The 72,089-nt window shown below is 43.1% G+C and overlaps 2 protein-coding genes and 1 pseudogene across 8 annotated transcripts in view; all 3 read left to right on the top strand.

The window, feature by feature from the left end:
* Positions 1–12,455, top strand: part of LOC311105033 (A disintegrin and metalloproteinase with thrombospondin motifs 2-like) — a 107,618-nt pseudogene extending 95,163 nt beyond the window's left edge. Inside the window, exons 14-22 of the transcript in view lie at positions 1–26; positions 546–626; positions 842–1,008; positions 1,102–1,261; positions 1,372–1,504; positions 1,684–1,891; positions 2,572–2,701; positions 3,348–3,440; positions 10,074–12,455. The exon at positions 1–26 is cut by the window's left edge and continues 98 nt beyond it. The product of the transcript in view is annotated as an A disintegrin and metalloproteinase with thrombospondin motifs 2-like (transcript). The remainder of the gene's footprint in view (positions 27–545; positions 627–841; positions 1,009–1,101; positions 1,262–1,371; positions 1,505–1,683; positions 1,892–2,571; positions 2,702–3,347; positions 3,441–10,073) is intronic.
* Positions 12,456–33,406: 20,951 nt separating this feature from the next.
* LOC311104815 (uncharacterized protein) lies at positions 33,407–40,051 on the top strand. 4 transcript variants are annotated; one of them, XM_084146742.1, is made up of 3 exons: positions 33,407–33,614; positions 33,957–33,982; positions 38,758–40,045. In XM_084146742.1, the coding sequence occupies exon 3, from the start codon at positions 38,760–38,762 to the stop codon at positions 39,285–39,287; it is 528 nt and encodes a 175-aa protein (XP_084002868.1). In that variant the 5' UTR covers positions 33,407–33,614; positions 33,957–33,982; positions 38,758–38,759; the 3' UTR covers positions 39,288–40,045. The 4 variants fall into 4 exon arrangements, with proteins under 4 accessions (XP_084002868.1, XP_084002867.1, XP_084002866.1 ...); XM_084146741.1 differs by having other exon boundaries at positions 38,755–40,045; XM_084146740.1 differs by lacking the exon at positions 33,957–33,982 and having other exon boundaries at positions 38,758–40,051.
* A 7,568-nt stretch (positions 40,052–47,619) lies between these two features.
* LOC311104722 (putative monooxygenase p33MONOX) lies at positions 47,620–70,318 on the top strand. 3 transcript variants are annotated; one of them, XM_084146612.1, is made up of 9 exons: positions 47,620–47,778; positions 51,164–51,255; positions 57,773–57,876; positions 58,113–58,300; positions 60,199–60,310; positions 60,986–61,113; positions 66,202–66,341; positions 66,468–66,655; positions 66,907–70,318. In XM_084146612.1, exons 3-9 carry the CDS (start codon positions 57,849–57,851, stop codon positions 67,113–67,115), a joined length of 993 nt encoding a protein of 330 aa, XP_084002738.1. In that variant the 5' UTR covers positions 47,620–47,778; positions 51,164–51,255; positions 57,773–57,848; the 3' UTR covers positions 67,116–70,318. The 3 variants fall into 3 exon arrangements, with proteins under 3 accessions (XP_084002738.1, XP_084002737.1, XP_084002736.1); XM_084146611.1 differs by having other exon boundaries at positions 51,164–51,258; XM_084146610.1 differs by lacking the exon at positions 51,164–51,255.
* Positions 70,319–72,089: the final 1,771 nt, after the last annotated feature.

Here is a 72,089-nt window from a genome sequence, read left to right as displayed (position 1 = left end):
CTTCACACGCAGTGCCAAGAAACAAGGTAAAACAAGGTACACACAGACACACACACACACACACACACATGCACACCATCACCACCACACTGGCAGACAGAGACCAATGAGGTAATGTGTAGCTGAGTTGTCAGACCCTGGAACATGAGAAAACAGATCAGGAAGTGAGATAGATGAGGTTGTTTTCCTGGCCTGGGTCCTCCGATGATGATGATGATGATGATGATCCACTGGATATCTAACTAAAGATCCCCCTCTACTGGTCACAGAGAGTCAATGAGCTGGCCAGAGTCATGTCCAAACGCTATGCCATATTAAATTAATATCATCCAGCTGAAATAATAATTTCCTGGACTTGACTGTTGTTGACCCTGGCTGGCAAAGCAGCGCAGTTAAAGTCTTATTTGAAGCAAGTAAAAACTCGAGACATGAACCCTGTGTTCCTCAGATGAACAATAACGTTTAGTGAAAATGTATCCTGACCAAGTTGAAAAGACATCTGTGGGTGTCTGGACCTTATGGAAATGTGTGTGTTTTCCTTTCAGGTTTCCTCAAAGTACTTGAAATCCCTCGAGGGGCTAGACACCTACTGATCCAGGAGATTAAGCCAACCGCTCACATTTTAGGTATGGTGTGTGTGTGTGTGTGTGTGTGTGTGTGTGTGTGTGTGTGCGTGCGCACGCATGCGTGTGTGCGCGTGTGTGTATGCGCGTGTGTGTGTGTGTGTGTGTGTGTGTGTGTGTGTGTGTGTGTGTGTGTGTGTGTGTGTGTGTGTGTGTGTGTGTGCTTGCGTGCGTGCGTGCGTATGTATTCCAGTCTATAACTCCACCTCCCTCCCCAGCGGTGAAGAACCAGGCTTCAGGACAGTTTTTCCTGAACGCTGAGGGAGACCTCCCAGAATCCCGTGCGGTCATAGAAAAGGGCGTGGAGTGGGAGTATGTGAATAATGACCACGACAAGGAGACATTACAGACCAATGGACCGCTCAGACACGGGGTCCTAATCATGGTACACACACAGAGAAACAGACACACACACAAACACACACACACTAACTAACACCTACAAATGTAATGCATACTGTTGTTTCCCTGTGTCCAGGTGCAGTCCCATGGAGATGCCAAGGTGACCCTGTCCTATAAGTACATCATTCATATGGACCTTCTGTCTGCTATAGAGAACAACATGCTGCTGGATGACACCTCCTTTTATGAGTGGGCCCTGAAGAAATGGTCCTATTGCTCCAAGCCCTGTGGGGGAGGTATTTTACTGTTACACCGCTAGCACAGGAAGACACTGGGGAACATGATAGGAGTTTTGGATGAGGACCTATTTGTCTAACAGATGTTTGTGTTTGTCCTGCCTGAAAAGGTAAGCAGTATACCCGGTACGGCTGTAGAAGGAGAGCAGACAGTAAGATGGTCCACCGGCGCTACTGTGAGAACATCAAGAAGCCTCGCGCCATCAGCAGAGACTGCAACCAGAAGGAGTGCTCCCAGCCCATGTACGTATGGATGTGTGGTTTAGATTTATGTTTAGATAGAGGATGGCCCGTACCATTTCACTCCTTGTTCTCTACACCGTGAACCTGTCAACACCAAAGAGGTTAAAGAGGTACCAGGTCTAAGAGGTATGTCTTTTTTTGTACCTCCCGCTAACTCTCTCTGTTCTCTGTCTGTCTAGCTGGGAGGATGGTCCGTGGGAGCCGTGCAGTAAGACATGTGGTAAAACAGGGTACCAGATGAGGTCTGTTCACTGTGTCCAGTCCTTAGACAACGGCAACAAGCGCTCCATCCACAGCAAGTACTGCAACAACGACCGGCCTGAGGCACGCAGACCCTGCAACAGAGAGCTCTGCCCCGCACAGTGGAGAGTAGGGTCCTGGTCACAGGTAGGGATGGATGGGGGGGGGGGGCTGGGGGGAGCTGGGGGGGTTGGGAGTGCTGGGGGGGTTGGGAGTGCTGGGGGGGGGGGGGGGGGGGGGGGGCTGGGGGAGCTGGGGGAGCTGGGAGTGCTGGGGGGGTTGGGAGTGCTGGGGGGGGGGGGGCTGGGGGAGCTGGGGGAGCTGGGGGGGCTGGGGGTGCTGGGTACTGGGGAGCTGGGGGAGCTGGGGGGAGCCGGGGGGGCTGGGGGTGCTGGGTACTGGGGGTGCTGGGGGGGCTGGGGGGATATATGAGGCTATTATTTAGTTTGTAGGTGTGTCTGTGAGGGTGAGACCAGGTGTGTAGGGCTGTCTGTGAAGGTGGGACCAGGTGTGTAGGTGTGTTTGTGAGGGTGGACCAGGTGTGTAGGGGTGTCTGTGAGGGCGGGACCAGGTGAGTAGGGGTGTCTGTGGGGGTGGACCAGGTGAATAGGGGTGTCTGTGAGGTTGTGACCAGGTGTATAGGTGTGTCTGTGAGGGTGGGACCAGGTGTGTAGGGTGTGTGTGAGGTTGGGACCAGGTGTGTAGGGGTGTCTGTGAGGGTAGGACCAGGTGAATAGGGGAATGTGTGAGGGTGGGAGTAGGTGTGTAGGTGTGCGTTGTTGTGTATAGCCTATTCCCACACTTGTTCCTGTATTGTGTGACCACAGTGCTCCGTGACGTGTGCAAATGGGACACAGCAGAGGCAGGCGTTGTGTCACACGCGTGACAACACCATCGGTCTGTGTCTAGACAGCAAGCCAGACACCATACGCATCTGTAGCCTGGCGCCCTGTCCCAGTGAGTATTATGGCCAGGTCCCATTATCCTATACACAATATTTAACTCATCTTATTTAGTTCCCTTGTGCCACTACTTGCCAGCAGCATACCACCCTGCATCCCACTGCTGGCTTGCTTCTGAAGCTAAGCAGGGTTGGTACTGGTTGGTCCCTGGATGGGAGACCAGATGCTGCTGGAAGTGCTGTTGGAGGGCCACTAGGGGGCCCTCTTTTCTCTGGTGTAAGGAGATCCCAATGCCCCAGGGACAAGGAGGAGGCACTGCCCTGCACAGGGTGCCATCTTTCGGATGGGACGTTAAGCAGGTGTCTTAACTCTCTGTCGTCATTAAAAATCCCATGGCACTTATCATAAGAGTAGGGGTGTTAACCCCGGTGGCATGGCTAAATTCCAAATCTGGCCCCATTCCATCAGGGCCACCTAATCATCCCCCTCATTCCTAATTGGCATATATCACTCCTCACCTCTCCACCTGATAGCTGATGTGTGGTTAGTTAGTAGAAAAGCCCTATATAAATCCAATCCATTATTCTTTATTATTACTACTGATTGGTGTATTAATGGCATGTAGAATAGACAGTAGAAGTCTCTCCTGACTCATAGTCATTTTCCTCTCTGATGTTTTTCTCTCCTTGCTCCATCTCCAGGAGGCTCGTCAGACCTGAATAAGAATGGCAACATCCTGATCCAGTGGCTGTCCCGTCCAGACCCAGACTTGCCCTACCAGAGGAACAGCTCACGTAAAAAACCATCCCTTTATAGCTCTGGGCCCGGCCTCCGGTGCATGGCTGTCCTGACCTGGACCCTGACCTCTCTCTCTGTCCTCTTCACCCTGCAACAGGCCTGGGCTAGGGGCCCTGGGGGCAGGCTCACTCCCTGACCACCCTCCCCCCACCCCCACCCCTGTGTCCATGCCTGTGCCCGCGCCTGCGAGCGAGCGCCAGCTTTTCGCTTCTCTTTTGGGGGGTGTGTGTGTCTCTCTCTCTGTGTGCGAGACAGCTCTGATTGGGGGAGGTCTCTGGCTCCTGTGTGCTGATTGGTTGGTTGGTTCTCTCTTGCTCTGTCTCTCTCTTCTCTTATCTCTCTCTCTCTTTTGTGGAGCATTGTGTTGTAACCGCTGGCCAGTCGAAACTAAAAAGAAAAACAATTAAACATTGAAGAGAAGCTGGAAATGGAAAATGGCGAGAAGGTTTGATTGGCGGCTGTTAGTGGTGTCGAGGAGCCAGTGAGGCGTGAGCCCACCCCTCTGTTTGGCGGCCATGTTTTGCGTGAGCTAGCTGCGGGTCGTCATGGGTCACGCTCCTGAGATGCGGCTGTGATTTTTTGGGGTCACCACGCCGTCATCGTCCGGGGCGACAAGTGTGAAAATAACGAAGATTTAAAAAATACAAATATGTGTAAAAAAAAAAAAAAGAAACTAAAGCTTTATTGTGAATGTGATCTTGTCACAATGAGGACATCTTTGTTAAAGTGCTCATCTCACATCCTGGTTCCATTCAAAATGACAACGATGGTTCATCTCGTTCTAGGTCCTATTCTCAGACTGACAGGAACTCAGCACAGGGACAGGAGGTGACACAAACCAACACTTTTTAGGAATATTATATACGGAGCTGTTGGGTGAAGAGGTAAAGAGTGCAGAAGAGTAATAGGCTAATGAAAACAGGGTAGTTTTACCATGTGAGGTTGCTTCCCATTTCACCACCTCATCAGACATCCTCTCTTTGACTGTTATATTAAAGTTCAATAACTGCAGCTTATTTATGCTTGCAAACTTTAAAACAAATACACCTATAAATATGTTTGTATTTCTATATATATATATATACAGTTGAAGTCGGAAGTTTACATACTCCTTAGCCAAATACATTTCAACTCAGTTTTCACAATTCCTGACATTTAATCCTAGAAAAAATTCCCTGTCTTAGGTCAATTAGGATCACCACTTTATTTTAAGAATGTGAAATGTCAGAATAATAGTAGAGAGAATTATTTATTTCAGCTTTTATTTATTTTATCACATTCCCAGTGGGTCAGAAGTTTACATACACTCAATTAGTATTTGGTAGCATTGCCTTTAAATTGTTTAACTTGGGTCAATCTTCACGGTTGGGATGGTGTTCTTCGGCTTGCAAGCCACCCCCTTTTTCCTCCAAACATAATGATGGTCATTATGGCCAAACAGTTCTATTTTTGTTTCATCAGACCAGAGCACATTTCTCCAAAAAGTACAATCTTTGTCCCCATGTGCAGTTGCAAACCGTAGTCTGGCTTTTTTATGGCAGTTTTGGAGCAGTGGCTTCTTCCTTGCTGAGCGGCCTTTCAGGTTATGTCGATATAGGACTCGTTTTACTGTGGATATAGATACTTTTGTACCTGTTTCCTCCAGCATCTTTACAAGGTTCTTTGGTGTCGTTCTGGGATTGATTTTCACTTTTCGCACCAAAGTACATTAATCTCTAGGAGACAGAACGCGTCTCCTTCCTGAGCGGTATGATGGCTGCGTGGTCCCATGGTGTTTATACTTGCGTACTATTGTTTGTACAGATGAACGTGGTACCTACAGGCGTTTGGAAATTGCTCCCAAGGATGAACCAGACTTGTGGAGGTGTACAATTTTTTTTCTGAGGTCTTGGCTGATTTCTTTTGATTTTCCCATGATGTCAAGCAAAGAGGCACTGAGTTTGAAGGTAGGCCTTGAAATACATCCACAGGTACACCTCCAATTGACTCAAATTATGTCAATTAGCCTATCAGAAGCTTCTAAAGCCATGACATCATTTTCTGGAATTTTCCAAGCTGTTTAAAGGCACAGTCAACTTAGTGTATGTAAACTTCTGACCCACTGGAATTGTGATACAGTGAAATATAAGTGAAATAATCTGTCTGTAAACAATTGTTGGAAAAATTACTTGTGTCATGCATAAAGTAGATGTCCTAACCGATTTGCCAAAACTATAGTTTGTTAACAAGAAATTTGTGGAGTGGTTGAAAAACGAGTGTTAATGACTCCAACCTAAGTGTATGTAAACTTCCGACTTCAACTGTATATATATATATATATATATATATATATATATATATATATATATATATATATATGAAAATCTATATGAGTAACAATAATATGAATAATATAATAATGTTTTACCATGAATAAGCTGTAGTTTATTATAACCTACAGACTGCTATTGATCACTTCGATCCTTGACTGTTATGTGTATTTTTTTATTGATTTTACATGAATAATACAGAAGTGAATATTTACAGCGTCAGGGGGGAAGGGGGTATAGACCTATATTATGCAGGACTTGGTCAGTTAGTTGCCGATCCATTTTCTCAGATGGATGGGGTTTACTGTCGCTCCTTTTTTCTTTAGGGAAAGGATCACCTTTCTGTCATGCACATTTGCATTCCTTACGTGTGTGTGTGTGTGTGTGTGTGTGTGTGTGTGTGTGTGTGTGTGTGTGTGTGTGTGTGTGTGTGTGTGTGTGTGTGTGAGTGTGTGTGTGTGTGTGTGTGTGTGTGTGCGTGTTCATGCAGGCTTCTTGTAGACATACAACTCTGAAACATAAATACCTCATAAACCTTCATTTGAAAGCATCAGATCTTGTTTTTCCTTTTGTGATGAACATTAAACACATGAACAATGCCTTATCTTGGATTGAATGTAATGGCATTTATCTGTGAAAGAGATGGCTTTACTCATCAAAACCTTTATTAATCACTTAGAGGCAGCTTCAAATTAACAGGCAAACACAGGCAAACGATCAGAACCTGCAACAAGCAAAAGGTTTGGACCGTGGTCTGACCACCGGGTATGGTTTACAAAGGGCCCAGGGTATCGATCGACACACTGAGGACGACATCTAGAAAAACACTTCAGTCTTATCATTGCATTGTGATCACATATTTCTGTTGTGACTAGTAGCGAGCTATCCGATGTTTCATGCTGGAGTCGGACGGTAGGAGGCCAATTAAGCTAGACCTTGCAGTGCGATACTGTATATAATGTTGGTGTTGACTGTATTTAATAATGTTTATGACTGTTATCTTCTTACTTATGGGAAAAAAATATATATAATATTCTATACTATGGGTAACTGTTTCGTGGCTTCACTAGCCTGCTGGGTGGGGCTGGCTGACGTTGGATTGACGTTGGATTGACGTCGGATTGACATCGGATTGACGTTGGATTGACGTCGGGGAAACATTCAGAAGGACTATGTGCACTATGTCTATATGCACTTTGATTTATCAGGGAAAAATGTATTAACGTTTTGTAAATGTTTCATATGACACTTAAACGTGCCATTCCAGTTTTTACATCATTCATCATGGAGAATTCTGTATTTTATTTATTCAACTTCAAATCTATTTATTCATTTATGTAATTTATTCATTTGACTTCTTATCAATTGATTAACTAAACGGATTGATTGGTTGACTTCCCAGTAATGAAGTGTTTTACCAAAGTGACTGTGAACATGTACCTTTCGATACAGTTGATTTATTTTTCTTAAGAAAATAATATATCTATATATTGAGGAGGGAGTACATCTCATTGTTTTAGTTCCTGTCATTATCAACTGCAAAGTTGTATAAATAATAAAATGTTTTAAAAAGTGCTCTCGCTCTCTCCTCCTGAGTTTGTGATGGTTTGACTTGGTGTGAGGTATAACGCAACTCGAAGATTGCTCCAACCTTACAAAGGGTAAAACATTGTCTAATTAAGTGATATTGCCATGAATAATGAAAGACAGATTAAAGAAGATCAAGCCTCTTATCCTGCATAAAAAAATATGAATGAAGTGATATTGATATAGTAAATTTACACTGATCTGAAACGAATAAAGAAAGACAGATGAGATGTCAGAAACATTTAGTTTGGTCTGCAAAGAGACGGGCAGTGTTGGGGAAGCTACTCTGAAAATATAGTTTACCAAGCTACCAATTACTTCACACAAAAAAAAGTTAAACTACACAAAAGCTACCCTTAAGAAAAATATAGTTTATTAAACTAAATTTACTTTGAAAAAGTAGTTAACTTCATGTAAATCAGAAATGTCATAGACTATAAATTACAAGAACAGATCACTTTGGGGTCATATGTTAACAGAATGTGTAATTTTGCCTATTAAACACAAAAACAATGTTTCAAGTGAGAATTAAGCAGGTATGAAAAAGAAAGAAACGTTTTGCCTACTTCACCCATATACAGTGGGGGAAAAAAGTATTTAGTCAGCCATCAATTGTGCAAGTTCTCCCACTTAAAAAGATGAGAGAGGCCTGTAATTTTCATCATAGGTACATGTCAACTATGACAGACAAAATTAGAAAAAAAAATCCAGAAAATCACATTGTAGGATTTTTTATGAATTTATTTGCAAATTATGGTGGAAAATAAGTATTTGGTCAATAACAAAAGTTTCTCAATACTTTGTTATATACCCCTTGTTGGCAATGACACAGGTCAAACGTTTTCTGTAAGTCTTCACAAGGTTTTCACACACTGTTGCTGGTATTTTGGCCCATTCCTCCATGCAGATCTCCTCTAGAGCAGTGATGTTTTGGGGCTGTCGCTGGGCAACACAGACTTTCAACTCCCTCCAAAGATTTTCTATGGGGTTGAGATCTGGAGACTGGCTAGGCCACTCCAGGACCTTGAAATGCTTCTTACGAAGCCACTCCTTCGTTGCCCGGGAGGTGTGTTTGGGATCATTGTCATGCTAAAAGACCCAGCCACGTTTCATCTTCAATGCCCTTGCTGATGGAAGGAGGTTTTCACTCAAAATCTCACGATACATGGCCCCATTCATTCTTTCCTTTACACGGATCAGTCGTCCTGGTCCCTTTGCAGAAAAACAGCCCCAAAGCATGAAGTTTCCACCCCCATGCTTCACAGTAGGTATGGTGTTCTTTGGATGCAACTCAGCATTCTTTGTCCTCCAAACACGACGAGTTGAGTTTTTACCAAAAAGTTATATTTTGGTTTCATCTGACCATATGACATTCTCCCAATCCTCTTCTGGATCATCCAAATGCACTCTAGCAAACTTCAGACGGGCCTGGACATGTACTGGCTTAAGCAGGGGGACACGTCTGGCAATGCAGGATTTGAGTCCCTGGCGGAGTAGTGTGTTACTGATGGTAGGCTTTGTTACTTTGGTCCCAGCTCTCTGCAGGTCATTCACTAGGTCCCCCCGTGTGGTTCTGGGATTTCTGCTCACCGTTCTTGTGATCATTTTGACCCCACGGGGTGAGATCTTGCGTGGAGCCCCAGATCGAGGGAGATTATCAGTGGTCTTGTATGTCTTCCATTTCCTAATAATTGCTCCCACAGTTGATTTCTTCAAACCAAGCTGCTTACCTATTGCAGATTCAGTCTTCCCAGCCTGGTGCAGGTCTACAATTTTGTTTCTGGTGTCCTTTGACAGCTCTTTGGTCTTGACCATAGTGGAGTTTGGAGTGTGACTGTTTGAGGTTGTGGACAGGTGTATTTTATACTGATAACAAGTTCAAACAGGTGCCATTAATACAGGTAACGAGTGGAGGACAGAGGAGCCTCTTAAAGAAGAAGTTACAGGTCTGTGAGAGCCAGAAATCTTGCTTGTTGTAGGTGACCAAATACTTATTTTCCACCATAATTTGCAAATAAATTCATTAAAAATCCTACAATGTGATTTTCAGGATTTTTTTTTTCTCAATTTGACTGTCATAGTTGACGTGTACCTATGATGAAAATGACAGGCTTCTCTCATCTTTTTAAGTGGGAGAACTTGCACAATTGGTGGCTGACTAAATACTTTTTTCCCCCACTGTATATATATGTTTTAAAGTAGTGTGTAGTACAAGTAGTGAGCTACACCGCTACATTGCAAAAATATATATACTGAAAACACTACCTAGATTTGAATTTAGTTCAACTACCACAAAGCTAATGCAAAATGTAGTTAAACTACATGTAGTTCACTACTCCCCAACACTGGAGCCAGGTTACTGTTCCAGCACCACAACAACAAAGAACTCACTCCACTCTTCTTCTTCCCTTTTAGTTGCTATGGACTAATCTATTGACTCTGCTGTCAATGCTGCTTGGGTCTTCTTCTTCTTCTTCTTCTTCTTCTTCTTCTTCTTCTTCTTCTTCTTCTTCTTCTTCTTCTTCTTCTTCTTCTTCTTCTTCTTCTTCTTCTTCTTCTTCTTCTTCTTCTTCTTCTTCCTCCTTCCTCCTTCCTCCTTCCTGCTCTAGTTGTTAATGGTCTGGCTTTATTACCTCTACTACTTTACTAAACCGTTTGTAAACACACACACACACTCCCACAGCACCATCTCCAGCCCCGCCCAGTCTCAGCTCTGTGTTCTCTCCCCCACAGGCAAGCAGCGTTGTCATGGAGACAGGTCAGTGTTCTGTCGCATGGAGGTGCTGATCCACTACTGCACTCTGCCTGGCTACAAGCGCATGTGCTGCAAATCCTGCAGCAACGTGACGGACAGCAGCCTGAGCACCACCGCCCCTCCCCGGGTCACAGCTGTCCCCCTGCCTCGCCCCCGGCCTCTGCCTCAACCCAAGGACAACAACACCCCCTTTCAGCCCACGGTTCATCCAAGAAGTATAACACATATACCTTATACCACGCCACGCCCAATGAGCACCACAGACACTTATACAGCACCCCACCCATACTACACCACATACCCCATCCCCATGACCCCAGAGCACAGTGTGACCCCCAGAGACACAACCAGGAAGTACCCCTCATTCACCCTCTCCACCAGAACCAGCACATACACTACAACTCCCAGTAGCCCTTTCACTGACGTCACCTTTGTCAGCAACGACACCACAGGTGCATCAACCACAACTCCCAGCAGCCTATTCTCCATGGATGATGTCATAAAGCCAACTGAAACCAACTACTTTGAGGATGTCACATCGCCCAGTGGAACCATACCATACACTGATGTCACAATGCCCAGTGGTGATGATGTCACAATCCCTAGTGGAACCATGCCCTATGGCAATGATGTCACAATGCACAGCGGAACCACGCCCTATGGTGATATCACAATGCCCAGTGGAACCATGCCTTATGAAGATGACGTCACAATGATGACAGTGATGATTCCTACCGTCCCCAGCGATGACATCATAGATATGACCACCCCTGATTTGTCGGATTTCACAGAGTACATATCTATGAGGGCCACTGTTCCCACAACAGAGCAAACGACAGCCCCGCCTCCCACAACAACCATCGCCACGATGACAACAACAACAACCAAAAAACCCACGTGGCCGCCAAGCCGCCAGGAGGACACCAGCGAGAACAACTCCATCGACGATCCCTACAACCGGATCATCGGAGTGGACAATGACATCTCCCAAAACAACCTGATCCCCAGACGAAGCCGTGTGTTCCTCATGGAGAGAACACGGAACAAACGCATCCAGGAACTCCTGGAGGAGAAGAGGAACTTTCTGTTGAGGATGAAGCGGGCCCACAGGGGCGCTGCGTGATGACCTCAAACCTTAACCTTTGACCCTTACCCTCCCTGATTTCTCTTATAGAGATTTACCTATGTCTGCTAACAGACTGGAGTTATTGTTTAACCCTCAACCTGCCTTGGTGCTCTCTGTCAGGCAATTACCCACCACACATCCAGAGCCACGGTACAGACATACATACCGCCCTGTTCTGTTACACACACACACCAGCCAGCCACACGGCAAACTGAACTATGTGGAGAGAGAACCAAAGCCAGATGTTTGCACAGTTGTTTTGAATAAAAGTGGTTGGTCTTGTTGTAAGGCTGAGAGTAGAGCCAGATGTGCTGTGGACCGTACATCCTCTTGAACCTGCACCATAACAAGGGAAACTTTTATCTCTCCAAACCTCCCCCAGTGTGCTTAGGTTTTCAGAGCAAGGCACATACAGTAAATATGTATTTCTCTTTAATAAGCAGCACACACCTGGATAAGCTCAGGGCGTGAAACGTTGGACCTTCAGGCCATTAAAGTCGACAAAGCTCGAAGTAGATTTTATTTAAATGAAGTCTTATTCCCCAGCACCATGCCAGAACCCAGGTAAGCTTGCTCATCCCAAACAAGTCTAACATACCATGTTAGATTACAGCCTATGACTGCAGTTGATATGCCCCCTCTTTAAGTCAAACAGACATAAATACCAGTCTGATCCCATTTAATGAGACATGTTAGATAGGAAGTGTCCATATGTGTCTTTTTCTAGGGGTATGTCCCTATGGCCCCTGGTCCAAAGTAATGTGCTTTAAAGGCAATAGACTAGGGTTGAATGGCGGGAACCCGGTTACCAAGATTTACCGGGATTTACTGCCCCAAACCACTCGCTTTTCTCAGGATAAATAACTGCAAGAAACAGGTCAATCATAATAAATTATTTATATAAACAGCATGGCGTGAAATGGAACTGCTAAATGATATGCAATGTCTAAATCTGGCTTCTCTACGAAATGGAACTGTTAAATTATATGTGATGTCTAAATCTGGCTTCTCTACGAAATGAAACTTAAATTAATTGCAATGTCTAAATCTGGCTTCTCTACGGCCTATGCATGATGAATCAATGCTCAGGGTGGGGACAGACCCATCTCAGTATGGAGAGCAGTTCACAATGCATGTAGACCGATCATCTCATTATGGTAACTTGTGACAGGTAGGCCTACATTTGCTGCAGCATAGCCTATGCTACAGTAAAATAAAGACCAAATGCGCGTTTAATTTACCCATCTCCATCTGGCTTTCGGGGGTCACCTTGTTTTTTTAATTGTAAAGATGATTGTATTTTTTATTGCAGCTACAGAGTTTTAAAACCTGAATATCATTGCTTTAAATCAGTGCACGAGCTCTCTCTTGCAGTCTTTCTTTCTCTCTCTCTCCATCAACTCCATTGAAATTGCATCCAAAATAGATAATCATGTTCTAGATTGATATATAGCCCTATATATACAGTGCCTTCGGAAAGTATTCAGACCCACTTAACTTTTTCCACATGTTTGTTACATTACAGCCTTATTCTAAAATTGATTAAATTGTTTTTTCCCCTCATTAATCTACACACAATACCCCATAATTACAAAGCAAAAACAGGTTTTTTGAAATGTTTGCTAATTTATTAAAAATAAACAACTGAAATATCACATTTACTTGAAGCACCTTTGGCAGCGATTACAGCATTGAGTCTTCTTGGGTATGACACTACAAGCTTGGCACACCTGTATTTGGGGAATTTCTTCCATTCTTCTCTGCAGATCCTCTCAAGCTCTGTCAGGTTGGATGGGGAGCGTTGCTGCACAGCTATTTTCAGGTCTTTAGGTGCCTTTTGGCAAACTCCAAGTGGGCTGTCATGTGCTTTTACTGAGGAGTGGCTTCCATCTGGCTACTCTACCATAAAGGCCTAATTGGTGGAGTGCTGCAGAGATGGTTGTCTTTCTGGAAGGTTCTCCCATCTCCACAGAGGAACTCTAGAGCTCTGTCAGAGTGACCATCAGGTTCTTGGTCACCTCCCTGACCAAGGCCCTTCTCCCCCGATTGTTCAGTTTGGCCGGGCGGTCAGCTCTAGGAAGAGTCTTGGTGGTTCCAAACATCTTCCATTTAAGAATGATGGAGGCCACTGTGTTCCTGGGGACCATCAATGCTGCAGAAATGTGTTGGTACCCTTCCCCAGATCTGTGCTTTGACACAATCCTGTCTCTGGGCTCTACGGACAACTCCTTCGACCTCATAGCTTAGTTTTTGCTCTGACATGCACTGTCAACTGTGGGATCTCATATAGACAGGTGTGTGCCTTTCCAAATCATGTCCAATCAATAGAATTTACCACAGGTGGACCACAAGTTGTAGAAACATCTCAAGGATGATCAATGGAAACAGGATGCACCTGAGCTCAATTTCGAGTCTCAATGCAAAGGGGCTGAATACTTCTGTAAATAAGGTTTTTCTGTTTTTTATTTTTAATACATTTGCTAAAATGTATAAAAACCTGTTTTCGCTTTGTCATTATGGGGTATTGTGTGTAGATTGCTGAGGATTTTTATTTATTTAATCCATTTTAGAATAAGGCTGTAATGTAACAAAATGTGGAAAAAGTCAAGGCGTCTGAATACTTTCCGAAGGCACTGTAGATGTCCTAGCCTACCTCTTTCAGGTAATATGTTCAACACAGCCTTATATTTAGCTAATTAATGATGGGTTATACATAATAAGCTTCTATTTTATAGCCTCTGTCTCTTGCGCAATACGCAAGCACATGTGCTCCGCTAGCCTCTCCTTAGCTCTTAGGAGTCTCATGCAGGAAAAGCTAGAATAGAATAGCTTGCTGGACATCTTTTTTTTGCATTTCTTATAGCATTAGACTATTCAAAGAGGGAAGCAAGCTCTTTTTTGCTGAATGTTAAATACAGCAGCCAATAGAACTCACGGGTAGTTTGAAAGAAGAGCGAACGCGCGATGGCGGTGGACTATATCAGTTATTTACTTAGACCCATAACCATTCAATCTTCTTGAAGAGAAGTGAAAGCCTTCTGCATCTAATTCTAGTCCTATATTATTCAAGGATGTTATTAGAATGATTAAGATAAAGACAACAAAACGTATTTCATTTAACTGTTGAAAACGAGGAAGGAATGGAGCAACAATAGAGAGAGAAAGAGGAGGTAGGCTAATAACATTAGAGGAAATATTATGAAAGATATATATGCGTCAGCGTACTAATTATACAAATTACAATTATAAAACTATTATATTTCAAAATTAAAATCAAATTTGCTAGTTTATACTTGTAACTTTGTAGGCCGCATGTGCTGCACCATAATCGAATGTTCACTTTTGCGTTATCATGTGGCAGGTAGCTTAGTGGTTAAGAGCGTTGTGCCAGTTACCAAAAGGTTGCTGGTTCTAATCCCCGATCCGACTAGGTGAAAAATCTGTCGATGTGCCCTTGAGCAAGGCACTTAACCCTAATTGCACCTGTAAGTCGCTCTGGATAAGAGCGTCTGCTAAATGACTAAAATGTATATGTTTGAACGATGTGCGTAATTCCAGTTCACACTCAATAAGATGAGCCTACTGCAGCTAGTTTCATTTATTTACCCTAGAGAACTACATCTATGGGCTTTTATATGTTTTTATGTCGTGCGTAATGCGCAGTAGCCTATATCATACAGTATATGTATTGGATAATGGCACAATCATTTGGGCTTTTTTGGGCTTGGGCTCATTAAATGTTGTTAATGTAGGGCTCATAAAAGGTATTTAATATATGGCTCGTCAGGCTCAGGTAGCATCAGGTTTGAATTTTCATGCTGATCAAAGCTCTAATAAAATCCAGACACTTCCGGTTTGGGCGGGAAATACCGGGTTCAGCAGGAGAAAAGTTATTTATTCTCGGGATGGAATATTTGTAAAATACCGGGAAAATATTCAACCCTAGAATAGACTGCCATTTGGGACACAACATTTCTGAATCAGGGCACTGTACAGGGCAGACAGACACTCTGGAGGTTTGGAGATATAAAAACAGACTATGCCACATCAGTTCACCAGAGGTCCATATTAATAGTCTAAAGTGGTTTCCTCCCCTTTCGTCTCCTTTACGTCGTCTGCACGGATGAGAAAGAGTTGGAATGGTGAAAGCAAATACCTGGTGGATATCCACCGTAGTGCATTCACCTACCCTGTTTTTCCCCCTTTAGATCTGTGCAGATGAGATACAGAGAAGAAGCCTAGCTTAGACTATTGGGATGAACCCACATATCTCATATCCCCCAGAATATCCCTTCTCCTGGTCGTGTAAAACTCTGGAAGCTAATGGGTTAGCGCAGTGCTGCCAATGCCATGTCCATTACACATCGACTGTATGTCAGACTCAGTGGATTCTTTTTCACATGCCCCTTTCTGCTGCTTCTCGGGGCGTCAATGAACAAGAGCTCTGGGGGACTATGGAGGGCCATTGCTGACAACTCTATTGGATTTTATTGGTGCTCTGTTGGAATATGTGTGATTTTTAAATGATTCCATGGGCTCCATTTTATCAAACCTAACGTTATGGTAAATCTAAGCGCAGGCGGTAGCGCTATAGGCTCTCGAGTGTGTCAGAAATGTTTAGCTATTTTCACTATCACAATTATCTGTGCACTCCCTGGCGTTGGCGCGAAAGGGCTGGGTTTTGATGAATAAACAAGTTGTCGGTGTGTCGAAGTTTGGGCCCTCACCGGACAATCAGAACATGCTCCATGCGAAATATGTGGTTGCTTCAAGTTGTGTATTTACGGCCTTTATGTATTGCCTTGGAATCAACTCCGATTCCAATGTTAGTCCGTTATAGTTTGTTAAATGGCTTACATAACGAAATAACAAAATGTAGACCCATCTTTGCTAAATATGTTAACTTGAACCCATTTGCCGTCCACATTGTTGTAAGTAATTGAATGGCTTCAATAGCATTCACACTGATATAGGAGCTAAGTCTACTGTAAATTGCATTATGGCAGAGCATGGTCATGCCAAACATTGTCAATAAACAAGATTAAATTAACTGTTTATAAGGCCTAAAAAGAGAATGACTAATTCTAATCAAATTCTAAACAAAACAACAACTTGTTATAATATTAAAACAACGCAGACTATGGAGCGTTTTACGCATGTCCAAACCTTTCACAGTAGCTGGACAAAGGTCCAATATAAAGAGAAAGAGAATGTCCACTCACCTTTATACTGCTCCTAAATAGGCCTATGTTTTATGAACATAATCGGAACCATTTTACAGATCAGATCGCATTCACACATCTCCAGAAGTTGCATTGCAAGCGCGCCATGGACGTTGTCACCATAAAACCAGGAAGGTGAATCATTCTAATACGTTTGGTTGTAATAAGATTAAACGGAAAAACAATACGTTTCTTTTTAAAACAACAATAAATACATTTAAAATGTGAACATTTCATAACATCTAAAGGATAAAAAAAGACAAGCATTGCTGTTGAACCAGCCTTCCTTATAGTAGGCCTAAGGGAGGGCTTGGGTTTTGAACATATGAAACCGAAAACAAGCACTTATTACAGGTTACAGATAACTTTTAAATAGGAGCGTCACCGGTATTCACCGCGGTTCTCATCTCTCGTTTCATGATGGGCATTGATACATAGCCTACATTATGGCGGGGGTTTTACACAAGTCCAAAACGGGACCTACATGTCTAAAATAATGTGGGCCTGCCTACAATGAATAGATAAAAAGGGAATGTCAGCTCACTGTTTTACTCATCTCAAACTTGATATTTTAATAAAGCTTTGGTGATTAAGATTTATTTCCAAGCGGTCTCAGGAGCCAAACCTTTTATCGACAGTCTTGACTACTTCGGATTTCATTGGGCAGACAAAACAAGTCTTAATTGAGAGGAGGGGAGGCTATGCTTGGTAAAAAAAATAAAAAAAATAAACGAAATGGGAAAAAACATTCGTTTTTTATGTTTCTAAATACGAAGTACATAGGCACCAAAAGCACATTGGGCTACTCTTGTTCCATGCGCAAATGCGTCACGGCTGGATAGGCTGCGTTTCCGCTGTCAAAATTCATGCCATAACCAACTGCTAAAATCAGCTTTTGGTTGGTCTTAAATATCCCCGTCAGCGCTGCCTGAAATTAGGACTTTTGATCATGTTTTTAAGGACACTCCTCAAATAGTTCCACCCCGCCCATCTGAGTGCAAGAGAGCTGATAGAAGACAGGTAAATTGCCGAGCCTGGCGTTAGGGCTGGAAAATGGCAGTGCGCCAGTTTTTACATGACAAATTTGCAAACTAACATGCGTTTGCCGCTAGTGCCAGCCGAAAATAGAGCCCCATATATCTCTTATAATATACAGTATCAAATGCAGTAGGGGTTATTAAGGTGAATTGGATGGTTAATTGAAGGAAATCCGTCATCATAATCAGGTCTGTGAGTTGATATGGTCAGTAGTGGTGGTGCAATGCTTTTATCCTTGTTGGTGCTGAAAGCAATGCCCAGCAAAGAGTCACAGAGACCTTATCCATTCACTACATATTCAAAGAGCAAAAACAAAGAACGAAAAATGATACAAATCTATTTGGAGCTACTGCTTCACAATAGAAGCTTTCAGGGCAAGTTTTATTATTATCGGAGCAATTTGTCTTGCAGCTGCTGCAAAATCACCTACGGATCTGCCTGTACATATGAATCAGAACTTAATGTTTAATATTTATTAAAGTTCAAGTGCCTGTGGTATTTTGCTTATCAGGTGTTGCATGATATTCCTGTTCTAATGTCTACAATGAGTCTCTCTCTCGCTGTCTCGTCTAATCACTGACCACTAGAGGGAAGCAGAGTAAGCAGTGTACAAAACATTAGGAACACCTGCTCTTTCCATTTGACAATTTAGTCATTTAGCAGACGCTCTTATCCAGAGCAACTTACAGTTAGTGAGTGCACACATTTACATACTGGCCCCCCGTGGGAAACGAACCCACAACCCTGGCGTTGCAAGCACCATGCTCTACCAACTGAGCTACAGGGGACTACAGACTGACCAGGTAAATCCAGGTGAAAGCTATGATCCCTTATTGATGTCACTTGTTAAATCCACTTCAATCAGTGTAGATGAAGGGGAGGACAGGTTAAATAAGGATTTTTAAGCCTTGAGACAATTGAGAAATGGATTGTATATGTGTGCCATTCAGAGGGAGAATGGGAAAGACAAAAGATTTAAGTGCCTTTGAACGGGTATGGTAGTAGGTGCCAGGCACACCAGTTTGTGTTGAGAACTTCAATTCTGCTGGGTTTTCCATGCTCAATAGTTTCCCAGGTGTATCAAGAATGGTTCACAACCCAAAGGACATCCAGCCAACTTGACACAACTGTGGGAAGCATTGGAGTCAACATGGAACAGCATCCCTGTGGAACGCTTTCGAACACCTTGTAGAGTCCATGCCTCAACGAATTGAGGCTGTTCTGAGGGCAAAATGGGGTCCAACTCAATATTAGGAAAGTGTTCCTAATGTTTTGTCCACTCAGTGCATGTCCATGTACTGGCTTCTTCACCTCTCTATCTACTTCTCTGTCTACCTGTGCTGTGTTATGCTGTTACATTAACATATTGCTCTAAATAATATGTATTAATAGGAGATGGCATAGCTCTTACACTGACATTGCTTTTAATAACAAAACATGCCTTTCTTGTGCTCCATAAACCCTTTGTAGAAACACAAGTGCGCTGAACTCCCATGTAGGGCTTCAGATGGCCTCGACCACACACACACACACCACGCATGCATGCGCACATACACACACACATGCACACACACCTTCCTCACCTTGATGCTGGCGACACAGAGGACACATAAATTGAGCTCCTTTTATCTCTCTCTCTGACATAGTCGCAGCGCTTTGTCTCATAGTAACCTCCTCCCTGTTCACGAGTTCCTCTCTCTCTCTCTCTTGAACTAATCACATTTCCACGGGTTCCTTTAGCTAGCCTCTGGTTGAGCTTGTAATCTTAACTGACCCATCATACAGCCGTGGACTGTGGCGACAGTCCTAACATAAGGGGAAGTTAACCATAGTATTGACCTCTGTTCTCTCCAACATGTTTGTGTCCTTGGTGTACCTCAAGGCAATACGTTTGTGTGTGTATGTGTGTGAGAGAGAATACTGTGTTGTATCCTTGTATATAGGTCATGGATATGTGAGTCAGTATGTAGTGTGACAGGCATCACATTAACTACTGTGTTTCCCATCACTATGACATTATCCCATCACACATGAAGAACAACAGCTATGAAAGGGTTGGAGACAAAGGGGAGAGCCTTGATGACTTGGCCTGTGAAACATTGCTATTTATAATGTGTGATTTAGCATGTGTGATATGTCCATTGCATTTCCATTCAGAATGTAACCTTGTAGCCTCGGTGGTAAGACAAGTGGGCTACTCAACAGAATGAGTAGAGCTAATGTAGTCTGATGTGAGTGGATGTTCAAAATTGTATTGTTAACACACACACACACACACACACACACACACACACACACACACACACACACACACACACACACACACACACACACACACACACACACACACACCACAAATAGAGAGTTGATTTCATGTTAGTGAATTAAGTGTCCCTAAATCTGCAGCAGTGGTTCCTCTAATCTCTCTCACCCTGATCTTATCAGCACGGGCACAGAACAACAAGAACAGAACAAGAACATAGATATTAGATTAGTACATTTCTGCTGTAGAAGAATGTTCTTTAGCCTTTCTCAGAATTCAATAAGAAACACGGGTCGGTGAGGAGGTAATTCACAGTAATGGTTTACATTGTGTCCCATTCTTGTTGAGCGTCCACTTATCAATCCAGATCAAATGTTTGTTACAGACCAAGAACAGGTTGTTCTTAGCCAGATGTGCTGTTCTTCTGTTTGTTGTTTTAAGATTTTCTTTTAACATTTAAAGCTAGAGTCCCTAACTGAAACAAGAACAAAGTGGTCACCCTCACCTCTGTTTTGGTCAAAAGCTGAGGAAAGGGCCTGGAGAAATGTAACCACTCTCAAATGCATAGACACACACTACTTTTAAATTTTTGTCATTTAGCAGATGCTCTTATCCAGAGCGACTTACAGTTAGCGAGTGCATACATAATTTTTTTATTTTTCATACTGGCCCCCCGTGGGAATCAAACCCACAACCCTGGCGTTGCAAACGCCATGCTCTACCAACTGAGCTACATCCCTGCCAGGCATTCCCTCCCCTACCCTGGACGACGCTGGGCCAATTGTACGCCGCCCCATGGGTCTCCCGGTCGCGGCTGGCTACGACAGAGCCTGGATTCGAACCAGGATCTCTAGTGGCACAGCTAGCAGTGTGATGCAGTGCCTTAGACCACTGCGCCACTTGACCAAAAGTATGTGGACACCTGCTCGTCGAATATCTCATTCCAAAATCATTGTCATTAATATGGAGTTGGTCCCCCCTTTGCTGCTATAACAGCCTCCACTCTTCTGGGAAGGCTTTCCACTAGATGTTGGAACATTGCTGCGGGGACTTGCTTCCATTCAGCCAAAAGAGCATTAGTGAGTTCAGGCACTGATGTTGGGCGATTAGGCCTGGCTCGTAGTCGGCGTTCCCGGTTCATCCCAAAGGTGTTTGATGGGGTTGAGATCAGGGCTCTGTGCAGGCCAGTTCTTCCACACCGATCTCAACAAACCATTTCTGTATGGACCTTGCTTTGTGCACGGGGGCATTGTCATGCTGAAACGGGAAAGGGCCTTCCCCAAACGGTTGCCACAAAGTTGGAAGCACAGAATCGTCTAGAATGTCACTGTATGCTGTAGCATTAATATTTCCCTTCACTGGAACTAAGGGGCCTAGCCCGAACCATGAAAACAGCCCCAGACCATTATTCCTACTCCACCAAACTTTACAGTTGGCACTATGCATTGGGGCAGGTAGCGTTCTCCTGGCATCTGCCAAACCCAGATTAGTCCGTCGGACTGGCAGATGGTGAAGCGTGATTCATCACTCCAGAGAACGCGTTTCCACTGCTCCAGAGTCCAGTGGCGGCAAGTTTTACACCACTCCAGCCGACGCTTGGCATTGTGCATGGGGATCTTAGGCTTGTGTTCGGCTACTCGGCTATGGAAACCCATTTCATGAAGCTCCAGACTATGAGTTCTTGTGCTGGCGTTGCTTCCAGAGGTAGTTTGTTTACATTTACATTGTTTACAAACATTGGAGTAAAACAAGCTTATATTTTGGGTTCTGATGGAGTACGACAGTCGAACTAAGCTCATGAGGCATTTATTAGTTACGCTATACAGTCGTGGTCAAAAGTTTTGAGAATGACACAAATACTAATTTTCACAAAGTCTGCTGCCTCAGTTTTGATGATCAGTGATCAGATGAAGTCCCTCTTTGCCATGAAAATGAACTTAATCCCCAAAGAAACATTTCCACTGCATTTCAGCCCTGCCACAAAAGGACCAGCTGCCATCATGTCAGTGATTCTCTCGTTATCACAGGTGAGAGTGTTGACGAGTACAAGGCTGGAGATCACTCTGTCATGCTGATTGAGTTAGAATAACAGACTGGAAGCTTTAAAGGGAGGGTGGTGCTTGAAATCATTGTTCTTCCTCTGTTAACCATGGTTACCTGCAAGGAAACACGTGCCATCTTCATTGCTTTGCACAGAAAGGGCTTCACAGGCAAGGATATTGCTGCTAGTAAGATTGCACCTAAATCAACCATTTATCGGATCATCAAGAACTTCAAGGAGAGAGGTTCAATTGTTGTGAAGAAGGCGTCAGGGCGCCCAAGAAAGTCCAGCAAGCGCCAGGACCGTCTCCTAAAGTTGATTCAGCTGCGGGATCAGAGCACCACCAGTGCAGAGCTTGCTCAGGAATGGCAGCAGGCAGGTGTGAGTGCATCTGCACGCACAGTGAGGCGAAGACTTTTGGAGGATGGCCTGGTGTCAAGAAGGGCAGCAAAGAAGCCACTTCTCTCCAGGAAAAACATCAGGGACAGACTGATATTCTGCAAAAGGTACAGGGATTGGACAGCTGATGACTGGGGTAAAGTCATTTTCTCGGATGAATCACCTTTCCGATTGTTTGGGGCATCCGGAAAACACCTTGTCCGGAGAAGACAAGGTGAGCGCCACCATCAGTCCTGTGTAATGCCAACAGTAAAGCATCCTGAGACCATTCATGTGTGGGGTTGCTTCTCAGCCAAGGGAGTGGGCTCACTCACCATTTTGCCTAAGAACACAGTCATGAATAAAGAATGGTACCAACACATCCTCCGAGAGCAACTTCTCCCAACCATCCAAGAACAGTTTGGTGATGACCAATGCCTTTTCCAGCATGATGGAGCACCTTGCCATAAGGCAAAAGTTATAACTAAGTGGCTTGGGGAACAAAACATCAACATTTTGGGTCATGGCCAGGAAACTCCCCAGACCTTAATCCCATTGAGAACTTGTGGTCGATCTTCAAGAGGCGGGTGGACAAACAAAACCCACAAATTCTGACAAACTCCAAGCATTGATTATGCAAGAATGGGCTGCCATCAGTCAGGATGTGGCCCAGAAGTTAATTGACAGCATGCCAGGGTGGATTGCCGAGGTCTTGAAAAAGAAGGGTATATATTGACTCTTTGCATAAACTTAATGTAATTGTCAATAAAAGCCTTTGACACTTATGGAATAATAATATGCCATTTAGCAGACACTTTTATCCAAAGCGACTTAGTCATGTGTGCATACATTTTTACGTATGGGTGGTCCCGGGGATCGAACCCACTACCCTGGCGTTACAAGCGCCATGCTCTACCAATTGAGCTACAGAGGACCACTTGTATGCTTGTAATTATACTTCAGTATACCATAGTAACATCTGACAAAAATATCTCATAACACTGAAGCAGCGAACTTTGTGAAGACCAATACTTGTGTCATTCTCAGAACCTTTGACCACAAATGTATATACAAAAGTGTGTGGACACAGAAAATTATAATTGAACTTAGCTGAATAAAATATGAATTATATTTTTCCCATTCCGGAGCTAGAGCACATAGGAAGTGGCTAAATTGAGTGTAAAAAGTATTATTATACGGTAGATTTAGAGTTATTTGGCAACTTAAGTTGTGAATGATACAAACCTTAGAATTCCTTAGAAATCAAAAGATACTGTATATGAGCAGCATTATGTGGCTATACGCTATTGATGATTTGAGAAAGTTGCCTCAGGCTGCACAGCTGTTCTCTCATCAAGTGATCATGTTTTCACCCATCAGACTATTCTCAATTGAATCTTGTGTTTACTAATATGTAAAATTTATTTTCGATATAGAATGGCCCATTATCAAATGGGCAGGAACAGGGTCAGGGGAAGAAAATACACCCTTATGCACTCGAATAACGTATGGAGGCCACGCGCTTTCCTGCTGGGTGGTTTTTCAATGATGCTGGGTAGGCTACTTCGGTTTTATAGCAGAGCATGTGCTTAATATGAGCAGCTGAGAAGTAAATATAAGAACACTTATTTCACTCCACGCATCATCCACTGTTTGAGGAGCATGCTCTCACTGCCTGACAGGTGATATTCCGCCCCAAACTCTGTATGCCTTGGGCTCTCCAACCATGTTCCTGCAGCTACCCAGTGCTTAATTTGGGAAACCAAGTGAAATCTGTTCGAAACATCGATAGTAACATGTTTTTGCAATGACATATTTCACTAAACTGTGGACAGCCCCTCTGCATGGCTCAAGAAAGGAATAAAGGAGAGAGAGGAGGAGATTGGAAACGCATGGTGGTGAGAATTCTGTATAGCTAAAGGTAATGTGTCACCCGATTAATTAAGAAAATATAAAAAAATCCCTATTACTAGGCTATTCAAAATGAAATACAAATGCACTATAATTGTAGGCTAACTGTAAGCCGCCCTGCACAATCAATGAACCAACAGCATTGCCTAGGGCTATACGTTTTCTCCCAGACTCATGGATATACATTTTTGAGAGTAGCAGAAGGTAACCAGTCCATCCAGTATACATAATAATACAGTCCACAGTCAAAGGCCATTACTCAAATGTCTTTAATTTTGGAGTATATGCTAGACCAATTATGCACCAAAGACATCTTAAATCAGTTTTTTGGGGGTGTTTTTCTGCCATGTGTAATATGCAGTAGGCTATGTATTGTATAACAGCACAATCATAATTTGAAATCAGTTGTTTTGGGGGGGGCTCATATATAGACCTATGCATATGCATAAGCTCTAATATGCGAATGGATGTTTTGAATTAATCATCCCCTTAGAAAGGCTGTCCTGGCCATTAGGACCTGATGGTCGTTAGCAAGTTGGCTACTACCAACGCATGTCCAGAGTGCATTAGAGAAGATCACCATGCCTCAACGGTCATGTGGAATTTTACTGACTCATGAATGCCGGTGTGGCGGTAATACGGTCACCGTAACAGCCCTACTCACCAGACATGTCACCCATTGAGCACGTTTGGTATGCTCTGGATCGACGTGTATGACAGTGTGTTCCATTTCCTGCCTCATATCCAGCAAATTCGCACAGCCATTGAAGAGGAGTGGGACAACATTCCCACAGGCCATAATCAACAGCCTGATCAACTCTATGTGAAGGAGATGTGTTGTGCTGCATGAGGCAAATGGTGGTCACACCAGATACTGACTGGTTTTCTAATCCACGCCCCTATCTTTTTTTTAAGGTATCTGTGTCCAACAGATGCATATCTGTATTCCCAGTCATGTGAAATCCATAGATTAGGGCCTAATGAATTGATTTCAATTGACCGATTTCCTTATATGAACTGTAAGTCAGTAAAATCTTTAAATTGTTGAATGTTGCGTTTATATTTTTGTTCAGTGTAGCAACTAAGGATTCTAGCATTAACTGGTAATTTCATATTTGTTTATCATTTGTTGGTGCTTTGACCTTTCCAAATAATCACAGTGACATCTCTCCTCAATGTAGGAGCATTAGCCACAGGAAGACTGAAAGACGCCTATTGTTGTTTCTGTGCAATTTATAACTCTGGAAGACGTAAGAGATGTGGCTATTTAGGATACTAGCTGGTCATTAGTTCAAACTGATACACATAAGGATGTTTGTTTCCCTCCCAAAAACAGAGTCCAGTTCCATGAAACACAACGAGGTTGGTTATATCACAGTTTCATAGAAAAGCCATTTGGTAAGTGGCATCCTGCTGGTAGACATCAATGGCTCACCACACGTCTGTCACACACAATGCCGCAGACAACAGGTTGACTCCTCTGTCTCCTCTCCTCTCTCCCCTCTCGCTCTCCTCTTTCCAAATTAATTGATCTTCTATTCTCAGGAGGGGGGGATATATTTGGTTATTTTAAAGCCCATTTATGTGTGACAATTTTCACTTTGACTTCAATATTGTTTCTCAGCCTGTCAAACATAACAGAGAGTTTGTGATGTCATGTTGCAGCATTCCTATGAATTCATTTTTTCCTGTTCTTTATGAATGAATGTCTGTTCCGTATTGATCTTGGAGCATATATGGGATCATATTGTTGTTGAGAACCATCAGTATTGTTACCTTTGAGTCAGGCTGTATCCTCTGTGCTACCTCCTGTTCATCAGGGCTAGATTAAGTCATGCTGGTCACGCTGTACTGACAGCATGCAACATTTTTATTTATGGCCATATCCTTCTCTAACCACTGCCTGTGTGGGGTGTGTGTGTGTGTGTGTGTGTGTGTGGTATGTGTAAATCTTCTATGAATCAGAGTAGCATTTAGAGTGAGGTACTCGCTAGCTGCTCTCTCTTATGACTACTCACATTAGAGAGTCTAAAAAAGAAAGGGATCTTTCTATAGATGGGATGTAAAGACTGAGTATAAGTCATCTCTTCATATGCACACACACACACACACACACACACACACACACACACACACACAAAGTGTTTCTCTGCCTAAGGGTGAGGCTGCACCACCACCAATAATTTCCTATGACATCCAGAACCCCCCAGCCACTGCTGTTCTCAACCCAAACACACACCAACACTCTCTGCCCTGTTCCCATTTCACACTGTTCTCAATCCAAACACACACCAACACTCTCTGCCCTGTTCCCATTTCACACTGTTCTCAACCCAATCACACACCAACACTCTCTGCCCTGTTCCCATTTCACACTGTTCTCAACCCAATCACACACCAACACTCTCTGCCCTGTTCCCATTTCACACTGTTCTCAACCCAATCACACACCAACACTCTCTGCCCTGTTCCCATTTCACACTATTCTCAACCCAAACACACACCAACACTCTCTGCCCTGTTCCCATTTCACACTATTCTCAACCCAATCACACACCAACACTCTCTGCCCTGTTCCCATTTCACACTATTCTCAACCCAAACACACACCAACACTCTCTGCCAGCTCCCATTTCACACTGTTCTCAACTCATAACTTATGAACCTCTCTCTAAGGGCAAAAAAGGCATGTGGCATTTGTTGTCCTAACTGGAATTAATGGATATGAATGAATGGAAAAGTACAAATCCTCAAAGAACACTGTCTGCACTGACAAGGTACTCATTCTCTCTCTCCCTCCCCTCTGTGTGTGGAGGTCAAATCAAATCAAATGTTATTGGTCGCGTACACATATTTAGCAGATTTTATTACAAGTGCAGCAAAATGCTTAAGTTTCTAGCTCCAATAGCGCAGTAATAACTAGCAATACAAAACAATACACACAAATCCAACACATAAAAATAACGAAATTAAGAAATATCAAAAAAGATCAACGTCAAAATCTAGAATATAAATATACACTGAGTGTACAAAACATTAAGAACACTTTCCTAATATTGAGTTGCACCCTCTTTTGCCCTCAGAATTGCCTTAATTCGTTGGGGCATGGACTCTACAAGGTGCCTAAAGCGTTCCACAGGGATGCTGGCCCATGTTGACTCCAATGCTTCCCACAGTTGTGTCAAGTTGGCTGGATGTCCTTTGGGTGGTGGACCATTTTTGATACACACGGGAAACTGTTGAGCGTGAAAAACCCAGCAGCGTTACAGTTCTTGACACACTCAAACTGGTGCGCTTGGCAGCTACTACCATACCCTGTTCAAAGGCACTTAAATCCTTTGTCTTCCCCATTCATCTTCTGAATGGCACACATACACAATCCATGTCTCAATTGTCTCAAGGCTTCTTTAACATGTCCCCTCCCCTTCATCTACACTGATTGAAGTGGATTTAACAGGTGACATCAATAAGTTATCACAGCTTTAACCTGGATTCACCTGTTCAGTCTGTCACTGAAAGAGCAGGTGAGCCTAATGTTTTGTACACTCAGTATATATGTATATAATGGTGTGTATAGACAGTATTTACAGTATATGAATTGAAAAGGTGTGTACAGCAGTAGTTATATAAGATGAGCCTTAACTAGAATACAGTATATACATATGAAGTGGGTAAAACAGTATGCAAACATAATTAAAGTGACCATTGTTCAATGACTATGACATAGGGCAGCAGTCTCTAAGGTAGCCGGCTAGTAAAAGTGACTAAATTCAGGGCAGGGTACTGGGCGGAGGCCGGCTAGTGGTGGCTATTTAACAGTCTGATGGCCTGGAGATAGAAGCTGTTTTTCAGTCTCTCGGTCCCAGCTTTGAGTAACTCCTTGATGACATTGCCTTCTTGCCCTCTGTTGCCTAATCTCTCCAAGAAACAGATTTCCTTGAAACCCAGTGATGTCTGCCCATCAGCATGGCTGAATTTGAGAGAATATTTTGGCATTTGTAATCTCTACGCGATCGGTGTCCCGTATACGGGACAGTTGAGCTAACGTGCCCTAATGTGATTAGCATGACTGTTGTAAGTAACAGCAAACTTTCCAGGACATAGACATGTCTTATATGAGCAGAAAGCTTACATTGTTGTTAATCTAACTGCACTTTCCAATTTATAGTAGCTATTACAGTGAAAAGATACCATGCTATTGTTTGAGGAGAGTGCACAACAACGAAAAACGTATCACGGCAACTAGTTTGATACATTCACCTCTGAAGGTAAATAATGTACTTACATTCAGTAATCTTGCTCTGATTTGTCATCCTAAGGGTCCCAGAGATAAAATGTAGCATAGTTTTATTTTATAAAATCCATTTTTATATTCAAATGTAGGAACTGGTTTCTACAGTTTGAACCCCTGCTGTCTCTGGCTCCACACCCACCCCGCCCGGCCATCTAGATGTGCGAAAGTTAGTGTATAAACTAATGATCCATCATGTTAGTTTATAAGCTAATGATCCATTATGTATGACATTCCTGGGAGTGTGTAAACTTACATTTTATATTACCATATCATTTTTGTATGTTCTCTATAGTTATGTACTTGAAAATGTATCAATTGACCAATTCAGCACATTAGGGCAGACTTGGTACAAAAAAGTCCAGTATTGCAACGCTTCACTGGATGAATCTGAAACTTTGCACACACACTGCTGCCATCTAGTGGCTAAGATCTAAATTGCGCCTAAACTGCAATATTATATTGTGGCCTTTCTCTTGCATTTAAAAGATGATGGAACAAAAAATAAAAAATAAATTTTTTGTTTGTTTGTATTATCTTTGAGAAGATCTAATATGTTATATTCTCCTACATTAATTTCACATTCCCACAAACTTCAAAGTGTTTCCTTTCAAATGGTATCAAGAATATGTATATCCTTGCTTCAGGTCCTGAGCTACAGGCAATTTTAGGCGAAAATTGAAAAAAAGGTACGATCCTTAAGAGGTTAAACAAATTTCCTGCAATTCTACACATTTCTCCATGGAGCTGAGAGAAATGTTTGCAGTTTTAAAGCATACAGTGGGGGAAAAAAGTATTTATTCAGCCACCAATTGTGCAAGTTCTCCCACTTAAAAAGATGAGAGAGGCCTGTAATTTTCATCATAGGTACACGTCAACTATGACGGACAAAATGAGGGAAAAAAATCCAGAAAATCACATTGTAGGATTTTTTATGAATTTATTTGCAAATTATGGTGGAAAATAAGTTTCTCAATACTTTGTTATATACCCTTTGTTGGCAATGACACAGGTCAAATGTTTTCTGTAAGTCTTCACAAGGTTTTCACACACTGTTGCTGGTATTTTGGCCCATTCCTCCATGCAGATCTCCTCTAGAGCAGTGATGTTTTGGGGCTGTCGCTGGGCAACACGGACTTTCAACTCCCTCCAAAGATTTTCTATGGGGTTGAGATCTGGAGACTGGCTAGGCCATTACAGGACCTTGAAATGCTTCTTACGAAGCCACTCCTTCGTTGCCCGGGCGGTGTGTTTGGGATCATTGTCATGCTGAAAGACCCAGCCACGTTTCATCTTCAATGCCCTTGCTGATGGAAGGAGGTTTTCACTCAAAATCTCACAATACATTACCCCATTCATTCTATCCTTTACACGGATCAGTCGTCCTGGTCCCTTTGCAGAAAAACAGCCGTAAAGCATGATGTTTCCACCCCCATGCTTCACAGTAGGTATGGTGTTCTTTGGATGCAACTCAGCATTCTTTGTCCTCCAAACACGACGAGTTGAGTTTTTACCAAAAAGTTATATTTTGGTTTCATCTGACCATATGACATTCTCCCAATCCTCTTCTGGATCATCCAAATGCACTCTAGCAAACATCAGACGGGCCTGGATATGTACTGGCTTAAGCAGGGGGACACGTCTGGCACTCCAGGATTCGAGTCCCTGGCGGCGTAGTGTGTTACTGTGGTCCTCTGTAGCTCAGCTGGTAGAGCACGGCGCTTGTAACGCCAAGGTAGTGGGTTCGATCCCCGGGACCACCCATACACAAAAAATGTATGCACGCATGACTGTAAGTCGCTTTGGATAAAAGCGTCTGCTAAATGGCATATTATTATTATTATTATTATTACTGATGGTAGGCTTTGTTACTTTGGTCCCAGCTCTCTGCAGGTCATTCACTAGGTCCCCCCGTGTGGTTCTGGGATTTTTGCTCACCGTTCTTGTGATCATTTTGACCCCACGGGGTGAGATCTTGCGTGGAGCCCCAGATCGAGGGAGATTATCAGTGGTCTTGTATGTCTTCCATTTCCTAATAATTGCTCCCACAGTTGATTTCTTCAAACCAAGCTGCTTACCTATTGCAGATTCAGTCTTCCCAGCCTGGTGCAGGTCTACAATTTTGTTTCTGGTGTCCTTTGACAGCTCTTTGGTCTTGGCCATAGTGGAGTTTGGAGTGTGACTGTTTGAGGTTGTGGACAGGTGTCTTTTATACTGATAACAAGTTCAAACAGGTGCCATGAATACAGTTAACGAGTGGAGGACAGAGGAGCCTCTTAAAGAAGAAGTTACAGGTCTGTGAGAGCCAGAAATCTTGCTTGTTTGTAGGTGACCAAATACTTATTTTCCACCATAATTTGCAAATAAATTCATAAAAAATCCTACAATGTGATTTTCTGGAGAATTTGTTTCTAATTTTGTCTGTCATAGTTGACGTGTACCTATGATGAAAATTACAGGCCTCTCTCATCTTTTTAAGTGGGAGAACTTGCACAATTGGTGGCTGACTAAATACTTTTTTCCCCCACTGTATTTCCTGCAATTCTACACATTTTGCCATGGAGCTGAGAGAACATGCAGTTCTGTACATTTTCCCATGGCTAATGCTGTGTTCTTACGCTCAAACATAACAAAATCTATACTGCTAAATTAATTGTTTTGGGAATTTTCAATTCTCCCTGACTGTCTAGCTTTTACTTGGGTGATTGTTAGTTCTCAAAGATTGTATTATATAACTGTATAGGTCCATGATCTTTTCTACATACTTTATATCTGGTTTTAGTCGTTAAGTTTTTTTGCACTGTTTGGACAGGCGACCCCCAAAAAAAGTTTAGTCAGCCCCTTTAACGGCAGACAAATCCCTAGGATACACGTACACAGAGTGACCTGGGTAGACTTGGCTTCTGAAGAGTCCACTGTACAGAGTTCATATACTGTCAATAATAGTTAATGTTCAGAAGAGGGTGTAATAGGTTAAAGTAGTACCTCTGACTATTCAAAGCCGATTCAAAACTCTTCAACAGCTCCTTGACGGTACTGGCTGATCAGGGTAAATATTCCTTACACGCAATGACTACATCAAGCTTGTGACTCTACAAACTCGTTGGATGAATTTGCAGTTTGTTTTGGATGTGTTTTGGGTTCTGTTTTGCCCAATAGTAACTGAATGATGACTTGAGTAATTGTGAGTAGATAAGATGTTTATGAACACTTCTAAATTAATCCTGATAATGCCATGATTAAGAAAAATCCTGAATAAATCCTGAATAATGATGAGTTAGATGCCGTTCAGAGGCTACAGCAAAACATGTTTTGAGAGTATGATCTATGTGCCTCTGTAACTTTCTCACTCATCATAATTCACGATTCATTCATGATTATCCCATAAATATGGTAGCATCCACATTAATGTAGAAGTATTCAGAAACATATTATATTCTTACTTACAATAAAAGTGACTCCAAAAATGGCACAATACATTATTCACCATTCAGTTCCTTCCTATTGGGAAAATCACAACCAAAACAAACCACAAATGCATCCAACAAATTTGTAGAGTCACAAGATTGATGTAGTCATTGCATGCTGTCAAGGTTGAGCGTAGATGTGGTGTGGAATCAAGCGCAGGACACACAGAGGCTTCGTACTAACGTCTTTAGTGAAGACAACAAAAGAACAAGCCAACACGGCTAAATACAACCCGGCAGGCAAGCGAACTTTACGCACACCGGTAATAGTACAAAACAAAAGGCGCACACTGTGCGGAACTCTCTTCAAAACAATACCGAGAGATAAATGAACTAGCATCCCAAGTTGACAAAGAACAATTACACACAACACATGACAAAACCCAAGAGAACTTATAGGACACATAATTAACACTAACAAGGAACAGGTGTAACAAAACAGACCAAACCAAACAAACATCGAAACATAGAACGGTGGCAGCTAGTACTCCGGAGACGACGACCGCCGAAGCCTGCCCGAACAAGGAGAAGGAGCAGCCTTGGCCAAAACCGTGACACATGCAAGGAATATGGGACTACTAAACTTTTGACTACTTTAATATACTATAAGTGAATTTGTCCAAATACTTATGACTTCAAATGGGGGGACTAGATACATGTAGCGCTTTCATTTCTAAATGGTAAAACAGATGTGTATGAAAATACCCTCAAATAAAAGGTGACATTCTGTACTGTCGCCTCATATGAAACATCTCAAATCCTGGAGCATAGAGCAGAATTAAAATATTTAGCTTCACTGTCCAAATACATATGGAGGGTGTGTGTGTGTGTGTGTGTGTGTGTGTACACACACCCTCCATATGTATTTGGACAGTGAAGCTAAATCTTTTAATTCTGCTCTATGCTCCAGGATACATATGGAGGGTGTGTGTACGTACACACACACACGCACGCACGCACGCACGCACGCACGCACGCACGCACGCACGCACGCACGCACGCACGCACGCACGCACGCACGCACGCACGCACGCACGCACGCACGCACGCACGCACGCACACACACACACACACACACACACACACACACACACACACACACACACACACACACACACACATCATAAGGCCACCTGGAGACATTATGGCATCAGTAATATTATCAGAGATACTGAGGCTACATTCTACCACTTTATAGGGGTTCTATGTCTAAGCAGGACACTTTTTATCAGAGAAACATTGGTGTAGTATACCAGCTTTATTTTGTACCTGAGCTAATTACAGCCTGGTAATAAACAGGGCTAGATTGAGAAATGTTCTGTTACCACAACTCTCTCAACCTGCCCCCACTTTTACCTCTGTTCTCTTTATAAAAAATAAAATAATATATATATATATAATCTCAATCTCTTCATCTATCCCTCTCTTTCTGTTTCCTTTCATCAACAAAATCATCCAATGACAGTGCTCAGGGATAGGAAACGGATGGTGATGCTATATTTAGAATAAGGGAAGGGCAGACTGAGGGAGAGAGAGAGGGAGGAGATAAATCTGCAGTCTACTGCTACCTCAGGACAGACACAGTCAGAGACAGTTAGAGCCACAGAGCACGCTCAGAGACCAGCATCGCTACTTCTCTTTTTTTAAAGCTACGCAGCCAGATCTTATCTGCACAGATGTTCATTCACACATTCTCCTGAAGAGTTAACGAGAGAACCCTGTTACAGACACGCTACAGGAGCAGAGAAAAGACTTGGATATACACTACACCTTTTATTACAGGTGAGTCTGCCAAGCAGTTGTGCCAAAGTCCATTAAACCTACAGGTGTAACTACTGTATTAGGTTATACACAGGATGCTAATATACAGGTAACTACCAAAATAAGGGAAACACTTGAGTAAATGAGAGTTCTGGCAGCTCTGGTAGCTTAGTGGTTAAGAGTGTTGTGCCAGTAACCGAAAGGTCGCTGGTTCTAATCCCCAAGCCGACTAGGTGAAAAATCTGTCGATGTGCCCTTGAGCAAGGCACTTAACCCTAATTGCTCCTGTAAGTCGCTCTGGATAAGAGCGTCTGCTAAATGACTAATTATTATTATAATTATTATTTTCTTGCCATGGTTTAGGTTCACTCAACCCCTTAGAGGACAAGGTAAACACCAATAAATACACAGCCATTCTGAGTGATCACCTTCAACCTATGGTGAAGCACTTCTATCCTGATGGGAGTGGATGACAATGCCCCCATCCACAGGGCACGAGTTGTCACTGAATGGTTTGAAGAGCATGAAAACGATGTAAACCAGATGCTATGGCCGTCTCAGTCACCAATTGAACACTTAAGGGAGATTCTGGAGCGGCGCCTGAGACAGCGTTTTCCACCACCATCAACAAGACACCAAATTATGGAATTTGTCATAGAAGAATTGTGTTGTATCCCTCCAATAGAGTTCCAGACACTTGTAGAATCTATGCCAAGCTGCAAAGAAGGTGCTCTGGCAGTTCATGGGGGCCCAACGCCCTATTAAGACACTTAATGTTGGTGTTTCCTTTATTTAGGCAATTACCTGTATCTTTGCTATGTATAGGAAGGATGCTAGTATGGTTCTGAGTCACTGCATACCAGCTAGTTGTGGTTCTATATTTAGCAGCTATTCCACCTTGAGGGATACTGGGAGAGGCTGGCTTTAGGGTTTGGCTGGAGCTATTTTTGATATTGAGGTCAGGACTGAAATACTCTGCGGCCTGCAGTCAGGGCTGAAACAATATGGGTGGCATGAGAAAATATAGGCTACAGTATGTGGTTCTGGCTGGTTCTGGTGGGTTCTGGCGGGTTCTGGCTGGCTGGTCTGGTATCTATGGTACTTATATACCAGTGTGTTTATGTAGCTATGGTCACGGTGTGTTTGTCTTACGGACCTATTTACACAGCTCCTCCTGAGCAAACAGAGGAGAGAAGAGGAGAGCGGGGATAAGTATAAAGAAATAGGAGGATCTTTGGGGCTTAGGTTACCAGGTATAGAATGGTGTTGATGTGGTTCTGTGGGGCTTAGGTTACCAGGTATAGAATTTTGTTGATGTGGTTCTGTGGAGTTTAGGTTACCAGGTATAGAATGGTGTTGATGTGGTTCTGTGGGGCATAGGTTACTAGGTATAGAATGGTGTTGATGTGGTTCTGTGGAGTTTAGGTTACCAGGTATAGAATGGTGTTGATGTGGTTCTGTGAGGCTTAGGTTACCAGGTATAGAATGGTGTTGATGTGGTTCTGTGGAGTTTAGGTTACCAGGTATAGAATGGTGTTGATGTGGTTCTGTGGAGTTTAGGTTACCAGGTATAGAATGGTGTTGATGTGGTTCTGTGGGGCTTAGTTTACCAGGTATAGAATGGTGTTGATGTGGTTCTTTGGAGTTTAGGTTACCAGGTATAGAATGGTGTTGATGTGGTTCTGTGGAGTTTAGGTTACATTTACATGTACATTTACATCATTTAGCAGACGCTCTTATCCAGAGCGACTTACAAATTGGTGCATTCAACTTATGATAGCAAGTGGGACAACCACTTTTTTTTCCTTCTTTTTTTTAATGGGGGGTGGGGGGGGGTAGAAGGATGACTTTATACTATTCCAGGTATTCCTTAAAGAGGTAGGGTTTCAAGTGTCTCCGGAAGGTGGTCAGTGACTCCGCTGTCCTGGCGTGGTGGGGGAGCTTGTTCCACCATTGGGGTGCCAGAGCAGCAAATAGCTTTGACTGGGCTGAGAGGTAGGGGAGCTAGCAGGCCAGAGGTGGATGAACGTAGTGCCCTCGTTTGGGTGTAGGGTCTGATCAGAGCCTGAAGGTAAGGAGGTGCCGTTCCCCTCACAGCTCCGTAGGCAAGCACCATGGTCTTGTAGTAGATGCGAGCCTCAACTGGAAGCCAGTGGAGTGTGCGGAGGAGCGGGGTGACATGAGAGAACTTGGGAAGGTCGAACACCAGACGGGCTGCGGCGTTCTGGATAAGTTGTAGGGGTTTAATGGCACAGGCAGGGAGCCCAGCCAACAGCGAGTTGCAGTAATCCAGACGGGAGATGACAAGTGCCTGGATTAGGACCTGTGCCGCTTTCTGTGTAAGGTAGGGTCGTACTCTGCGAATGTTGTAGAGCATGAACCTGCAGGATCGGATCACCGTTTTGATGTTAGCAGAGAACGACAGGGTGTTGTCCAGGGTCACGGCAAGGCTCTTTGCACTCTGCGAGGAGGACACAATGGAGTTGTCAACCGTGATGGCGAGATCATGGAGCGGGCAGTCCTTCCCAGGGAGGAAGAGCAGCTCTGTCTTGCCGAGGTTCAGCTTGAGGTGGTGATCCGACATCCACACTGATATGTCTGCCAGACATGCAGAGATGCGATTCGCCACCTGGTTATCAGAAGGGGGAAAGGAGAAAATTAATGTTGTGTCGTCTGCGTAGCAATGATAGGAGAGACCATGTGAGGATATGACAGAGCCAAGTGACTTGGTGTATAGAGAGAATAGGAGAGGGCCTAGAACTGAGCCCTGGGGGACACCAGTGGTGAGAGCATGTGGTGCGGAGACAGATTCTTGCCACGCCACCTGGTAGGAGGGACCTGTCAGGTAGGATGCAATCCAAGAGTGAGCAGCGCCGGAGATGCCCAACTCATAGAGGGTGGAGAGGAGGATCTGATGGTTCACAGTATCAAAGGCAGCGGATAGGTCTAGAAGGATAAGAGCAGAGGAGAGAGAGTTAGCTTTAGCAGTGCGGAGAGCCTCCGTGACACAGAGAAGAGCAGTCTCAGTTGAATGACCAGTCTTGAAACCTGACTGGTTTGGATCAAGAAGGTCATTCTGAGAGAGATAGCAGGAGAGTTGGCTAGAGACAGCACGCTCGAGAGTTTTGGAGAGAAAAGAAAGAATGGATACTGGTCTGTAGTTGTTGACATCGGCGGGATCGAGTGTAGGTTTTTTGAGGAGGGGTGCAACTCTCGCTCTCTTGAAGACGGAAGGGACATGGCCAGCGGTCAAGGATGAGTTGATGAGCAAGGTGAGGTAAGGGAGAAGGTCTCCGGAAATGGTCTGGAGAAGAGAGGAGGGGATAGGGTTAAGCGGGCAGGTTGTTGGGCGGCCGGCCGTCACAAGTCACAAGATTTCATCTGGAGAGAGAGTGGAGAAAGAAGTCAAAGCATAGGGTAGGGCAGTGTGAGCAGGACCAGCGGTGTCATTTGACTTAATAAATGAGGATCAGATGTCGTCAACCTTCTTTTCAAAATGGTTGACGAAGTCATCCACAGAGAGGGAGGAGGGAGGGGGAGGAGGAGGAAGATTCAGCAGGGAGGAGAAGGTGGCAGAGAGCTTCCTAGGGTTAGAGGCAGAGGCTTGGAATTTAGAGTGGTAGAAAGTGGCTTTAGCAGCGGAAACAGAGGAAGATAATGTAGAAAGGAGGGAGTGAAAAGATAACAGGTCCGCAGGGAGTCTAGTTTTCCTCCATTTCCACTCGGCTGCCCGGAGCCCTCTTCTGTGAGCTCGCAATGAGTCGTCAAGCCACGGAGCAGGAGGGGAGGACCGAGCCGGCCGGGAGGATAGGGGACATAGAGAGTCAAAAGATGCAGAAAGGGAGGAGAGGAGGGTTGAGGAGGCAGAATCAGGAGATCGGAGGGAGAAGGGTTTAGCAGAGGGAAGAGATGATAGGATGGAAGAGGAGAGAGTAGCGGGAGAGAGAGAGCGAAGGTTTCGACGGCACATTACCATCTGAGTAGGGGCAGAGTGAGTAGTGTTGGAGGAGAGCGAGAGAGAAAATGATACAAAGTAGTGGTCGGAGACTTGGAGGGGAGTTGCAGTGAGATTAGTAGAATAACAGCATCTAGTAAAGATGAGGTCAAGCATATTGCCTGCCTTGTGAGTAGGGGGGGACGGTGAGAGGGTGAGGTCAAAAGAGGAAAGGAGTGGAAAGAAGGAGGCATAGAGAAATGAGTCAAAGGCAGACGTAGGGAGGTTAAAGTCACCCAGAACTGTGAGGGGTGAGCCATCCTCAGGAAAGGAACTTATCAAGGCGTCAAGCTCATTGATGAACTCTCCAAGGGAACCTGGGTTACCAGGTTACCAGGTATATAATGGTGTTGATGTGGTTCTGTGGAGTTTAGGTTACAAGGTATAGAATGGTGTTGATGTGGTTCTGTGAGGCTTAGGTTACCAGATATAGAATGGTGTTGATGTGGTTCTGTGAGGCTTAGGTTACCAGGTATAGAAGTGGTGTTGATGTGGTTATGTGGGGCTTAGGTTACCAGGTATATAATGGTGTTGATGTGGTTCTGTGGAGTTTAGGTTACAAGGTATAGAATGGTGTTGATGTGGTTCTGTGAGGCTTAGGTTACCAGGTATAGAATGGTGTTGATGTGGTTCTGTGAGGCTTAGGTTACCAGGTATAGAAGTGGTGTTGATGTGGTTATGTGGGGCTTAGGTTACCAGGTATATAATGGTGTTGATGTGGTTCTGTGGAGTTTAGGTTACAAGGTATAGAATGGTGTTGATGTGGTTCTGTGAGGCTTAGGTTACCAGGTATAGAATGGTGTTGATGTGGTTCTGTGAGGCTTAGGTTACCAGGTATAGAAGTGGTGTTGGTGTGGTTCTGTGGGGCTTAGGATACCAGATATAGAAGTGGTGTTTATGTGGTTCTGTGGGGCTTAGGTTACCAGGTATAGAAGTGGTGTTGATGTGGTTCTGTGGGGCTAAGGTTATCAGGTCTAGAAGTGGTGTTGATGTGGTTCTGTGGGGAGCATTGAAAGGACCAGTTATCAAATATGATTAAATCAGAGTATGCATAACCTACCCATTTCCCAAATGTCAGACCCCACGTCCATGAAGACAAAGTCACTCCGATATTATTCAAACATTATCTCTTGGTGATTGACTTCTCTCTCTGTCGGTCTCTCCCAGCAGCCATGCGTCCTATGTCCAAACCGGTATCCCAGAAGAGGAGATTACAGCTGCCCACTATCAGAGAGGGCTACGAGGATCTGGTCAGAGACATGAACCACATGAACCAGACGAACCAGTCCAACACCCTTCACTCTGCCCAGCCTACCACCCACCCAGGGCCCTGCCCACACACCCTCTCCTCAGAGGACTACCTGCTGTCCATCTGCCACCTGGCTCACCCCACCTCCTTTCACACCAATGACATCATCAACCCTCGCAAGCAGGACTCGCTGCACCAGAGGTCGAGGCTGCCGCAGCTTGCTGTGCAAGATGAAAACTCTCCAAAGGCCACTGCATTTTGTCACAGGGAAAAGGCCCATGGGAAGGAAAGGCCTGGGATGTACTCTGACTTCATCACTGTATGCGGTGGACAGGGGAAAGATTCCAACTGTAATGAGCCTGCGTTTGGTTGCCTTGGTGCGTCAGACCCCTTAGAGTTCCTGTACGGCAGCCCCGGCCACTCCACCTGTCAATCAGGGAATTGGGTTTAAGGAGACAAGGGGTGGTGTCTGAGGGCCAGTCCCGCCCACGGGCACACAGTTACCCCCGCTCCTGCCCCTCTGACCTGCCCTTTGACCTCCAGCAGCAACGTAAGAGCAGCTGCCCTGGGTTCAGTAACACAGCCACCCCTGACTGTGGCCCCTCCCCCTCTGACCTAACCACACAGCCCCCACATAGATACACACCTACACAGGTATCTGCAGAACAGCTACAGGCTAGGATAAGTAGCCCATTATTAAACAAAGAAAATGGGGGGGACGAAGAGAGGGAGAGAGTAAGGAGAAGGAGGAGAGAGAGAGGGAGAGCTCAGATTGTTGTTGTGTCTGGAAGGAGGCCCGTGTACGAGCCTGCATACTGCCTGCCATCACAGATATGTAGAGCTACCAGTCACTGAACCTCATCAACAGACTATAGATTTATATGACAGGAGATGTACAATGACAAGACACCACAGTTTCACTATGACAGTAGATGCCTGTTGAATCGACATGATGGCAAATAGATGCTGATCTATGACAAATGGCACTGAATTATAGATATAGATCTAGCCCATAGACTGTTCCAAATGAAAAATATGACACCAACAGACTGTTCATTAACCATAATAAGTGATATTCAGCCAAGAAAACGATGTGATTATGTATTGATTACGTTATGTTATTCTTGAAAATTGCTGTATTTTATTATCTGTGGTGTGCTTAAGGACGTATTCGTGTTGCTGTATACAGTAAATACATGATTGATCATACCTGCACACTTTTTATACCTCTGTGTATTTGTATAATGAATTGATAAAAAAACATGTTTTTAATACAGTGTCCGTGTCTCTCATGATTGTAAACCTAAGACTGTTTTCAGGGGTGTGATCATTTGTGTGTGGACATGAAGCTAGGGTCAAGGTTGAGCCGGGGTGTGGACATGAAGCTAGGGTTAGGGTTGAGCCGGGGTGTGGACATGAATCTATGGTCAAGGTTGAGCCGGGGTGTGGACATGAAGCTAGGGTCAAGGTTGAGCTGGGGTTTGGACATGAAGCTAGGCTTAGGGTTATGGCTAACCCCTCAGGATCTGCAGTGTCCAACCCTGGTGAGAATAAACCAGCAGAGGGCAGGCTGAGGACAGCTGGTAAGATCCTGACAGGTTCATTAATGATACTACAGTTATGATGATACTTAGCAAATAGTCTCTACAAGCACATCAATGGCTCTAGTTTTATTCACTGTATAAAGCAAATGGCTCCACTTGCAGTCAGAGAGAAGCAGGACAAAACTATTTTCTCCATAGAATGAGAAGAAGAGTATTACACACGCACAAGCATACACAGGCTAATCATACACTACAGAGACAACAACTGCACTGGCAGACATGCGCGCACACACACACACACACACTGTTTGTGCAACCTGATCAACCCCGTCCAAAAGGAATAAGATAAGGTGACTGATGTACATTATGTTTGTGTTTTGACTGACCTTGTGTTTGTAGTCACTAGTTATCTATTAGATGAAAACACACATTTCAGTCCAATTCAGTAAATCGCTTACACAGTCACATCCAGAATTAGAGCAATAATAATCTGCCCTCTCTCCTCTGTGGAGGAAGAGATGATGACGCTGTAGCTAAGTGTTCCTCTGTGGTTTCATTCTCTGTGGTTTCTGTGTAGGGAGGGGGCTTTTGCTGTGTAGTGGTTTGGATTGGAGCTGTGGTCAGCTTCATACTGATGATGCTGATACTGATATCCTGCTTTTGTTCTGAGCTGAAAAAAAAGCAAGAAAAATAAACAGTAAGATGGTGTGTGAGCGTCTTTCCTGTCTGTAGGTGACATTTAAGATGTTTCCGATGACAGCAGACAGTTAGCTATATGGTATTAGTCCAAAAAGATAACAGACAATAAAACCAATGTATTACTTTAAAAACATCACTGTTTTTGTTTGATGTGTATGCCTTTTTGAAAATGATCATTGTCCTTGATATGGTACTGCAATGCAAATGAAGCAAACGCTTTCTAAGTGTGACATCCTCCTTTTGAAATGTTTCTCCCCTCTCTCATCAGAATAAGACAGCAGAAACATTGTGTGCCTTTGCTCACCTATAACTGGTGGGCCGGATACGTACACTCTGCATCGCTATATATTTGTTTAAATATTCATTCATATCAAATATTGAAGCGTGAGCTGACAGAAGACTGCCTACAGTGGAGATAGAAAAAGAGCAGGGTTAGCTATGGCTATATCTGCCCACAGCAACTCTATAACGCCTTTTCCATCTGAATGGAAAACCAAGTCTGGATGAAAAACCAAACACACGAGATTTGAGAGCTATGATACACACACTCCATTCATGTATGCTGTGTCTTCTGTAGCTTTAATGAAAAGTGCTTAAAATACCCTTTGGTTCAAGGCACTACTTTTTAAGAACAATGTGAACATTGTGAACATTCTGGAGAGGAAGCACCTGTCAGCGTCTAAAGCCTAATTCCAAATAGAAAAACCTATAGGTGGTCATCATGAAGTGCTTTTACATCATCATGAAGTGCCTCTAGAGCGTATGAGAGGCCCTAATTAACTTCCATGTATAAAGGCAGCGTGTGGCTAGTGGTTAACCTTACTTCACCACAGGCCTCCTCAGTCAGAATGGACTTTTGTTTAGATACTTTCCCTACAGTGTTGACCATGTGGAGATGTCATTCTCATTGGTTCGAATGTCTCAGTTGGTGAAAGCACGGTGCTTGCGTACGTCACCAAAGTTATGGGTTTGATCTTCCATACACATACACTGAGAAGTACGAACCGATGAAGACGGATCCATAGTCCCCCTCCAATTTCATTGTGGGGGACAACAACAAAAGGTCTCAACCCACCAGAAGAAAAGAAAAGTGCCTTTTCACAATGGAACGGTCTGAAACACCCTAATACCCCCTCTTCACAGCCATGGAAACATGCATGCAAGGCACGCACACAACAAACACAAAACATTCTAACACCCACATCTCAGACAAAAAGAAGTCTGAAGTATGATACTAAATATAACCAATGATAATTGAAAATACTGTACATCCCATTCATAGACACAATAGTTCTAGTGGTTGAGATTATATTCCTATTCATTCTTTAATTTCCTCATTTATTCTATTCAGTTACTAAACAGACTAAATTAACATCATATTTTTCCACAGAGAATTAGAAAGAATCAATAATAATATTAAATATTAAGACATATACGTACATGCACTGAGTGGAGAAAACATTAAGAACACCTTCCTAATATTGAGTTTGACCCCCTTTTGCCCTCAGAACAGCCTCAGTTTGTCGGGACATGGACTCTACAAGGTGTCGAAAGCGTTCCACAGGGATGCTGGCCCATGTTGACTCCAATGCTTCCCACAGTTGTATCAAGTTGTCTGGATGTACTTTGGGTGGTGGACCATTCTTGATACCCACGGGAAACTGTTGAAAATCCCAGCAGCGTTACAGTTCTTGACACAAACCGGTGCGCCTGGCACCTACTACCATACCCCATTCCAAGGCACTTAAATATTTTGTCTTGCCATTTCACCCTCTGAACGGCACACATACACAATCCATGTCTCAAGGCTTAAAAATCCTTCTTTAACCTGTCTCATCCCCTCCATCTTTAGGATCTTTCTATTTTGTACTTTTTTTCTATTTACATTTCATGTCTATTTTGGGCTGTTAGGCTTCTATTTTGTTATGTTTTGCACAGGTGTTTTCTCAAATGATAAAAAGAGATGTTAAAAAGCTATTTTCTCAAGATATCTTGAGTTTCACTGGAGAATCATTTAAATAGTGCCATCTTGTGGCTGCAGAGGAGCAGTGTAAACACAGAGGCCTGAGACTGGTCTAGCTTACAGAAGGAAAGCTTGCACTCTCATGCCATGCCGCCTTGCAGGTACACTGCACACAAATATGGTAGCCTATACTACACAGCCTGCAGACGGCATCATATGCTTGAAAATCCCACAACATAGCCTACACTTTCCAAAACATTGTGGAAATCACCTCAGAAAGGCAGATGACTTGGACTTGGGTAAGGTTGAGGAAGTTATATCTCAGAAAGGTAGATGACTTGGACTTGGGTAAGGTTGAGGAAGTTATATCTTAGAAAGGCAGATGACTTGGGTAAGGCTGAGGAAGTTATACCTCAGACAGGCAGATGACTTGGGTAAGGTTGAATAAGCTATATCTCAGAAAGGCAGATGACTTGGGTAAGGTTGAGGAAGTTATACCTCAGACAGGCAGACGACTTGGGTAAGGTTGAATAAGCTATATCTCAGAAAGGCAGATGACTTGGGTAAGGTTGTGGAAGTTATACCTCAGAAAGGCAGATGACTTGGGTAAGGTTGAGTAAGCTATATCTCAGAAAGGCAAATGACTTGGGAAAGGTTGAGTAAGCTATATCTCAGAAAGGCAGATGACTTGGGTAAGGTTGAGTAAGCTATATCTCAGAAAGGCAGATGACTTGGGTAAGGTTGAGGAAGTTATACCTCAGAAAGGCAGATGATGTGGGTAAGGTTGAGTAAGCTATATCTCAGAAAGGCAGATGACTTGGGTAAGGTTGAGGAAGTTATATCTCAGAAGGGCAGATGACTTGGGTAAGGTTGAGGAAGTTATATCTTGTGACTACTTCTGACGTACAGTACCATTCAAAAGTTTGGACACACCTACTCATTCCAGGGGGTTTTCTTTATTTTTACTATTCTAGAATAATAGTGAAGGCATCAAAATTATGAAATAAAACAAATGGAATCAAGTAGTAAGCAAAAAAGTGTTAAACAAATCAAAATATATTTTATATTTGAGATTCTTCAAATTACCACCCTTTGCCTTGATGCCAGCTTTGCACACTCTTGGCATTCTCTCAATCAGCTTCACCTAGAACGCTTTTCCAACAGTCTTGAAGGAGTTCCCACATATGCTGAGCACTTGTTGGCTGCTTTTCCTTCACTATGCGGTCCGACTCATCCCAAACCATCTCAATTGGGTGGAGGTCGGGGGATTGTGGAGGCCAGGTCATCTGATGCAGCACTCCATCACTCTCCTTCTTGGTAAAATAGCCCTTACATAGTCTGGAGGTGTGTTGTGCATTGTCCTGTTGAAAAACAAATGATAGTCCCACTAAGCCCAAACCAGATGGGATGGCATATCACTGCAGAATGCTATGGTAGCCATTCTGGTTAATTGTGCCTTGAATTCTAAATAAATCACAGACAGTGTCACCAGCAAAGCACCCCCACACCATAACACCTCCTCCTCCATGCTTTACAGTAGGAAATACACATGCGGAGATCATCCGTTCACCCACACCGCGTCTCACAAAGACACAGCGGTTTCCTCTGAACAGTTGATGTTGAGATGTGTCTGTTACTTGAACTCTGTGAAGCATTTATTTGGGCTGCAATTTCAGAGGCTGGTAACTCTAATGAATGTATCCTCTGCAGCAGAGGTAACTCTGGGTCTTCCATTCCTGTGGCGGTCCTCATGAGAGCTAGTTTCATCATAGCGCTTGATGGTTTTTGCGACTGCACTTGAAGAAACTTTTCAAGTTCTTGAAATGTTCCGTATTGACTGACCTTCATGTCTTAAAGTAATAATGGACTGTTGTTTCTCTTTGCTTATTTCAGCTGTTCTTGTCATAATATGGACTTGGTCTTTTACCAAATAGGGCTATCTTCTGTATAACCCCCCTACCTTGTCACAACACAACTGATTGGCTGAAATGCATTAAGAATGAAAGAAATTCCACAAATTAACTTTTAAGAAGGCACACCTCTGAATTGAAATGCATTCCAGGTGACTATCTCATGAAGCTTGTTGAGAGAATGCCAAGAGTGTGCAAATCTGTCATCAAGGCAAAGGGTGGCTATTTGAAGAATCTGAAATTTGTTTAACACTTTTTTGGCTACTACATGATTCCATATGTGTTATTTCATAGTTTTGATGTTTTCACTATTATTCTACAATGTAAAAAATATAAAAAATTAAGAAAAACCCTTGAATGAGTAGGTGTGTCCACACTTTTGACTGGTAGTCTAAGTCTAGCAGATACAGTACAACTGTATTCCAAATCGTACCCCATTCCCTATTTAGTACACTACTTTTGACCAGGGCCCATTGAGGCTCTCGTCAAAGGTATTGGGTGCCATTTGGAACGCAGGCACGATCATACAGAATGCAGATGTCCTTTCCAGCATCTAATAAATCGGTGTTCTCTCCGTCTTGTACAGACGTTCCTCTGCCTGTAGACTATCACATGCCATGGTCCTAGACGCTCCTACCCATGCTCACAAATATCACAGGGAACCCGATCCAGTGAGACGGACCGACCGTCGGGGTGCTGTGGTTATTTTGGGTTTGATATTAACCATGTTGAGAATGTGTTCCCATTCCATGGTGTAGGGGTTAGGGTTAGGGTCTCTGAGTTGACTTTACTCGCCATGGCCCCCAGACGCAGACCACACACTAATAGACTAATGTAGTCTCCTCACTTTTTTAATGTAGTCTCCTCACTTTCTAATGTTGTCTCCTCACTTTCTAATGTTGTCTCCTCACTTTCTGGTGCAAATCAGTTACAATCTTAGAGATTGACGTTATCTTGTCCATTCCACAATGATGTAATGCATAAGAACTTTCATTGCATCCTCCAAAGCTAGAGCTGAATTTATTGCTCCTGTACACCCTACACTCTTAGAAAAAAGGTTTCTTCGGCTGTGCCCATAGGACAACCCTTTTTGGTTCCACGTAGAACCATGTTGGGTTCCATATAGAACCCTCTGTGGAAAGGGTCCTACATGGAACCCAAAAGGGTTCTACCTGGAAACCAAAAAGGTTCTACATGGAACAAAAATAGTTATTCAAAGGGTTCTCCTATGGGGACAGCCGAAGAACCCTTTCAGGTTCTAGATAGCACCTTTTTTCTAAGAGTGTAATGTGGGGTTCAATCAAAGTTGACAGGTCATTACAGCATTTCCCAAACGCTGTTCTCGGGACCCCAAGGGGTGCCCGTTTTGTTTTTTGCCCTAGCACTACACAGCTCATTCAATTGATCAAAGCTTGATGATTAGTTCATTATTTTAATCAGCTGTGTAGTGCTAGGGCAAAAAACAAAACGGGCACCACTTGGGGTCCCGAGGACCGAGTTTGGGAAACCCTGGGTTATAATGTCACCTGGATTCCTTGCAGTAAACTAAGAGGAGGGTGTTCATCATTTAGTTATGTATAAGCAGTAATTTTGTCGTAGCAAGTTGACTTTGAAAAGGTAAAAGAGGAGACATGACTTCCAGGATCCAGTCAAGGTAAAAGTTGTAATGCAGAGCTTTGGTGTTGAAATGGTCATGTGAAAATGCAAAAGGCCTGATGGTAAAAAGGCAAGTAGCTAAAAAAGCCAAGGCCAATAGTATGGTGGTAGAACATGACTTTAAAAGGCATGGCTCAAAGGTCTCAACATTATATAGTCATTCTGAAATACCTATACATGCATCATTGCAGATGTTGGTCCAGATGAACCTGAGACAACTTTCAATTGAACAATGAGAACAGTGAGGCATCTGCTACTTTGGGTACAGAGTGAAATTCAGCAGTCTAGCAAGTTCAAGATTGGATTGTCAGTTCCTCAGGCCTAGAATTCTGTTCTGACATCTGATACATAGATAAATGGAAAACACTTGTAGACCTTTACTTTAGAACGTTTTAAGTTATGTATAAGCAATTAAGCAGGCTAATCATATTATGATTCTAATCCAAAATATATGAGGATGTGGTCGTCGTCGATCTTGTTCGTCGTCAGGTATCTGGCTGGCCCCCTATATGTCTAAACCCCTATTTGCATTGGGGAAACCAGGTTATTGTGTGACTGTGTGTGCTGCCATCATTAAGGTTATGTTATAGTGGTAGAGAGTCTAAAGTAACTTTACAGAACTTCAACCACATGATGTGCACACTCAAGGGGAAGTAAGTTGGTTTTCTAGTCATTACACTGTATGGGTGAATGTATGGGTGAGTGTATGGGTGAATGTATGGGTGAATGTATGGAGGGATACAACAAAGCAAGTTGAAATGTGTATAATAACATGTTTACTACACATTCAAATATATAAATATAATTGTAATAATTGGGATGTTATTGTGAGGTGAGAGCAATGTACAAAATAAAATGCATTTCAAAACGTCTCTCTGGTCTCTGCATTATGTCTTGAATCAAGACAGACAAATCTATGCACGGGGGAGGAGTCAGGACTTTCACTTTTAGAATTTCCATCCCAGCATGATCACTTCCGTTATTTTTTTGTCTGCTCATTAATTGGTGCGGTGCTTGACCGCTTGTCACTGCACTTCATTTTCGTGCCCGTCCAAAAGTCATGGACAAGGCGGCCGGTGTCTGTTTGTTCACCAAAATCGGTTCAAACACAGCGCAGCTGCGACAGTGAGTGGACTTTCTTGAGGCAGAGCAGGTACATCGTCATCATAGGTGAGGAAAAATCCTGATAAATTATAACCGCATCTTAATAATAATAATAATAATAATAATAATAATAATCTTGTCATGTTTCTGTAATAACCACTATGATCTATACATACCCATACACAAAAATGTATGCACGCATGACTGTAAGTCGCTTTGGATAAAAGCGTCTGCTAAATGGCATATTATTATTATTATTACATGTTTTTTTATTGCGTTCGGTGGATAGGTTGTAGCCTATGTGTAATGCTATTTTAATAGCCTACAGCAATAGTAGCCTACCTTAATATCAAGGATAATGATATATTTGTATTATAAGTATGCCTATAATATTCATGGGATATCAATATAAATATATTTAAGGCGCATGTATCCGATCGAATAAATGTAACTCCATTATTCTACCTGCCTTTCACGTTGTCTTTTAGTGATTGGAAGTTGACTCTATTTACTGACTCTGATCTTTTCGACTCGTTCAGTCAAAAGAACGAATATTTCGACTCATTTCGTTCATTTGAGTCAGTAGGCCTAATGCCCAGAGCACGCAGGACCCCCTATCGGCGAACGATTATCTAAAAACTCGAAAGAATCATGATTCTACAAGCCATCTCGTTCACAATAGGGGGCTTATTGGAGCTGTCATATGTGACAGAAACGTATAAAACTGTGATTCAAACAATGTACATTTGTTATTGCTAGGCATACAAATAAGATTATTTATTGATACCTTTGAAACAAGGTCTAGATGCGGCCGCAACCGGACTAGATTGTGAACGACTCTTGGCAGAATGGGAGGGGACCCGACATAATACAAAAATAAATCAAACAACCATCCCACTCCTTCAGTCACAGTTCAATCTTGACACATTACCAAATCATTTACATGTGTCACACTGAATGGGTTTGGGCACGAAGGCTGGCCAATATCGGGCAGGTACTGCAGGATTTTGTTCCGACTGATATAGTTAAGTTGGTCAGGTGTGGTGCACAACTCTGGGCCGGTATTGATGCATCGAGCGGTTCGGGTTTTTACTTTACCTTCTATAACAGTATTTAAATGTTTGGTTTGTTAAAATGTGATATGCTGTGTGTAACATCCATTTTTATAGTTTACTTCGCTACTTGAGTAATCTCTACGCTCTCTCCATGCCGCTTTCCACACAGACCTAGCATAGCCCCTAGTTCCTCGACCACTAGACACTTGCGTTCAGTCTGCATGGTCAATGCAGCACATGCAACAATGTTGATGGCAAGGATGCTGTTTTCACTTTGCTTTTGAATATAAATCCACTAGCGTTCTATAATGACACTATTAGTTTGTGTTTCTTACATCTGCAAACAGCTAATTTCTCTTTTCTTAGCAAATTGGGACTAAATCTTATTAGCCACTAATCGCTAGTTAGCTGGCTGACTAGCTAGCTAGCTAGCTAATAGATGTACGGAGTCAAAGCAAACATAATTAGCTATACAGCCTGATAATACCAGTGATGGTGTAGACCTAAATCTGCATGTTGTTCGTGCAACAGTATCTTCTAAATCAAAGAGGAATATGCGAAGCATGAATATGTTAGCTATATGAAGTAGCTAAGAGAAACCATTCAATGTAGCCAAAGATGATAGGGTCCCCTAGGAAACACTTATCAACACTAGTTCCTACCCTGGCATGTTACAATAACTCCTCCCTGGCATTTCAAACAACACTGTATTCAAAGTGCCCACTATTATATTCTAACTATGTCATTTGAATAATCATTCTATTTAAATGATTCCATATCGTGCAGCCCTACATGGCAGTGTGGAAATGTAGAAATTGATGAAAATGCTGAAAATTCTTTTTTGTTGAATTGAACAGTATAAAACAATCGGAATGGAGAAAGACCTTATGAAATCACTTAGAATGTATATATTGCCACCCTAGGGCCAAGCACTACTTAAAAAGCAAATGTATAACTTGTATTATTCAAAAACATAAAATACCATATATTACGCCCAGTCCAACCTGACCAACTGAGCTAATTGATCAGTTCAGTGATTGCCTAAATTAAACACATCTGCATGGTCTTCCAGGTCAGTTAAATCAAAAACATGAAGTGCCTGCGGCACTCCAGGACCAGGGTTGATTACACCTGCTATAGGCAATCGTTCACGAACTGCAGCAGCCACACAAACGATTCGTTCTCGAGTGCTGAGCAGAGGCAGGCTGTGTATGTTTTGGTTCTACAAAGCTGTGTCCATCAATAACATTCAATAATCAATTGATTGCATGCATTATTTTTAACACCATGCAATCATTTATTAGTTATTTTCCTTCTTTATGCTGCCTGCAGCATGATCTATTTTTCTGCGCGCACATGATGGACTGTTGGTTGTCGGAGCACGTCTCTGAACCGGAGGATCCTGCTTTGAATTAATTGCGGCCAGCAGGTCAAACGAACGACTAAAATGAAAGAGTCACTCTGAAAAACGAATAATGACTCGAGTCAGTAAAAAGAGTCGTTCAAAAAGAACGAATCGTTCGAACTCCACATCACTATTGTATTTGTGCAAGTCACTGTCCAGCTGGCAAGTGCTACTGCTGACGTTGTCAATTTCAGTATAGGATAAAGTTATGCAGACTTTAACGATCATGACAATCGCATGTTTCTCATGTTCTGCAAATACTTTACCTCCCATTACTGTTTCCTCTCTATTCCTTACCTTTTACACAGCAGCCTGCTATGGTAGGCTATATACAGTGAGCTCCATAATTCATTGGACAGTGACCATTTTGTTGTTATTTTGGTTCTGTACTCTAGCACTTTGAGTTTGAAAGGATACAATGACAATGAGGGTGAAGTGCAGACTGTCAGCTTTAATTTGAGGGTATTTTCATACATATCGGATGAACCGTTTAGAAATTATAGAAGCTTTTGTACATGGTCCCCCCCATTTTCAGGCATTAAAAAACATTGGACAGTTTAACATAATGTAGAATAAAGTAATCATTGTTAATATTTGGTCGCATATTCTTTGCATGCAATGACTGCTTGAAGTCTGCGATGCATCGGCATCACCAGACGCTGGGTATCTTCCCTGGTGATGCTCTGCCAGGCCTGTACTGCAGCCATCTTCAGTTCCTGCTTGTTTCGGGGACTTATTGCCTTCAGTCTCCTCTTCAGCATGTAAAATGCATGTTCAATTGGATTCAGATCCGGTGATTGACTCAGCCAGTCAAGGATTTTCCACTTTTTGGCCATCAAAAACCCCTTCGTTGCTCTAGCAGTATGTTTATGGTCATTGTCTTGTTGCATGATAAAGTGCTGTCCAATGAGTTTGGAGGCATTTGGTTTTATCTGAGCAGATAAAATATTTCTGTAGACTTCAGAATTAATTGTTCTACTTCTGTCTGCAGTCACATCATCGATGAAGACAAGTGAGCCTGTTCCACTGGCAGCCATACAGGCCCAAGCCATAACACCCCCTCCACCATGTTTCACGGATGAGGTGGTATGCATTGGGTCATGGGCATTTCTCTTTTTTTCTCCACACTTTCCTCTTTCCATCACTCTGGTACATGTTAATCTTTGTCTCATCTGTCCACAATACTTTTTTCCAGAACTCTTGGGGCTCTTTTAGGCGCTTTTTAGCAAACTGTAATCTCGCCTTTCTGTTCTTCAGGCTTATCAGTGGTTTGCATCTTGTAGTGTACCCTCTGTAGTCCTGCTGGTGTAGTCTTCTACGTATGGTAGATCTACACCTGCATCCAGGAGAGTGTTTTTGATCTGTTGGGCTGTTGTCAGGGGGGTTTTCTTCTCCATAGAGAGTATTCTCCGGTCATCCACTACAGTGGTCTTCCTCGGTCTACCGGGTCTTTTGACATAATTGAGTTCACCGGTTGTTTTTTTCTTGTTAATGATGAACCAAACTGTTGACTTGGGCATGGCCAGGGTTTTTGCAATGTTCCTGATTGATTGATTTTCATTTCTGAGCCTTATGACGGCCAGCTTCATTTGCATCGACACTGCTGTCTTCCTCATGTTGTCACACCCCAACAACAACCTCCAAAGGCAATAGCAAAGTCTAGAATCAATACTATTCATCAACAGCTCTCCTGCATTCACTAACGACACAAATGAATACACCTGCCTAACGACACACATCTGTGAAGCCAATTTAACAAATACTTGTAGTACCTTAAAATGGGGGGACCATGTACAAAAGGTGCTGTCATTTCTAAACGGTTCATCCGATATGTATGAAAATACCCTCAAATTAAACCTGACAGTCTGCACTTCCCCCTCATTGTCATTGTATCCTTTCAAACTCAAAGTGCTAGAGTACAGAACCAAAATAACAAAACAATGGTCACTGTCCAATGAATTATGGAGCTCACTGTATGTGTTTTCCGTGGGGTCTCCACCGATTCAGCGAATTCACCTCATAGAATCTTGGGAATGGGGTTAAAATAGTAGCATTTGTTACTGATCTGTTGATAACATTGGTGGTAGATCACGGAGAGCTTAGGCCACCAAGTACCAGGATAATTCCTATAGGGGTGCATGTTGTGCAAACAGCATTGGTCTGTTGCAACTTGCAATAAGAAAACAAAGTCCATTGCAATATACACTACCGTTCAAAAGTTTGGGGTCACTTAGACATTTCCTTGTTTTCCATGAAAATATACATGAAATTAGTTTGAATAGGAAATATACACTGCTCAAAAAAATTAAGGGAACACTTAAACAACACAATGTAACTCCAAGTCAATCACGCTTCTGTGAAATCAAACTGTCCACTTAGGAAGCAACACTGATTGACAATACATTTCACATGCTGTTGTGCAAATGGAATAGACAACAGGTGGAAATTATAGGCAATTAGCAAGACACCCCCAATAAAGGACTGGTTTGCAGGTGGTGACCACAGACCACTTCTCAGTTCCTATGCTTCCTGGCTGATGTTTTGGTCACTTTTGAATGCTGGCGGTGCTTTCACTCTAGTGGTAGCATGAGACGGAGTCTACAACCCACACAAGTGGCTCAGGTAGTGCAGCTCATCCAGGATGGCACATCAATGCGAGCTGTGGCAAGAAGGTTTACTGTGTCTGTCAGCGTAGTGTCCAGAGCATGGATGCGCTACCAGGAGACAGGCCAGTACATCAGGAGACATGGAGGAGGCCGTAGGAGGGCAACAACCAAGCAGCAGGACTGCTACCTCCGCCTTTGTGCAAGGAGGAGCAGGACGAGAACTGCCAGAGCCCTTCAAAATGACCTCCAGCAGGCCACAAATGTGCATGTGTCTGCTCAAACGGTCAGAAACAGACTCCATGAGGGTGGTATGAGGGCCCGACGTCCACAGGTGTTGGTTGTGCTTACAGCCCAACACTGTGCAGGACGTTTGGCATTTGCCAGAGAACACCAAGATTGGCAAATTCGCCACTGGCGCCCTGTGCACTTCACAGATGAAAGCAGGTTCACACTGAGCACGTGACAGACGTGACAGAGTCTGGAGACGCCGTGGAGAATGTTCTGCTGCCTGCAACATCCTCCAGCATGACCGGTTTGGCGGTGGGTCAGTCATGGTGTGGGGTGGCATTTCTTTGGGGGGCCGCACAGCCCTCCATGTGCTCGCCAGAGGTAGCCTGACTGCCATTAGGTACCGAGATGAGATCCTCAGACCCCTTGTGAGACCATATGCTGGTGCGGTTGGCCCTGGGTTCCTCCTAATGCAAGACCTCATGTGGCTGGAGTGTGTCAGCAGTTCCTGCAAGAGGAAGGCATTGATGCTATGGACTGGCCCGCCCGTTCCCCAGACCTGAATCCAATTGAGCACATCTGGGACATCATGTCTCGCTCCATCCACCAACGCCACGTTGCACCACAGACTGTCCAGGAGTTGGCGGATGCTTTAGTCCAGGTCTGGGAGGAGATCCCTCAGGAGACCATCCGCCACCTCATCAGGAGCATGCCCAGGCGTTGTAGGGAGGTCATACTGGCCTCCCTGCCTGTGCCATTAAACCCCTACAACTCATCCAGAACGCCGCAGCCCGTCTGGTGTTCAACCTTCCCAAGTTCTCTCACGTCACCCCCCTCCTCCGCACACTCCACTGGCTTCCAGTTGAAGCTCGCATCCGTTACAAGACCATGGTGCTTGCCTATGGAGCAGTGAGGGGAACGGCACCTCTGTACCTTCGGGCTCTGATCAGTCCCTACACCCAAACGAGGGCATTGCGTTCATCCACCTCTGGCCTGCTGGCTCCCCTTCCTCTGCGGAAGCATAGTTCCCGCTCAGCCCAGTCAAAACTGTTCGCTGCTCTGGCACCCCAATGGTGGAACAAGCTCCCTCACGACGCCAGGACAGCGGAGTCACTCACCACCTTCCGGAGACATTTGAAACCCCACCTCTTTAAGGAATACCTGGGATAGGATAAAGTATACAGAAAATACAGAAAATACAGAAAAAATACAGAAAATCACATTGTAGGACTTTTAATGAATTTATTTGCAAATTATGGTGGAAAATAAGTATTTGGTCACCTACAAATAAGCAAGATTTCTGGCTCTCACAGACCTGTAACTTCTTCTTTAAGAGGCTCCTCTGTCCTCCACTCGTTACCTATATTAATGGCACCTGTTTGAACTTGTTATCAGTATAAAAGACACCTGTCCACAACCTCAAACAGTCACACTCCAAACTCCACTATGGCCAAGACCAAAGAGCTGTTAAAGGACACCAGAAACAAAATTGTAGATCTGCACCAGGATGGGAAGACTGAATCTGCAATAGGTAAGCAGCTTGGTTTGAAGAAATCAACTGTGGGAGCAATTATTAGGAAATGGAAGACATACAAGACCACTGATAATCTCCCTCGATCTGGGGCTCCACGCAAGATCTCACCCCGTGGGGTCAAAATGATCACAAGAACGGCGAGCAAAAATCCCAGAACCACACGGGGGGACCTAGTGAATGACCTGCAGTGAGCTGGGACCAAAGTAACAAAGCCTACCATCAGTAACACACTACGTCGCCAGGGACTAAAATCCTGCAGTGCCAGACGTGTCCCCCTGCTTAAGCCAGTACATGTCCAGGCCCGTCTGAAGTTTGCTAGAGTGCATTTGGATGATCCAGAAGAGGATTGGGAGAATGTCATATGGTCAGATTAAACAAAAATAGAACTTTTTGGTAAAAACTCAACTCGTCGTGTTTGGAGGACAAAGAATGCTGAGTTGCATCCAAATAACACCATACCTACTGTGAAGCATGGGGGTGGAAACATCATGCTTTGGGGCTGTTTTTCTGCAAAGGGACCAGGACGACTGATCCGTGTAAAGGAAAGAATGAATGGGGCCATGTATCGTGAGATTTTGAGTGAAAACCTCCTTCCATCAGCAAGGGCATTGAAGATGAAACGTGGCTGGGTCTTTCAGCATGACAATGATCCCAAACACACCGCCCGGGCAACGAAGGAGTGGCTTCGTAAGAAGCATTTCAAGGTCCTGGAGTGGCCTAGCCAGTCTCCAGATCTCAACCCCATAGAAAATCTTTGGAGGGAGTTGAAAGTCTGTGTTGCCCAGCGACAGCCCCAAAACATCACTGCTCTAGAGGAGATCTGCATGGAGGAATGGGCCAAAATACCAGCAACAGTGTGTGAAAACCTTGTGAAGACTTACAGAAAACGTTTGACCTGTGTCATTGCCAACAAAGGGTATATAACAAAGTATTGAGAAACTTTTGTTATTGACCAAATACTAATTTTCCACCATAATTTGCAAATAAAATTGTAAAAAATCCTACAATGTGATTTTCTGGAAAAAAAAATCTCATTTTGTCTGTCATAGTTGACGTGTAACTATTATGAAAATTACAGGCCTCTCTCATCTTTTTAAGTGGGAGAACTTGCACAATTGGTGGCTGACTAAAAACTTTTTTTCCCCACTGTATGTAAAGAAAAAAGTATTTAATAAGATTATTTCATTTATTCAGATCTAGGATGTGTTATTTTAGTGTTCCCTTTATTTTTTTGAGCAGTGTAGCAAAATGCATAGGAAATGTAGTCATTGACAAGGTTAGAAATAATGATTTTTAATTGAAAAAAAAATAATTGTGTCCTTCAAACTTTGCTTTCGTCAGAGAATCCTCCATTTGCAGCAATAACAGCCTTGCAGACCTTTGGCATTCTAGTTGTCAATTTGTTGAGGTAATCTGAAGAGATTTCACCCCATGCTTCCTGAAGCACCTCCCACAAGTTGGATTGGCTTGATGGGCACTTCTTACGTACCATACGGTCAAGCTGCTCCCACAACAGCTCAATAGGGTTGAGATCCGGTGACTGTGCTGGCCACGCCATTATAGACAGAATACCAGCTGACTGCTTCTTCCCTAAATAGTTATTGCATAGTTTGTTGTAGGAGGAAATTGGCACCAATCAAGCGCCGTCCACAGGGTATGGCATGGCGTTGCAAAATGGAGTGATAGCCTTCCTTCTTTAACATCCCTTTTACCTTGTACAAATTTCCCACTTTACCACCACCAAAGCACCCCCAGACCATCACATTTCCTCCACCATGCTTGACAGATGGCATCAAGCACTCCTCCAGCATCTTTTCATTTGGTCTGCGTCTCACAAATGTGATCCGAACACCTCAAACTTCGATTCGTCTGTCCATAACACTTTTTTCCAATCTTCCTCTGTCCAGTGTCTGTGTTCTTTTGCCCATCTTCATCTTTTATTTTTATTGGCCAGTCTGAGATATGGCTTTTTCTTTGCAACTCTGCCTAGAAGGTCAGCATCCCGGAGTCGCCTCTTCACTGTTGACGTTGAGACTGGTGTTTTGCAGGTACTATTTAATGAAGCTGCCAGTTGAGGACCTAGACACTAATGTATTTGTCCTCTTGCTCAGTTGTGCACCAGGGCTTCCCACTCCTCTTTCTATTCTGGTTAGAGCCAGTTTGCGCTGTTCTGTGAAGGGAGTAGTACACAGCGTTGTACGAGATCTTCAGTTTCTTGGCAATTTCTTGCATGGAATAGCCTTCATTTCTCAGAACAAGAATAGACTGAAGAAAGTTCTTTGTTTCTGGCCATTTTGAGCCTGTAATCGAACCCACAATTGCTGATGCTCCAGATACTCAACTAGTCTCAAGAAGGCCAGTTGTATTGCTTCTTTAATCAGCACAACAGTTTTCAGCTGTGCTAACATAATTGCAAAAGGGTTTTCTAATGATCAATTAGCCTTTTAAAATGATAAACTTGGATTAGCAAACACAACGTGCCATTGGAACACAGGACTGATGGTTGCTGATAATGGGCCTCTGTACGCCTATGTAGATATTCCATTAAAAATCAGCCATTTCCAGCTACAATAGCCATTTACAACATTAACAATGTCTACACTGTATTTCTGATCAATTTGATGTTATTTTAATGGACAAAAAAGTTGCTTTTCTTTCGAAAACAAGGACATTTCTAAGTGACCCCAAACTTTTAAACGGTAGTGTAGGTACTTGCCTAATCTTCTCTCATAAAAGCCTACAACTGTAAATTGAAACATTGCTTCACCTTCACCATCTGGTGTGGACACAGTAACATGGTAGTGTGACGTGTGTGACTTCTTGTCTTCCCGCGACATGACTCTCTGACGTAGTGACCTTTTGTAACCAGACTCGGGTCTATTTGGGGGTCGGAACCCCTCCCAGGACAGTGTGCTCTTCCCAAAACAAACATAAAACCCAACCTTTATTAGTGTGTTGAACCTCAGTGATTCACACATCACATTGTATTGTATAACATTATTAGTAAAGCATTTTTTGTTGTTGTATCAGGACCCGTATCCACAAAGAGTAGGAGTGCAGATCTAGGATCAGGTCCCCACCTGTCCTTTTATTTTAATTCATTATAATCTAATAGGTAATACTGATCATAGATCAGCACTCCTACTCTGAGATGCTTTGTGGATACGGGCCCAGGCCTCTGGATCTCTGCCCCGTGATTAATTCATGTTGGGTTTTATGCTGACCTCTGCAGGTTAGGAAGCCTGTCAAGATCTCCACAGTCACCTTCATTCTCATAGATAACCTAGTCCTCCATAGCCCACTGCAGAATGGGATCCAGACAGGGTGATATACCAGGTAATGCATGATGAACATCCTCCTTCATTGATCACATGTGATATATATCATCAAAGATAAAAGCAAATGTAATTGATGACTAGTAACGTTTCTATGATTCCCAACACCATAAGAGAGTCAATGTGATGGGGTGCTTCTTCATTTGACACACAAATGGTCCACTAGCAATCAAATAAATAAGGTCAGGTTATTAAATGCTGCTCTAATGTTTCTCTTGCCGTTCTCTCCAATTCCAGCGCTGGAGTCTGGTGTATCGGGGGGATTCTTTGGGGGGTTCTCGTCCCCTATTGGTATGTCCAGACGAGCCTTTAGCTATGACGAGGCCCTGGACGCTCCCATGCACTCCCCTCCCCCTGACATGTGTGTCAACAACCCATGGAATGACCCTCTCATCCCACAGAGGAAGTTCAAGAGGATTGCTGAGGTACAGAACCTATATACAGTGGGGAAAAAAAGTATTTAGTCAGCCACCAATTGTGCAAGTTCTCCCACTTAAAAAGATGAGAGAGGCCTGTAATTTGCATCATACGTACACGTCAACTATGACAGACAAATTGAGAATTTGTTTTCCAGAAAATCACATTTTAGGATTTTTAATGAATTTATTTGCAAATTATGGTGGAAAATAAGTATTTGGTCACCTACAAACAAGCAAGATTTCTGGCTCTCACAGACCTGTAACTTCTTCTTTAAGAGGCTCCTCTGTCCTCCACTCGTTACCTGTATAAATGGCACCTGTTTGAACTTGTTATCAGTATAAAAGACACCTGTCCACAACCTCAAACAGTCACACTCCAAACTCCACTATGGCCAAGACCAAAGAGCTGTCAAAGGACACCAGAAACAAAATTGTAGACCTGCACCAGGCTGGGAAGACTGAATCTGCAATAGGTAAGCAGCTTGGTTTGAAGAAATCAACTGTGGGAGCAATTATTAGGAAATGGAAGACATACAAGACCACTGATAATCTCCCTCGATCTGGGGCTCCACGCAAGATCTCACCCCGTGGGGTCAAAGTGATCACAAGAACGGTGAGCAAAAATCCCAGAACCACATGGGGGGACCTGGTGAATGACCTGCAGAGAGCTGGGACCAAAGTAACAAAGCCTACCATCAGTAACACACTACGCCGCCAGGGACTAAAATCCTGCAGTGCCAGACGTGTCCCCCTGCTTAAGCCAGTACATGTCCAGGCCCGTCTGAAGTTTGCTAGAGTGCATTTGGATGATCCAGAAGAGGATTGGGAGAATGTCATATGGTCAGATGAAACCAAAATAGAACTTTTTGGTAAAAACTCAACTCGTCGTGTTTGGAGGACAAAGAATGCTGAGTTGCATCCAAAGAACACCATACCTACTGTGAAGCATGGGGGTGGAAACATCATGATTTGGGGCTGTTTTTCTGCAAAGGGACCAGGACGACTGATCCGTGTAAAGGAAAGAATGAATGGGGCCATGTATCGTGAGATTTTGAGTGAAAACCTCCTTCCATCATCAAGGGCATTGAAGGTGAAACGTGGCTGGGTCTTTCAGCATGACAATGATCCCAAACACACGGCCCGGGCAACGAAGGAGTGGCTTCGTAAGAAGCATTTCAAGGTCCTGGAGTGGCCTAGCCAGTCTCCAGATCTCAACCCCATAGAAAATCTTTGGAGGGAGTTGAAAGTCCGTGTTGCCCAGCGACAGCCCCAAAACATCACTGCTCTAGAGGAGATCTGCATGGAGGAATGGGCCAAAATACCAGCAACAGTGTGTGAAAACCTTGTGAAGACTTACAGAAAACGTTTGACCTGTGTCATTGCCAACAAATGGTATATAACAAAGAATTGAGAAACTTTTGTTATTGACCAAATACTTATTTTCCACCATAATTTGCAAATAAATTCATTAAAAATCCTACAATGTGATTTTCTGGATTTATTTTTCTCATTTTGTCTGTCATAGTTGACGTGTACCTATGATGAAAATTACAGGCCTCTCTCATCTTTTTAAGTGGGAGAACTTGCACAATTGGTGGCTGACTAAATACTTTTTTTCCCCACTGTATCTCCTAATTAGGCCTGTTTGAGATAAGAAATACCGTATCTATCCTGTTACTACATACAGTATAGAAGTTTATAAGTTGTGTAATAGTACGTTTTGTGTAACGGCAACTGTAACGCTCAATGTCCAACCCGGCCAAGGTTATCGTCTGCTAAATGACGTAAATGTAAATGTTATCACTATAGACTGTAGAGTTTAATCAACCGTCGCTGGGAGAATGACCCCCCACAATGCACGTAGCATGGTGTTAATATTCAACCTATTGACCTGTTGTGTCCAGGAGGACGAGAGTGGGACTGGGAAGACACTGACCTTCTCTGCCGCACCGGTCAAGCCCCCTGTCCCTGTGGTCAAGGCCAAAGCCTCCTCTCTCATGAACACACTCATGATCAGTAAGTGGGAAAACAAACAAACTCACATTGTCAACTTTACAATGTATCTACACATCTAACATGCTAACACAGTGAGACACCTGTCAACTTTATGATGTATCTACACATCCAACATGCTAACACAGTGAGACACCTGTCAACTTTATGATGTATCTACACATCCAACATGCTAACACAGTGAGACACCTGTCAACTTTATGATGTATCTACACATCCAACATGCTAACACAGTGAGACACCTGTCAACTTTATGATGTATCTACACATCCAACATGCTAACACAGTGAGACACCTGTCAACTTTACAATGTATCTACACATCCAACATGCTTACACAGTGAGACACCTGTCAACTTTACAATGTATCTACACATCTAACATGTTAACACAGTGAGACAACCCAAATCCTGATGCACTCTTATCATACTATATGGAATACTGTAGAAATGTCAGAATAGGGGGAGGGGGGGTCCGTTTTTTTGTTGTTGTCCCCACCCCCATAAAAGTTGCCCATCCCTGCTCTACATGATAGAGATGACATAGATAGATATATTCCACAATGGGATCAGATGGATTACATAATATCATTGCATTCAATGATGCTGTGCTTGACTAGTACACCACACCAGACTTGTATGTCCTACTACTGACTGTGAACCCATCCCTGGTCCTTCAGAGCAGACCCAGGAGAGCCTCCAGAGGTTTGAGCTCCAGGCAGGGCTGACAGAAGCTGGCTACACCCCCCACAAGGGCCTCTCTGTTGAGGACACACAATTCCACCGCCTGGCTGAGGGGCCGATGCCTGTGAGTATGACAGGGACTGGAGGGTTGCGGGGGGGGGGGGGGGATGCATAAGTTAATGTCAGTGCAGCCTCATGCTATCTGACATACCATTTTGTATTCACTGATGACAATTGTATTTAAAGTTTAGCAAAAGGTGGTATAAGATATGTAAGTCAGGTACTAAAGCAAGAAAATGATCAGAAGTTTTGTAAATGTATTTCATAATTCTGTTCTGCTATAGATACGTTTCAACGCAGAACCAAAAATTGCTTGTACGCGATTGAGAAAAACTAATGTTTGTAAATAGTTGGTGTAATTCCAGTCCTTTGATCAGTGCAGACTCTGAGTCATGCTACCTGACATACCATAGGTGGATGGGAGCAGGACATAGTGTTATATAAGAGCAATCAATCTTGAAGAACTAGAAACATGCATAGCTATTGCTGTCTTCATCCAGAGTGTGCTTGGATCTTTTTTTTTTTAACACGTGTATCTTATAAATCTTGAATGCAACCCTCATGTGTGTCTGCCTGCCAGTGCAGTTGTTGTCTCTGTGGTGTATGATTAGGCATGGGCAAACACCCCACCCCCTCAGCGGCCAATGAGACTGGCCAAACATGTTGTACACAAGTGTCAATGGTTTGGATTCCATATACCCATTTCCAGGCTGCGTCATTAAAGGGGCTTGTTTACGTTGAAGTGAATACGACAACATCCAATTTCAGATGCAGATGGTTATCATCTACAACATTGCAGATGTCATCAGAGGATTGATTACTTAGCAAGCCAAGGTAAAATATCACAAATAGCGCTAGATAAAGCCAAAAGAATAATATACTTGTTGAGCTTAGCTATAGCCACCAGTCTGGTGTGTTTTCATAGTCATCACTCACTCACTGTTAACTTTGATGCGAGGATGGGTGCGCATCGCTCGAACATGCCATTTGTTTGTAAACAAAAGATGTCTCTATAGAGCCAACCGATTGCATGCTATTCTTGAATATGCACATACTGTATGTTACATATAAGCTTAGCTTCCCCTATTGCATGCAGCACCTATGCATATATACAGTACATACTGAACTTGTACACATGTACATTAATAGAATACATTGCTTTAGAATGTGACCTACCGCTGGCATGTAAATATCTGACTGGATAGAATCTCCAAGAGTGGCCAAGGGCATATTGCGTCATGACTGCAAGGTGTCCCAATATCTTTTCCAACTGTCCATTATCTGGTTTTAATGCCCATTCTAGAATGCCCTTCTAGCCTATCAGAAACAAGTATTCAACAATGCTGTGGTATAATTAAGAAATAAGGCCCGAGGGGGTATGGTATTTGGCCAATATACTATGGCTAAGGGCTGTTCTTATGCACAACGCCGTCGTATATTGGTCATATACCAGAAATGCCTGAGGTGCCGTATTGCTATTATAAACCAGTTACCAATGTAATTAGTTTTGTCATACCCGTGGTATACAGTCTGATATACCACGGCTGATATACCATGGCTTTCAGCCAATCAGCATCCAGGAGCCAAACTACCCAGTTTATATTGACATGTAAAGTCATCCAACCAATCTGAATACAAAAACATTAAAATAAATGTATCTAAAGTAGCAAGTAGTAGCATAACCAACCCTGTTACATATATGAATTCAATCAATATCAACTCATGTTATGTAGTCATTTTAGTACTATATTCATAATCTATATTCAGTTATTTTATAGGTGAATGGTATCCACATATATGGGTGAATAATTTTCATCAACACATATAATGGCTCGACAATAGCTTTTAAACATTTTACCCTTAGTGTAAAACAAACAGCACTAATAAAGTTGATAAATGCTACTGGATATAGAAATTGGCACCCTCAATAAAGCAGGCCTATTTCCTTGTGTGATGGATTTGTTTTTAGATCATCTGATTTGTTGCCAGGTTCTCGATTCGATTTCGGGGTTCTATGTTCTTTTGACACTAGTAGTAAAACCGTAGCTAATGCCGTCTGTTCCACTGAGGTATAATAAGAATACGTCTGTTCTAGAGTTTAGTTTTCTGTGCTTTACATACACCCTTAAAATGACACGAGCGCCCATATTTTCCTGAAACAGCCAATCAGACTCTAACAAAGGGGATTCTTTTTCGGGTTGTAGCTAACTACACATCATTGTACCGCCGTCTCCGTGCTTTATTTGTCAATTAACCCTGAAGAAAAAATACGAATAATGGATAAAATGACAGAGTGGATCGTACTGGAAAGTCAAAGGAATCTTCTCATGAAAAGGTATTTAATCAGATCTATGTATTTGTTTCATTGACAATATCCTGCTGTATGTCGAGGCCTGTAACGTTCGCTAAGTTAACCTAACAGGAGTAAAAGAAACCGAGGCCTACCGTAAGTGAACATTACCTAACGTTAGCAGCAACAAAAAAGCTGAAACTAACGTTAACGTAATTTAACATACAATGAATAGCCATATAGCTGACTAGGTAATAATTATTAACTGCTGGCTAACGTTATACCGGCAACAGAAACAGGGACACTTTGTGCTAGCGAACTAACGTTAGCTAACAAGCTACTGTAGCTTACTAGCTAACTGGCTAGAGCCAGTTTCTGCCAGTCTGACCGCTCGACTCCGGTCTAATATCAAGGCAATATATACTTTTTTTGTAGCTAACGTTAGTTGTTAGTTTCAACAGCGCGTACAACCAGATGTAACCCCCTAATCAATGAGTGATTTATTGCCACTTGTCAAAACAACAGGGTTTTTGGTGCTTGGAGTTTACATTTTAGTCATTTAGCAGACACTCTTAACCAGAGCGACTTACAGTTAGTGAGTGCATCCATTTTCATACTGGCCCCCCGTGGGAAACGAACCCACAACCCTGGCGTTGCAAGCGCCATGCTCTACCAACTGAGCTACACGGTACTTGTAAAAAAATATATATATATACACACACACACACACACACACACACACACACACACACACACACACACACACACACACACACACACACACACACACACACACACACACACACACACACACACACACACACACACACATACATACAACGTTAATGTGATTACTTTTGCTGCACATGTATGTGTACACCAAACATTAGGAACACCTTCCTAATATTTAGTTTATAAGAACAGCCTCAATTCGTCGGGGCATGGACAAGGTGTCTAAAGCATTCCACAGGGATGCCGGCCCATGTTGACTCCAATGATCCAACGGTTGTCAAGTTGGCTGTGTGACCTTTGTGTGGTGGAAACTGTTAAGCGTGATAAACCCTGCAGCGGTTCAGTTCTCGACACATCAGTGCGCCTGGCACCTATTACCATACCACGTTCAAAGGCACTTAAATATTTTGTCTTGCCCATTCACCATCTGAATGGCACACATACACAATCCATGTCTCAAGACTTAAAAATCCTTCTATAACCTGTCTCCTCCCCTCCATCTACACTGATTGAAGTGGATTTAACAAGTGACATCAATAAGGGATCATAGCTTTCACCTGGATTCACCTGGTCAGTCTGTCATGGAGTGTTCTTAATGTTTTGTATACTCAGTGTAGATGGTACATTTTATGTTTTCAATATATCACAAACTGTTTCTACATATTGGTTTTTGATTTGGACACTTTAAAGCTGTGTTTTCACATTAGGCTATTTATCAAAATGTCTTGTCAACAGGAAGCAGCGACATTTTCACCTTAAGTTTTAGGAATATAAATTGAACTTTCAACATTAATTTCCAATGGTATTGTACTTAATCATGTAAAAACAGTGGAATGAGTCCAAAAACGTGCTGCGTTTGATTTTTGATGATATATCAGAAATCACCAAATCTAGATTGCCCTGCCTACTTAAAAGGTGTGCTCTATCAATGTTATATGGTCAGGGATTTACCCCCCCTCCCGGGTCTTTGACTGGTACATTGGTGTGACATAAAAATGTGGTCCCTGACCAACCGGCTGGAGCTGTGGTCGACACCAGATTTGGATTTGATGGGCAGGGTTCCAAAGAGGTTATGTTTCGGTCAGGTGCTGAAACCCTAGAGGAAACCCATAGATAGAATGTTAGGAGCAGAGCAAACCAAGAGGGGACAGACAGTGCATCAGCCACATTGGAATGATGAGCAGTACAGTGAGCAGAACTCAAGAGCAAGGATTGCAACTGGGAGAACAGACAGAGAAAATGCAGGAGCATAGTACACACAGAGGTATGGGATATTCATCCCAATATTCCCAGAAGGAATGGAGGATGATGAACATTGAGAATATCATTCCAGAGATGGTAGTAACCAAAATCCACAGACTCAAAACGGTAAGATTGGAGCTTTTTCACTAGCCTATGGCATGGCATGGTTCTATGGGAAACTCTCCCTAGATTGCCTAGTCTTCTGAGACTTCTGTGAATATTGCTACCTAGCTGGGGAACCATATTGGCAGGGTTACCCTGCTATGGATAATATGGGGAATAGGGATGTTTGGTGACAGGTCTTGACGGTGGTTTGGTTTCTTTCTGGGTGGGTGGGTGGGTGCAGGACAGGTGGTTTGCCTCTCTTGTTTGGCCTAGGAAGAACACTCCCTGGCTTGATGCGTTTGAGTTATACATACACTACACTTACATAATTAAAATACTTGACATGCAGCGAGCATCTAATTCTGGACAGATGGGAATGGGATCCCTGCATAGAGAGGGGTATTCAAAGGCCATTCGTCTGGGTGCCGGTCCAGTGGACTTTGTGTAGCCGGTTGGCCCGCCAGAGAATCTTCTGTTCACTGCCCCCTGAGTGGCTATCTCTCTGAGGTCAAGGGCGGTCAACGGTTTCCAATAACCCTTAGTTTGACGCAGAAACAAACAGGGGAGGGGGAACTGGCCAAACTGGCCTTTGGTTTGTGTGTTTGTGGTCAGCCATCATTTGACTCGCCTCAATGTCACAGTCCTGCTCTGGGTCTTGTCATGTGTGTTGTTGTCTGTAAATGTCTCGCAGAACACACACCTCTCGCTCCCTCATGGGCTGCAGACAGGGAGCTACTGAACAACATCTCTAAGCTGCATCTTTCTACCTCTTTGTCTCTGCAGAAGCTGAGAATGCCAAGTGGGGATTTCAAGGAGGACAGGCTTTCGACATCAGCTCAATCCACCCCTTGTGGCACCCCTTCCGGGACCCCCTCCGTTACCCCCAGCGTCAGTCCCCACTCCTCACCGATACTCAACCGCAGGTATGTAGTAGAATAGAACTTATCCACTTTCAGAATAAGCAATAGCTGCAAAGATTAACTTCAGATGGCACTTTTGAGTACAACTGTTCCATGTCTCTAATATTGTTAATATGTGTGGGTGCACAGGAGCTGGTTCAACAGGCTGAGTCCGGCACCGTTTCTCGCCACACCGGAGCTCGGCAGTCCTAACTTCGGCCCAGAAATGGGAGGCAACGAGGGAGGAGGAGCCGGAGGGGAGAGGTGGAGCTTCTTTGGAACTTCTCGCCCAGTAGTACAGAAGTCCTCTACTGACCCCGGTTCAGAAACCAACACAGGTGAGAAATCAGTCCCTCAGGAGTCTCTATTATTATGACTGTTGGCTGAGCTGTCATTGTGGACTGTGTTCTCAAGAGAGAATGTGTGAATAGATCAACTTTTTTTTTTTTTTTTTTTTACCTTTATTTAACTAGGCAAGTCAGTTAAGAACAAATTCTTATTTACAATGACGGCCTACTATAGTCCTTGTCAAGTCTAAATACCTTTTTGTCAGTTGAGGAACATCCTTGTCTCCTCTGCTCTCCCTCAGGCTTCACACTACAGTCATACTTTGGCGTGCCGAAGTCCAACACCATGGAGGGCATCAAGACCCAGGTCAACCTCATGGTGGACGACCCTGCCAAGTTCAACCCCCCCAAGATCGAGATCAGCGGCATCGAGGGCAAGAGACCCCCCCAGACTCGCCCACACAAACTCAAACCCCGGGACATGAACGTCCTGACGCCATCGGGATTCTGATACCCCCTGGAGCCCTCTCCCCTGAATCCTACCAACCCTCGCCCCTTGTCGGCCTACCCTCACCCCTGTTGGCCTACCCTCGCCCCCTGTCGACCAGTAGCTGGTCTACTACACTCCTGTCTCCTCAGCCTCTATGGAAGCCCTGAGACAGAGAAGATGGAGGTCAAGCTACCGAACTATTCCCTAAACCTTACTGTTCTACCTGACCCTATTCCTGCTGCTAGTGACCCTACTATAGACCTCTCCCTCTTTAGTGCCAACCCCCCTTGGTCCAATTAAAGCACCAAAACAGAGCATTTCCACCTATCTCGCCTTAAGAGGGTCCCAGTTTCTTGGTGCTTTGGCATATGATGCCCTGTTGTCATTGTCGTCCTCTTGTCAGTGATGTCATGAGATTGAAATGGTGGTTATGATGTCTCATGAGTCAATGAACCAGTACCTGGGCTTGAGGAGACCATGCATATGACGAGATCTTCTCTAACGCCTAGGATCCTTCAAGTCAAAGTCCCATTAACCAGCTCTGCAAACGTTATGTCAAAATACGTTCGGTACTCACCGCAATATGGCGTTTCGCAGAGCAACTATCGTCATTACTGCCGTTACGCACGGTATTTACTTCCAAAAAAGGTCTGTATTGCTGCAGGATCAGCCGACCTGTGCGTGGCAGTAATGAGTCATTTTATTGGAGGTGCCGAAGGTGGATTTGGTGCATGCGCACTTGGTCAAAAATGAGATTTTTTTTTTTCCTAATAGTTGCTCTGAGAAACTCCATATTTTGGTGAGTACCGAACTCATTTTTACATAACGCTTGCAGAGCTGGTTAGTGGGATTTTGACTTGAAAGATCCTGGGCATCAGAGGAGATCTCGTCATATTAATCGTCTTCTTAAGCCCAGGTACTGGTTCAATCAGTCCCCTGCTCTGACAAAAACCGGCATGGTTCCTTATATTAACTCCCTCTCGCTAAAAGCACTGTACAGCCCCCAGCCAATGCCATTTCACTCAACTAGACTCAATCACCTCTGTTGACAGTCTTATGCTTTGGTAGTTTGATAGTTTTGCATAGTTTTCTTTTTTTGTTGCAATGAGACGTTGTGCCTAAGCTTGCTTCTGGCATCTGCCACATCAGTTGATCTTATTTTTTTTTCAAGAGTCTTGGATGAGAGAGTAGCTACTGCTAACCTGGAATAAAAAAAAAATGTATATATATATACATACATACATACATGCATACATACATACATACATACATACATACATACATACATACATACATACATACATACATACATACATACATACATACATACATACATACATACATACACCACCAGTCAAAAGTTTCGACACACCTATCCATTCAAGGGTTTTTCTTTATTTTTACTATTTTTTACATAGTAGAATAATAGTGAAGACATCAAAACTATGAAATAACACATGGAATCATGTAGTAACCAAAAAAGTGTTGAACAAATCAAAGTATATTTTATATTTTAGAATCTTAAAATAGCCACCCTTTGCCTTGATGACAGCTTTGCACACTCTTGGCATTCTCTCAACCAGCTTCACCTGGAATGCTTTTCAAACAGTCTTGAAGGAGTTCCCACATATGCTGACCACTTGTTGGCTGCTTTTCCTTCACTCTGCGGTCCGAGTCATCCCAAACCATTTCAATTGGGTTGAGGTCGGGGGATTGTGGAGGCCAGTTCATCTGATGCATCACTCTCCTTCTTGGTAAAATAGCCCTTACACAGCCTGGAGGTGTGTTGGGTCATTGTCCTGTTGAAAAACAAATGATAGTCCCACTAAGCCCAAACCAGATGGGATGGTGTATCGCTGTAGAATGCTGTGGTAGCCATGCTGGTTAAGTGTGCCTTTGAATTCTAAATAAATCACAGACAGTGTCACCAGCAAAGCACCCCCACACAATAACACCTCCTCCTCCATGCTTTACGGTGGGAAATACACATGCAGAGATCATCCGTTCACCCACACCGCGTCTCACAAAGACACAGCGGTTGGAACCCAAAATCTCAATTTGGACTCCAGACCAAAGGACACATTTCCACTTGTCCAATGTCCATTGCTGGTGTTTCTTGGCCCAAGCAGGTCTTGTCTTATTATTGGTGTCCTTTAGTAGTGGTTTCTTTGCAGTAATTTGACCATGAAGGCCTGATTCACACAGTCCCCTCTGAACAGTTGATGTTGAGATGTGTCTGTTACTTGAACTCTGGGAAGCATTTATTTGGGCTGCAATTTCTGAGGCTGGTAACTCAAATGAACGTATCCTCTTCAGCAGAGTTAACTCTGGGTCTTCCAATCCTGTCGCGGTCCTCATGAGAGCCAGTTTCATCATAGCGCTTGATGGTTTTTGCGACTGCACTTGAAGAAACTTTCAAAGTTCTTAATTTTCCGTATTGACTGACCTTCATGTCTTAAAGTAATGATGAACTGTCGTTTCTCTTTGCTTATTTGAGCTGTTCTATGCCATAATATGGACTCGGTCTTTTACCAAATAGGGCTATCTTCTGTATACCCCCCCCCCCCCCCCCCTACCTTGTCACAACACAACTGATTGGCTCAAACACATTAAGAAGGAAAGAAATTCCACAAATTAACGTTTTAAGAAGGCACACCTGTTAATTGAAATGCATTCCAGGTGACTACGTCGTGAAGCTGGTTAAGAGAATGACAAGAGTGTGCAAAGCTGTCATCAAGGCAAAGGGTGGCTATTTGAAGATTCAAAAATATAAAATATACTTTATTTGTTCAACACTTTTTGGTTACTACATGATTCCATATGTGTTATTTCATAGTTTTGATGTCTTCACTATTATTCTACAATGTAGACAATAGTAAAAATAAAGAAAAACCCTTGAATGAGTAGGTGTGCCCAAACTTTTGACTGGTACTAATATATATATATATATATATATATATATATATATAGATATCTCCAGATATTATGTTATTAATGTTAAATGGTGTGTTATGATGATATTTCCATATACCAGTCTGTAATGCTTTAAGAATATATTTGAATGCCTATGCATTTGTGGTCATTTGAAATGTTTTTTATATGAACTATTTTATAATCAATACTGTTTTTGCAAGATGTTTATGAATTTCATTAATTCGTTGCACAAGGGATATAGCTTTTCCCACTGAATTCAGCTGTAAATAAACTCAATACTAACTAAATTACTCCCAATGTTTCTGGTCTGAATGTTATTTATTTTATAGGTTAACTCTAAAGGGCAGGGCAGACTCCCCCATATAAAAGGCACTTTGTGTTTTATGAAACAGCTTCAGTCGATTTAAATATTTAAATTGTGTTTTGGAGTGGGGTAACTAACTAGTGTATTTTATGTTGCACGATTGTCTAACATCCCACAGTCTTAACATCCTCCATTAGGAAGCGCTGTTGGGTTAAAACTAAAAGTTGTGAAACTTTTGCTGATTTGACGATTGCATCTCATGGACGCTAGATGGCACAAGACGCTCAGAGTGAAATGAAGAGTAGTACAAAGATATTCAGTGTCTTCATATGTATTCACAGCCCCTGCGTCAATACTTTGTAGAAGCACCTTTGGCAGCGATTAATTACAACTGAGTCTTTCTGGGTAAGTGTCTAATAGCTTTCCCCACCTGGATTGTGCAATGTTTGGCCATTATTATGTTCAAAGTTCTTCAAGCTCTGTGAAACTGGTTTTTAATAATTGCCAGACAACCATTTTCAGGTCTTGCCATAGATTTTCAAATAGATTTAAGCCAAAACTGTAACTCGGCCACTCAGGAACATTCACTTTCTTCTTGGTAAGCAACCAGTATAGATTTGGCCTTGTTTGGTGGAAATCAGACTGAACCAGGTTTTCCTCTAGGATTTTGCCTGTGCTTAGCTCCATTCAGTTTCTTTTTTATGCTGAAAAACTCCCCAGTCCTTAACAATTACAATCATACCCATAACATGATGCAGGCCACCACTATGCTTGAAAATATGGAGAGTGGTACTCAGTAATGTGTTGTATTTGTCTCAGACAGAACACTTTATTATTTTTTGCCAAATTTTTTGCAGTATTACTTTAGTGCCTTGTTGCAAACAGGATGCATGTTTCGGAATATTTGTATTCTGTACAGCAGAGTTCTGGAGATTTACCCTAATTTAGGTTTGCACTCTGATCCCAGTTGTAACTAACTTGATTCAGCTTATCAACTAGCTAATTATTAGAATTAGGTGTGCTAGATTAGGGTTGGCGCGAAAACCTACAGGACGGTAGCTCTCCAGGAACACGGTTGGAGAGCCATGCTATACAGGATTCCTTCTTTTCACTCTGTCAATTAGGTTGGTGTTGAGGAGTAACTACAATGTTGTTGATCCATCCTCAGTTTTCTTTGATCACAGATTAAACTCTGTAACTGTGTTAAAAGTCACCATTGGCCTCATGGTGAAATCCCTGAGCGGTTTCCCTCCTCTCGAGCAACTGAGTTAAGAAGGACGCCTGTATCTTTGTAGTGTCAGAGTGTATCCAAAGTGTAATTAATAACTTCACCAAGCTCAAAGGGATATATTCAGTATAAGCAATTTTTTTACCCATCTACCAATAGGTGCCCTTATTTTTTAATAATACTTTTTTTCATATAGTTTTTCTTTTTAATCTTTTAGGGGTAGATCAGCTTTAATATATATATATATACATACACACACACATATATATATATATACACATACATACATAATAGGTGCCCTTCTTTGCGAGGCATTGGAAAACCTCCCAAGTCTTGTAATGAATAATGTGGAAATTGAGCAAGTTGAGGTGACTAAACTGCTTGGAGTAACCCTGGATTGTAAACTGTCATGGTCAAAACAGTAGCTAAAATGTAGAGAAGTCTGTCCGTAATAAAGCACTGCTCTGCCTTCTTGACAACATCGTCAACAAGGCAGGTCTTACAAGCCCTAGTTTTGTCGCACCTGGAC

The sequence above is a fragment of the Coregonus lavaretus genome (genome assembly GCF_964263955.1).
Source record: "Coregonus lavaretus genome assembly, chromosome: 29".
Classification (NCBI taxonomy): Eukaryota; Metazoa; Chordata; class Actinopteri; order Salmoniformes; family Salmonidae; genus Coregonus; species Coregonus lavaretus.
Note: the sequence above shows the minus strand (reverse complement) of the source record. Positions and strands in the feature narration are given on the sequence as shown.

Bases quoted from the DNA above. Each gene is read 5' to 3' on its own strand.
- LOC311104815 (XM_084146740.1), top strand. From the start codon at position 38,760: ATGCGTCCTATGTCCAAACCGGTATCCCAGAAGAGGAGATTACAGCTG.
- LOC311104722 (XM_084146610.1), top strand. From the start codon at position 57,849: ATGGGATCCAGACAGGGTGATATACCAG. The intron at 58,301-60,198 runs GTACAGAACCTA...TGTTGTGTCCAG, and splicing joins AGTTCAAGAGGATTGCTGAG to GAGGACGAGAGTGGGACTGG. The intron at 66,656-66,906 runs GTGAGAAATCAG...GCTCTCCCTCAG, and splicing joins CGGTTCAGAAACCAACACAG to GCTTCACACTACAGTCATAC.